Below are 71,501 nucleotides of genomic sequence, written 5' to 3'. Positions count from 1 at the left end.
CTGTTTGTACATTGTGTGTTAAGTGTGGCACGATGCGTGGTGTTGAGAGCCAGGTCATACACAGAGTAACCGACGGTTGCCTCTCGGTGTTGTATGTGCCTCGGTGTTGAGGTATACGAGGTCATGAGCATGAAGTAGTGTGTGGAGCGTGGTGCCGCGTGGTTGTGGTGCCGCGTGGTTGTGGTGATTGCCAACCCGACGCTCGGTGGTGGGCGTTAAAATCGCCCAGGGTTAGGCAAGGGGAGGGTATTTGAGAGAAGAGGTCGGAGAACTGGGCGGCGGTGAGGGGGTTAGTTGGGCATAGATAACGAGAGACGAGAGTGAGGTCAAGTTGAGCGATTTTTGCGTTAACTGCTGTAAGATTAAGATTAGTATTAAGGTGCACTCGATGGTGCAGTAAATGACTGGACACATACAGCGCCGTGCCGCCACGGTGAGGTGTGTCAGTTACGTTATCGGTACAGAGGCAATAATTTCGAATATTAAAGTTGCATTTCGTAGAATCAGAGTCATTAAAAATGGTCTATTGAACACCGTCAATCAATGGTTTATGTCTGATGATATACTCTTTGAATTCGCTCCAATGGGGCACTAGGGATCTGGTATTCCATTGGAGTACGAATTCATTAAATGGGGAGATCATTTATGGGGAGGGGAGCGAGGCCATCTTGCTGCCCGTGCAGCTGGGCGGGAGCGCGTTTGAACAGTCCCGGCGCGGGTCCGTTTGGAGGGGGCAGGGGAGAGGGAGAGCTGGCGGAGTGATGGTCCCCTCTCAGGGGACGGGGAAGTCGTCCGACTAGACCCTGGTGGGTCTGCTCCCAGGCTGGCGCGGAGGAGCCAGTCATGGATGACCCCGGCTCCGACGCGGATCTTGGTCGCGCGCGGCGAGAGCCGCTGATCAGCCATGAGCCCTGAGGGGGCGTCAGGAGAATCTCAGAAACGACGGGCCTGGCCTGAGGGTCAGGGGACAAGTCTCAGGGGCCGGGCGCCGGGTGTGGTGGGCCGGGGACCGGACCTCAGCGGCCGGGGACCAGGCCTGGCGGGCCAGGGTGCGGGCCATGGGGGCGCCCCCCGATGGGTACCCGTTGGGAGGGACCAGACCCCCTCTCTCCGCTCCGCCCCGAAAGGGGGCGGGTCGGGCGTGCGTCTCCGCCGGCATGGGCCAGACCCCGGTCTCGAGGGGGGGGGGGGGGGAGCGCGAAAAGGGAGGAGCGAGGAGGGAACGCTGCTTGTTCGTTTTTCCTTAAGTTGGGCCCGGAGCTCGAGCCACGCCGGGCAGGCGCGTCGGTCCCAGGCCGGGTGGGGGACAGCGCAGGTGGCGCAGCGCGGATCCTGGGCCTCACATTGGCGAGCCGAATGGCGGCCCGCACATACCCCGCACTTGGCGTGACATTTGCGGCAGGTGCGCGCGCTGTGGCTGAAGGCCTGGCAGTGCGCGCGCTGTTGCGGGGCGGGAATCTAGAGGCGCAGGGACAACCGCATGTACCCGCAGAGGAGATACGGCGGAAGGGCCGTGCCCCGGAAACGCAATCGGAGCAGGGGTCGGGCCCAAGCTCCGGGCGGCGCGACGGCAGGCGCACCACCTCCGTTACGCCCTGAGCTAGACACTCGCCGAGAATGTCCTTCTCGGACATCTCGGCGAGAGCCGGGGCGTACACGACCGCATGAATAGTGTTCAGACGGTCTGCCAGCACTATCGCGACATCTCGCACCAGGAAGCAGTCAGTTTCAGAAGCATGGACGCCTGATGGGCGCCGTGGACCTTTTTCAAGAGAGCCCCCGAGCGAAGCTGTTTGGCCCCCTCCACCTCTCCCACGTGGTGCCCTATTCCGCGGCGGATTGCGAACGGGCTAAGGATGGCAAAATAGTTTCCGTCTCTTTTGTTTATTAAGGGAAACGATGGTCCGTCCGGCAGCTCGGGCGACGGGGGAGCGCGGGACCCAAGGCGCGGGGTGGGTCCCGGATCGCGGCGCGATGGGGCTGGGGACTCGGTGCGGCATGTTTGGTGTTTGGTGTTTTTGGTGCTTGTGATTTGGCAGAAGTGAGTGCTTAAGGCGATAAAGTGTGGCTTAAGGCTGATGGAGTGTAGACTTAAGACCTGGCAGTGTTGCTGAAGGCTGTGTGTGTACCTTACGTATTCGAAGAGATGGCGACACGAAACGGGAAAAAACAATCGACGGTAACTATACCCTTCACAAGTGTGCAAACTCTCAACCTTTTACTACAACGCCTTGCACAAGAAACCAAACTCAGTCGACGTCAATCTCTTTGCGGAACCAGCGACGTAAGAGATATCACGATGCTGCGAAAATAATTACAGGCAAACATATTGTCCGAGTGTTTTTTGAACGTAGGATTGATTCGATAATTCAGCTCAATTTGTGCTGGCCTGCGCTTGTTGCACCGCTCTCTCAGCCTCAATGCACGACTGACATTCGCCCCCGCCCGGCTTGACCTTTTCACATTTTGTTCCGGGCTCCCTGCGAGTCTCGGGTCTACATAAAAAACCCAAGCACTTCCGACCATCTTCAAAATGTCGTGGAGTTCGCAGTGCAAGGGGTGCGGCTTACCACAAGTGCCGCTCTACAGCGGTGGCGCTAGCTTCGCTATATCCGTATCTACACGTACCGCTTGTAACGCTTCGTTCTTGTGGGTAGCGTTCTTCTTCTCACAAACGTCCATCAGAGGGCTGGCGTGAAAAGGCAACTATATTCGGTCGAGGTCCGCTCACGAAGTGCAGTGTCGCGACCCTGGTCGTCGGGCCGCGTCCACCTCTCTCTGACCGTCACTGCCCGTCTGACGCTACGCAGGATGCGTCGGGTTATAAACGGTGGGGCCGCTGGGCGGCGCCGGCGTGCAGCCTCCAAACACTGGGGATGGGGCGTCCTTGAACCTGAGCCCACATAAAGCAGCATCAGAGGCGCTCTATGTCGCAACCCTTGCATAAAGCAACTACGGCTACGGGTACCCACATCCGGCTTATCTAATAATTAGCATAAAAGTAAAAAAGGCAATGCATCACGTCAAACGAGCCAGTCTAAGTGCGTTGTTTGCGTTAGCGAGCCGAGCGTCCCGCTGACGCGTTGACAACGGCGCAGTACGGACGCGTATTCGGTTACGCGTTACGATAGGCCTCCCCCCCCCCTAACAACAAAATAATGAAAGCTGGGCAACAGTTATCATTAGCTGGCAGCAGTGCTGTTCACCAAGTACGTAGGAGCTCAGGAATAACGGCTGACGCTTCACGAACTTCGTGAACATGCACTGAGACGCAGCGTAACCTAATCAGCGCACACCGCTAGATCTACAAGCCCAAAAACATGTAACATAATCTAATCGAGCATAAAGCCAGTACCAAAGAACGCGGGGCACAGAGCGTGCGCTCCGACGCAAGACATACATACGATACCATTCACAGGTCGCGCACGCTCGGGCGGCATATACATGCGTCAAATACCTACATTACACAGGGCACCAGGCGGTGCGCAGCGCTACTTAGTTGCGACGGTTTGCATATGGAATTACGCGTCTACGCGTCTACGCGTCTTACGCGAATTACGCGTTACGCGTTACACGTTCTACAGCCGTTACGCCTGCTTCGCTGTATCTGTGTTGATATGTATCGCCTTACAGCGGTGGCACCTGCTTCGCTATATCTGTATCTACACGTACCGCTTTACAGCGGTGGCGCTAGCTCGCTGTATCTGTAGCTACACGCACCGCTTTACAGCGGTAGCGATTGCTTCGCTGTATCTGTATCTACACGTACCGCTCTACCACGGTGGCGCTAGCTTCGCTGTATCTGTGTTCATGGGTATCGCTTTTCGGCAGTAGCACCTGCTTCGCTTTATCTGCATTTCTATGTACCGCTCTACAACGGTGGCGCTACCTTCGCTGTATCTGTGTCTACACGTGCCGTTTTACAGCGGTGGCGCTTGCTTCGCTGCATCTTTGTCTACGTGTTTCGCTCTACAGCTGTGGCGCTAGCTTCGCTGTATCTTTGTCTACACGTACCGCTTCATAGCAGTGGCGCTAGCCTCGCTGTATCTGGAATGTTCAGATCTGGACTGGCCTATGTCACATACTGCCGTCAGTAACGATCTGACATGGATATGCCTGCGGCCACGCAAAACAGCATCAATTAAAACAGCGGCCCATGTCTCGTTTGGACTGCTTGCAATTATGGAAAAGACAACAAAGAAGGATGAAGAATACAACACGCCCGCTCGTCGTTACTAGCACGCACATTATCACTCCCAGATGTGCATGATTGCTACATATATGCATAGTGTACCGCATAAGCTCTCATTACTTAGCTTGTTTGGCATAATTTACCACTTCAGAGCTCAGGATTTAGAAAGACAGGTGAGGCAGTACTGCGGAGTCGTTGGCTGTCACGCTCCCGACAATGTAATATGTGCGCCCCTAGGGGGCCGACCCTGGGATGGGTGCAGACGCTAGGGAAGGATTTACATCAGGGCGGCCGTGAGGCTGGCTCGCGACTGGCGGCGCAACATACTCCCAACGGACGAGGCGTGCGAGGATGCAGGAGGAAACGGCGGGTGAGGAAAATAAGACGAATGAGTGAAATCGGAGGGCCACTACGTTTGAGATATTTGTTTTTGTGCTATGCTAAGAAAGGCGAGGCATACACCTGTGATTCACGTCATTTCCCTGGCACCGGTAGTAGCCAAAACCACCCATGCTGTCATGGGTCATTCTGGGGCGGGAGCAGTGTGCCTCACCAATCACCGGGATTCGCTACCTAAACGCAATTTTTTGGCACTGAGGCTGAAACTCCCAAGAGCGGGAGAATCATCCAGCCGATATGAGCATTTCTGACATGCACCATCGATGGCGCAGTCATTGAAAATCGCGGTGAAATGTGGAAAAAAATCCAGGAAATGTGGAGGTTTTGGCAGATTGACATGAGCTGGCAAGCGTAGGTAGGGCAGGTAGGCTCCCCTCATAAACCACAATTAATCATGCACTTGATATAAAATACATTGTTTACATAATGGCCGGAGGATGTGGTGTGCAGGATCTGTTGCCAGCACTGATGAGCTCCTTGGTCGAAGGACCATTCGCGCATGCTTACGGTGCGTTCATGATATAAGCGGCGCATTGATGGTGGCAGCCTTTTGGGGTTGCCTGATAAATTCGATCTTCTAGGAAAACATCAGAGCACTCGGAAACTCAGGTCAACGGAAGGCGATTTTACAAAAACGGGTGACACCGTTCGACAGAAACTCGCCTTTCCTTCAATCTCGCGGACATACTTAAAATTTAAGTTTAATTTAAACAAATATTTTGGGAATCCGTAGACAACAACCCATACATGGTGCCGATGATGCCGAAATCTTGATACACATTAAGGCTTGTTTTTATGTTGAGATTTAGTTATTATTACGCAGCTGATCATACGTGTTCTCATTGCGATGTCTAGACCACACTCCCTTGGACGAGCTCCCCACGTTCGCTTCGATTTCACCGAGAGCTCAAATCCTGGCGTCTAATATCATGAAACATCGCCCACAGAACTTTCCACGTGCGCGCTGACTAAAATACCGTGTCCAATATTACGAAAGAACACCTACAGAGCTTCTCACATACGCTCTGAATAAAATCCCCGCGTCCGTTATTGTGAAAGAATACCTACTACCACTACTACTAGCTTACTACTACTACTAGCTTTCCGCTTGCGTTCTGAGTGATCCCGGCGTCCAACGTCGCCATATGGTTGCTCACGAAGGCTGCGCTCCGATCCAGCCAGCGGCCGCGGAGGCAAGCCCAGCGGAAATTTCCGACAGCCAACATCTGCAACAATTGTGATGCTCACTGTTTGGACCACTCCGATCCAAATTTTCTTATGCAATTGCCAGTTTTGTTGACCTCGAAAATTGCGTTGTGCGCATTTATTTACCCTCGAATTAGAGCAACCGACCTTCGGTCTCCCCGCAACCACGCTATGATCAAATGCGCCCCTGCGCTAGTCGCATACCCGGTTGTGCATTCTTATAAAGGGAGCTTTCGGTCGCCGGGTGCAGTCACTGAGAGGAGATTACAGCAAGAACACGTCTCAGAGATCTTGTGCGAGGGGTGGCCTCGCCAACAGAAAAGTGATTGAACATTCTATATCATAGCTTAAAGAATTAACGCAACCCGACATTTCGACGATGGTAAGTCCCTGATATCGGCAAGTCCTGCTGAGCGTTGAAGACCTCCCTAACGGACAGATGCTCACAACAAAAGCACGGCTCAGGGAACTTGCATACCCTGCGAGTATTCGTACAGCCAGGAACTTGATTAAATGTTTGAAATAACCAATTGGGTATTGAACGTAAGCGCCATCACTAACGGTAAGCCCATGATATCTTCATTACCTGACCGCTGATCTTTTGGAGGCCTTGTGGGCGTTGGGACACAGATGGGTGCCGTGTATGGCCTTTGCCACAAAATCAGCCGGAACTTCGCAAATGTTCGTACAAATAGTAAACAAACTGTGTGTAGAGATGCATATGACTAGCGAGCCGATTGCGTAGAATTTCATGGCGAGGGTGATGATGTAGCGTGAAATCCTATGCCGCGAAATTGAAATGCAATGAAATTAAAAGTGAAAACGTACACCAATGATTCTACGAGACAGGATGAACTGAACATCGCGCTCTCTTGTCAACGATATTGAAGAAATGGTTGAGGGAGGTGCATAGATCCAGCGAGCCAATTGCCTAGGCGGATCTTGGGGGATTGGGGGGGGGGGCACGGGTCTGTGGCCCCCCCCCCCAAACCTCTGAGAGTGTGTTTTGGCCGCCCAAAACATTCCCAGAACTTTATAAAAGTTTCCTCCACTTACCGTCTGTTTTAACTTTAGCTGTTTTAACTGTTTTGTTTTAATTTCTGTTTAAGATTCAAAAGCATTTCGGTGCTTTTTTAAGTTTTCAGTGATGTCCCTACTAGGTACCCACGAGAGGCACCATTTACTGGACCTTGGATCCCACACCAGCCAGGTGGTGACGAACGGTTGTCCCCCCAAAAAAAACTCCAGCCTAGATCTGCCCCTGGCCAATTGTGCCAAATTTAACGTGGAATACGATGATGTGCTTCCTAAGCTCGTGCGGCAAACCCTCACAATAAGTGTGGCGTGGAATCTTCACGCGCTTCCGCGAGAACTGCCACATGGATAGCCGGTCGGGATAAAGGAAAGCCTTCGTAACAATAATACAGAAATCGTTGAGAGAGGTGCACATAACTAGGGAGCCGAAGGCGTTGCACTCAATGGTAAACATGATGATGTACAAATTGCGAGTTTATATGCCCAGCGGCTAAAATGTAATCAGCGTGGAAAGCGAAAGCGTGTATGCGCGAGCTGCTGGAAGTGTGCGACCTGGAAATTATTCCTGGTAAGTGCATATGTCCGCCAGCCCATCAGGTAGAACAACACGGCACGCATGATCATGTGCTTTGCGAGCTTGTCTTTAGCAAGGCCGTTACAATTGAATCGGTGTGGAAAATGAACGTGCCCACGGCAGGGTGGGGGCACTAGGAAGGGGATGAGCCTCAACTATCTAAAAATCTAGTATTGACACCCTGGGGGTTGAGTGAAAAGAAAGATCTAAAATGGCTATCGCCCTTCCCCACTCCCAACTTAGGGAAACTTTCGTTGCCCCTTGCGTCTTTGCGGGAACCGGCCAGCACCCTACGCTGAGCGTTGATCGTAAATAGCGCCGTTAAGCACAGCACAGTAATGCGAGACATGTGGAGGAAAGCTGTAATAGCAGTGAATGGTCTATTGTTACGAGGCACAAATGCCGCCACGGAAGACTGAATAATTGGCTGCTGACACCAGAGCGTGGCCAGCCATGAACCAGGTTCACACTGGCACACCTGCTGCCGGAGGCTTGCATAAGTGACGGTCTGTGGGTCCGCACCATCGAGGCTTGTCACTGGCCGTGGCAAAACAAGCTACACTCGGGGGTGGAGTAAACTTCATTATTGGAGCGTATTGCCACTGGTATGAAACACACCGAGATTCATCAATTGTTTACTTGACTGCCTCGGCTGCAAGAATGTTGTTACGGATACGTATCGTGCTTCTCATACCAGTTTGGCTACCCAAGATTTTAACCACACGCCACTTCGGCGTTGAACATAGCAACGAATATTTTTCAATCAACACCATTGTTGTGTCTCTGTGATACTTGTTCTCGTATATGTGAACATTTAAGTGAAAACTTGATTTTTGGGGGGGTAAAATTTGACCTTTTATCTAGACAAAATAGGGCAAGTTGTTGATCTGGCAATATGCAAATCATTGCCGATCACGATATCTTGTCGAGACCAATCCACTGTTTTTTTCTGGCAACGCCACGCTCTATCTTTATTGGTTTGGAAACGACAAAAAGGACGGTTTGCATCGACGCTCCCCCACTCCCCTAACAGTCCACGTTATGACAACTGGCATATCAAGACAAGGGTCAATTTACGTCAGCTATTTGGGTTATCGAAGAATGGTTCTCCCTCTTGTGTTGAGAGCGTGAAGACTTTGTGCGCTAGGTACTGAGTTGGTCTGCAGAGTTGCTGTAGTGTTTATTGTGTAGCATGGATGCGTAGCGTGTGCATGCGTGTGTAAGTGTAGTTGACAATATGTTGTGAGTGGAATTATACACTGCAGGAAGGAAAAGCATAAATGGTCCCTTGTTGCGCGTGGAAATTGTATGCAGTACATCCTTTGAAATACGTTGGCTAGCACACCCCTGCCTGTCTAGTATTGCAGTATTGCCGGACCGGTGGCTAAGATATTGGACAATGGTGGTGATTGCATCTGGTTGCTCCGTCGGCAGATGAGTTCCGCCTGTCAAGCCGGGCTTCTGCTCGGCTCCTCTCTCCTGCTGGTCTTGCTCTGTCCGGCCTCGGCCGGCCCGTGGATCGACCTCAGCCACACATACGACAAGACCACACAGTACTGGCCGGGTAACCTCAAGTTCAACCTGAGCGAAGTGTTCAAAGGACAGCTGGACGGCTTCTGGTGAGTGGATCGTGTTCTGGTTATCGCAGCCGTTATCTGGTGGCAGCTGCTTCCATTGCGATTGGCAGATACATTTGATTGACCTACACAGGAGCTGAATTGATTCTAGCTAAAAAAGGTTGGAATCTTGAATCGCGATTGAAAAGAGGATCACAAAATCGACCGATTTTGTGGGCTGTAGTTTCTGTCAAAGCTTTGGTTACCTCTCTTCCTTAAGTTCTCCGTAAATATTCATTTTTGGCTGTTCATATTGTTTCGTTTTATATCACTTTGTTACTGATCTATCATGCATTTATTTTTCTGGTACACTTTGCAAGGGTGCATCACCTGCATAACACTGTGTCTACGCACGAGTTAAATGAGCTGTTTTATGCAGTTCCAGCAATTCATGTCAGGTCTCATCAATTGTACCAAGTACCCTCAGTGTTCCTTTCCTTCGTTCTCATCAATATAAAGCATACGGTGCAATTATCCTGGTTGACAATTTATTTGGGCTGGGCTGATGTTACTGATCAGTGGCTTCACTGGCAGCCCAAGGCATCTCCGGTCGCCGATGCAGCTCCCATTGCTTGGGAGCCCTTCTGTTTACTGTCAGCCCAAGGCATCTCCGGTCGCCGATGCAGCTCCCATTGCTTGGGAGCCCTTCTGTTTACTGTCAGCCCAAGGCATCTCCGGTCGCCGATGCAGCTCCCACTGCTTGGGAGCCCTTCTAACCACCTGGGCTCCCGTCTCGCTGTCGAGGACTCGGAGGAAACAGTAACCTATTTCATCGCCCGAGATATTTGGTTTTCCTTAAAACCCTCTAGACAATTAGGGGTCTTCTTAAATGTTTAGGACCCCTTTGGCGCCTGGGAGGCCCATTTCATCACCCAGGAGACCTTCTGGATGATCGTTGGACCCCCTGACCGGCCAGGGGCACTCTGGACACTTTGGGTTTAGTAATTGCCTTGGGCTGCCTGATGCTTAGTACCACTCTTGCTGCTCAGGACCTTGCTCTTAACGGACCAGGACCTTGCTCTCATGGATGGACCACTTTGGCCCCAAGCAGTTCTCCGGCCAATCAAATTTCTGACAGGCTGCCGGGGTCCCCATTGAACCCGGCAGCCTGTCAGATCAACAGTAACAGTATGCCAGTATCAGACATGAACATTATCTAGACATGACAGGGGGCAGCGTTCACTTTTTCCCTCACCTCGCAAGAAGTAAGCCCCAGGGATTGTGAAGGTGTAAGAAAATATAATTTTTTTTGTTACATGCAGCGCGAGGAAAAGTGGCCATGCTTAATGGAAATATCCCACCCTGTGCCTATTCGTTAGGTCCCATTTGTCCACCCTAAGGCCATTTACGGCCAAGTAGGCCAACGCGGGCATCGGCCATTTTAGGCACTCTGTATAGCAACGTATCCCATAGTGTAGAGCCAGTGTGCCGGCATTCCTAGCAGCGGCAGCATTTTTCAAATGATCATGTATAAATGAGTGCTTCGGCTGTATGCATGACATTGAAATTGCGAAGATGACAAAGGCTTTCGGTGGTGCACCGATTCCTAATGGCGCTACGAGACAGGACTTCTTTGTCATGTCACGTCATCTGGTATCGCATTACGCTGTTGGCAGCGATTTTCCCTACAGAAATTCAGTCGGTGACAAAAATACTCTCTCACTCCGCGTTGGACGTCTCTTCTACGCGCGTTCAATGTGACAGGTGGCGTAGTTAGCGGTCGGAAATGCCTCAAATGTTCACGCGGGGAAACGGGGGTTCGATTCCCATCTGAGGCTATATCCGTGGCCCGCTAACACCGCCACGCAGCTGCGGTGTTTGGTGGAAGGCCGCATGTAAGCGTGCCGCCTGTCACTCCCTGAACCGAACCGGATCGTTCGCGTGCCGTCTCACCCCCCCCCCCCCCGCCCCCCTTCCGCCCCCGTTTGGCAGGCTGGAGATGCACAACTTCGCGACAGCGGAGCATGGCGGCACCCACATGGACGCGCCCGTGCACGTCTTCATGGGCGGCTGGACCTTGGAGAAGATCCCTGTCGATCGGTTTGTGGCGAACGGTAAGCATATGAGCGTAATATGTCCACTCCGAACATTGTGACCAAGTCATAACTGCCCGTAGTTTTTTTTGGCAGCTAGGAATACTGCGTGATGTCAACTTTGTTCGTCTACGCTAGGTATAAAGCATTTTGGAAAGGTTTTGTACCTTTTAAAAAAAAATGGCAGGCTCCTTGTTAAAATTTTGAGTTGGCAGAGACATCCTTTTGCGCCTTCGGCATACCCGCAGAGGAGGGGAACTATGCCCCCTGGGGAAGGGGCAGCTGTCCTCCTCGCTGTGCAGACTTTATAGCAATCTTAGTCTACGTGATCCGGCGGCAAAAAGAAAGCATTTACAGCAGAATTCAAAACAAATGTTGGTAGAGACCAGGTGCCCAGGTACAAGAAAAAGGAAAACGAATTGAATCCCTAAATTGAAGAACTAGTCGGAAACAATCAAGAGCACAAAATACCGCGCCCTTTAATGGTCTATACCTAAGCAAAAATGTCTTGCTTAAACGTACCAATATATATGCGCGCAACCCACACAAATAGGCAAGATGTATATATCACAATTAGGTCACCCCGTGGCTGATCCGGTTAGAGCGCCTGCCCCCCCCCCCCCCCCCAACCTACCCACGCCGTGGCGAGGTAGGCGAGCTCGAGTCGCTTTAACGCTGCTATTTGCACCTGGATCCGGGGGTGTAGTTCCCGTTCCCTCTTGGGGGACGGGGTTCCAGCGCCCCAACTTTGAAAAGTAAGTGGGCCAAAGCCGATAAGCGGGCTCGCTTGTTTGCGTATGCTAGAACTAAGTCATTCTGCCCTGATCATCCCTCTCCCTTAACTCACGTCGCGAAACTAACCACCTGTCTGGACGGGATAGCCCGCGACGGGTGGCAGCGGTCGCTTAAGGTCAGATGTGATCAGACGATGGGGTGGACAAGGCCGAACATTGCCAGCGTTATGGTGAGCATTCCGGTCACAAAATTCTGCCAGTAAACTGGAATTTTACGATTTTTGGTGGGCAGAGTGATCGCATAACAAGCACTGCTTTGCGTGGTGTCTGATTACAAACATCCATGCGATCAAAGTGATCGGAGCAAGGAAAACATATCTGAGTGTTGAGTGTCGATCCCTGGCGGCTCAAACCAGCCCAGCGCATTATCACGTCAGAGTTCGTAAGTGGGGTGAAAGGGAGTGGAGCTCCAGGTGGGGTTCGATGGGCACCGTACATCGTTGGCGGCCGGTGCGTTTCCGCGCCATACATTTTCCGCCTCATCGTTCCACCACATCGACAACCTGCTACACCAAAGCTTCCTGAGATGACATTGAACTCGGGGGGTGTCACCAGTCGGGAAGCTTTCTCGGAGGGTGAGGTACCCAGCTGTCCTCCGCGACGATGCCCGCACCCATACACTGCTAAAAATCCTGCACGCGAAAGTCATCTCCGAGTTCGTGGGAGTAGGGACGCAAGCAGGGTGCTAAAACGCAAACTCTTGCAAGTGCCCCGCATGTGCTAGAAGGTTTCGCCGGATATATTAAACGTAGGTTATGTCAGAACGGATGAACGGAATTTTGACACCAAAAGTGTCAAAGTGACCAAAATAGCCGAAAACACCCGATAAATTACAGACGTTCAGTTCGGTCAACTGGAGATGGTGTGCTTCAATTTACTTGTTACAACAAATTAAGTCGAAAGCGTTCCTTTTTTTGCTATCCCATACAGCGAAATTCTTTGCTACCTGCTTCTTAGGCCTTTACGGTCCTTTCACGCAGTTGCCTCTTCCAGGCACGAGCGAAAATCCATTAATGCCATGGGGGAAGGAACAGAGACCATGGATCTTTTGGAAAACTGGAGCTGGTTGGGCAATTGCGTCGGTGGCCATTGGTCTTCCTATCTCTCCCCTTTTTCATCCGCACGTCACGTTGACCACACAACGTGACAGACGGGGATATACTCTGCCGAGCTTTGACGTCATTAGCAAAAGGCGCCAGTACCTCTGTCGCGCCCTGTTTCACCCCGGCGCCTATTATTCCAGCGGCTGTGGTCAACATCTCCGCCCGGAGTCAGGCTGACCCTGACACGACCTTGACCCCGGCCGACCTGATCGCCTGGAAGGAGGCGCACGGCGACTGGATCTACCCCACCATCCTGCTGGTGAACACCGGCTACGCTGCCCACTGGGGCAACAACACGCGCTACTGGGGTGTGCCACCCGAGGAACTGAAAAAGGAGACGTCAGTTGGATATAACGTGCACTTTCCTGGTCAGTGTGAAGCTGAGTGGAAGTACTGGTTGATAATATTATTGATATTCATTGATAAGATTGCAGTCACAAGCTGCTGTGTAAAGCCGTCAGTCCGATAAACTAGGAAAAGCGAAACCGTGACCACCACTTGTTGTCTGATTGTATGTGGCGACCGCGTCAGTGAGTGTGTATTCGCAGACATGACATGGCGTTAGTATACTTGTATATCCAGGGTGACATCAGTGGTTATCCGCAGACTTGAGCTCAGGTTGTCTCTGACGGGACGTCACTGGGTATCCGCAGACATAACCTGAGAGGATAGACGTGTCCGTGTCTCGGTGTGACGTCAGCAGGTATCCACAAACCTGAGCTCAGGTGACAGACATGCCCGTGTCTCGGACGTGACGTCAGTGGGTATCCGCAGACGTGACCTCAGCAGATAGACGTGTCCGTGTCTCAGTGTGACGTCAGTGGGTATCCGCAGACGTGACCTCAGCAGATAGACGTGTCCGTGTCTCAGTGTGACGTCAGTGGGTATCCGCAGACGTGACCTCAGCAGATAGACGTGTCCGTGTCTCGGTGTGACGTCAGTGGGTATCCGCAGACGTGATCTCAGGAGGTAGACATGTCCGTGTCTCGAATGTGATGTCAGTACCCCGGTATTTGTAGGTGTGGCGACGGTGTGATTGTAAGTGCATACATGACATCCGCCCTTGTCTCTCGGCAAAGCATCGGCAAATGCGTGCCTAAATACTCGGCAGATTACACTCGTGTCCGAGCGTAACAGCAGTACACCCGCATGCGCAGATCTGTTGACGTAATATTCGGATCTCCACAACCAGCGCCACTTTATCCCCGTCCGGAGACGTGGGTCTCAACACCTTTGTCTGCGGGCGTGATACCAGTATTACCCGTGTCGGCCAACCTGGATGTGTTATTACACCCAGACGTCAGAGCACTCATAGCATCACGGTCAGTGAACACATTACATCAATGACAGTGCATATGTGACATCAGTGACGATCCACGCACACCGTAAGCGCCAGCGCGCACATGACGTCATTGGTAGTACGCGCGTGACATCACTGCTCGCACCGGGCAGGCATCGGCGAGGCAGCGGCTGAGATGATCGCCGCCGACGGCGCCATCGTCGGCGTCGGCATCGACACGCCCTCACTGGACCCGGGCACCAGCAAAGTGCTCCCCGCCCACCAGGCGCTGTTCCGGCGCAACATCTTCGGCCTGGAGCACGTGGGAGACATGAGCCGGGTGCCGGCCACCGGCGCCACGTGAGCACGGAGACGCTGCCCGCGGTCTGCAGCCGCTGCCATGCCGCTGGATCAGTGCGCTTGTGTTGTGCGGTTGGTACTAATGATGAGGCTCGGATTCAGGGTAGAGAAGCTTTTGTTTTGGCTGTCAGCTGCCTGTCCTATTATCTAGGCAACGTTAACAATACGTTAGGCTACAAATGCGTTACAACGTACTCTGCGTGTTCGAATGTACGATTAATCCTCTAGTTAATCTGTTCTTACCAGCTCTTACTCGCCCTTAGCTGGGCGAGAGAGTGTTTACGTTGTTCTTCCCTCATCAACGTCTGAGGTGGAACTAAAAACAGATGCAGCTCAGAGTTTTGGGTACATCTCTTCTACCCAGCTTCCACACTAAAGACCGGAACATTCAGATGGAAGAGGACACTCGGGGCTTTCCCACCTAAATACATGGCAAGCTCCTTCCTACCAGCGTCACTTTCTGCCGCAGGATTCTGGCGTTGCCGATGAAGATTGGCGGCGGCAGTGGCGGGCCCTGCCGCGTGCTCGTGCGCCTGCCGTAGCCGCTGGTGAACAGCGACCTAGCAGCCACCTAGCAGCCACCTACCAGTCCGAATACGCCGCAGATCGGTGGAGCTGATGCACGTGGGACCATGGTGGATGACCATCATGACGCTCTACAGCTGTGTGTTGCGTTGTATTAGACACGAAATACATCGATGATGAGAGTTGTACAGGACTCTTGACGGAGAACGTCCTTAATGTTCCAAGCAAGGGTAAAAAAGCCTCCGATTTGTTGGCTGTAGGCGCCGACAAAAATGGTCAATTTTGCGATATATTTTTGATGACAAAATCGTGAAAAGGGAAACAACTTATAAGAAAGCATACCAGTCACACGACACACAAAGCTTAGACTTGGTCTGTGCTCTCCAACACTTGTAGCGTGAGGTTGTGTAGTGCGTCGGAACATCGACTTTTGCCGTGTAAGCGAGTTATGTATATGTACCGCTGTGCCTGCTGACGCTGGTTGTGTTCGGATGGTGAGAATCTCACCGGCTTGAAAGACGTACCTAGCCGTTACTGTCTGTAAAGCGCAGTATGTCTCTTCTAGCGGTCTACCGCAGAGGGCGTCTCTGGTAGAAGCATCAAAACGCCTCGCCGATCTAGGGAGGTAGTAAGTTATGGATACGCAGAATGTAGCTCCAGAGGCGAACGGGGGACGTTGAAGCGACACATGTCAAGCGTTTATTCCAAGATTCCAACTGAGGGGTGCTAAATGTACGAATTCAAATGCACGATCTTGTTCTAATTTGTTAAGTTGTGCGAGATGTTGTTCTGAGTTGTTTGAAATGACATGTTTATCAGTAAGTGTAGGGCTGCTGGGATTTAGTTTTGCGAAAAACCTACGATGTCGGCGCGGGGGGGATAGCAAAGAAAAATGTCTGAACCTGCCTCAAAATTCGTTTAAAAAGCGGCTTCTCCCGGGATTCGACCTATTTTTCCATATTTCGGACCAGGCGCGTAATTGAACGGCTTTTTGATTAATTTAATGGCTCAGCTTACCCGGAAGATATGTCGACGGATGTGTTTCTTTTCCACGTACTGCTCAAAGTTGGCGGGCTGGATGGAGCCCAGGTTGGAGGGGGGGGGGGGGGGGGGGGGGGGCAGAGCGATGGAAGTGATGAACTCCCCTTCGCCCCACGTCTGAATAGGAAACTCAACCGCCGCTGGCGACACAATCCCAACTGAAAAGGAAACTACGTACCTGAAGGGCTAGATAAGCTGAGCGTGCTATTATCTCACAATTGTCTTAGGCGACAAAGCTATCCATTTCCATCGGCCCAGCCGTCGGCCGACTTCGCCGATTGCTATCCGAGTGTCATTGTTACATACCAGACAGTACAACATACTGAAAAGGATCTAGATATGGCAGCTGATCTGGCCGCAATGGCATGTTGCAATCGTTGCGATGCAACTGATATAAGGCACGGTGACTTTCAATGCACCGCGCGTCTGCTAGTGTAGCCAGTATTGCAGCGTCATGAATGAACGATCAACTTAGGTCCAAGTGTTAGCTTATTATATTAAACGAGAACGTTTGCAGACACTTCTTTAGCCCCTGTCGTTAGTTCACAAAAAATCTAGGAAAATACTTGGCCTGAAAATCAGGAATATGCATCGGTCGATGACACTGAGTGCTGGCAGTGCCATTCATGTCTTTATCGGTGGTGTGTGGAGCAAGGCGCGCTTTTGGGACCCCCTCACTCAAGGAATATCCATCGTGAATCAGGTAAAGGTATGTCAGCCCCGTGAGCTCTGTGTGTACTGCAAGCAGGCTCTGTAAGTGATGCAAGTAAGCTCTGTAAGTCCTGCATGCGTCTGAACAGGGACGATGCAAGGATATAGGATTTTTAGTGGCCTTAAGTTACGTTATTCTCCAAGATTGGAGAGCCGGGCTCCCTAACTAATCCCGCACAAAATCGGCTCATTAATCGGCAAATAAGTCCGGTGGCCACTTAAGAGAGGGGATGCACGGGAAAACCACACATACGCAATTTTACTTTGTTAGGGTAAGCAGTATAGAAGATATGGGCAACAAGGATCGTCATTCAGGATCACAATTAAATGCATATATGTGGGGAGAAACCGTGAGTAAAACCTTGGTTACGTTGGGTGCTGGGTCATTAAATCATCGCATCATTATGCATACGCACAACGCCAGGAGGAGCCGAGTGGCGAATCAGTTCTCATCAGATTTTCGTACCAAGTGGTGATTTAATCACGCAGTCGAGAACAAGGTCAGATAAGGCAGGATCACTGTCACCCAGCAGCGTTTGGAGGGCATGGGGGAGGCGATATGTCAACAAATAACTCGTGCCAAAACGACGTTCCCGAGTAAGAGCAGCGCATCCAACCAACACGTGTCCTACCGTTAGCCGGACGTTTCAAGCCTCGCAGACCGGTGGCGCTGGGCGACCGCATAGGTGGCTGTGTGTGAAACGAGTGCGGCCATATCTCAAACGCATCAAGACCGCTTCTCTCTGCCTGTTCTTCTGATGACACGTCGTCTTTGGTTGGAGCATGGGTTTAATTCGATACATATGACTAGTGTGCGAAACTTTCCACCGATTCTAAAATACCGAGCGAAACGGACTTAACTTAAATGAAGAACATCACCTAATGCAATAGACACTTCCATAGACTTTGGTCGACAGACACCTTCTTTCACAAGGGAATCCTCGGGGACATTTCCGCGACGCCACAATATCCTGGCGTCCACAAAAAGGTGACACGTTGGTCGGCAGGTAGCGAAAGTATTATGTTATGGATGTCATACACTTCCGGGTGGTTGAAATCATCGAGTCACTGAAGGACCTGCGGCAATGTCTTAGTTGTTTTGCCGCGTTTGCATCAGAGATGTCACCGAATATTTGCAATAAGCTTTGGAAAGTTTCGGTAAGAAATAATCTGACATCATACCTGTTCATAAAAACATTATCTTGCTTGTAGCCAAAAAACTGTAATTTTATCCAATTATGCCACTTTACAAATATGTTTTTACATCTCTCCGAAACACATCCGGCCAAAAATCGCCGATAAAAGACTGATGGCTCGCTGATTAAAAAACCCTGGCAAGTTTGTGCCGTTTTTTGAAAGAAAATTTCATTATAGTCCTACGTAAAAACGGCTCATGCAATACTCTGTTTTTTTTGGAATGATTGTCATTAAGAACAGCTCTAACGTCGTCACGTTTTCAGAAGAGACGCCGGGAGATCCTGTGACGGGAATGAGGATCGAGAGCAGGGGCGAATACTGTAACCAGGCGGCGACCTCCGACCGCCATTGGGAGACTGCCGTCCAGATGAGGGCTGTACTCGGCACTCGCTTGGCCGAAACAAAGGTGGGTAAACAACTTGACGCAGCGGCGATACATGATTTACTTCAACGACAGATAGCGTCGAACTCTGGCGTCCAGTGACTGATTCCAGTGCTGCCTTCAGCTCCCTCAACGTTGACCAAAGATTGTCAGCGGATAGCTGGTTTTCGGGCCGGCAGTTAGCCGAATCGACAGTGACGGCTAGCCACTTAGCCGTGTTAGCCACGCTAGCCGGTTAGCCGGCTAGCCGTGACCAGCTGGTGGCCGAGGAGTCAAGGGTTAATGCTGTGTCACGTAACTATGTTTTCTTTTAATGTGATATATATATATATATATATATATCACATCTCGTAAACTTTCATCAAGATATGCGTGTGCAACGGCCAACCTTTTCCAAAGTTTTGCTTGGCCATGTTCTAAGGCTGATCCCAGTAGATCAAAAACAGAAGCACAACCTGTGCAGGTGAAGGTGTATTTTAATATGATCCAGATTGATAAGACAGTAGTAATAGCCTCATTCCTCGGAGAGAAACCGGGAGAATGGAGGTATAGTGTTGGTATTCTGTTATTGCTTCAACAAAGACATGTTGCCGAAATATCAGTTCACCTATATCCACACTCTTCTGATTTTTCTCCGAGGAATGAGGCTTTTACCACGGTCCTATCTGCGCAGATAATGCTCCTCGCAAACGCACTTAACAGCTTACGTAATGCTCCCAGATTGTGTTGGGTCATAAGCTGCCTACAACAGCCCCGCCTGGCTGCCGTATACATTGATTTAAAGTCGATGGTGCTGGAAGCTGTCTACTCCCATCAACTTTACAGCATGCTCTCTTGTTGTGTATGATTGCGTCAAGTTGCGTTTGGCTGGATAGCTCCTTCCTACCTTACCTAAATGTGTCAGCAGCTTGTGTATAGTCAGTGACGGTTTTGAACATGCTCATGGCTCATTGATTTTTTGTCACGTGGCATGTAGACTCGGCTGTTTTGATTTATCTTCCCACACCGTGGCCATATCCCTGCATTGTCCTCACATCTGTCCCCAGCCCCAGCCTATGTCCGGCCCGCTCGCCGTTCAGTTCCGGCACGTGTCGATAATCCTCACCCTTGAGCGTCCCGTCTGGTTTTTCCAGCCGACGCGGATAGTGACGCCCTGACGTTAGGCGATAAACATTTTCCTGACGTTTGGCAGTGGCACGTTCCTGGCATGTGCAAGCAGGCGGCCGAGGCCAGCCTCCAAAGGCTGCACACGATGGAGGTGGCCCTGCTGCTGGCCCTGCGTCTTGGCCGGCTGCAGGGCCACCTCCATCGCTAATGGTCGCTAATGGTCGCTAAGGGTCGCTAAGGTACCGGAAGGAGGGCACCGGTGGCGAGCACTGGTTCTGGAACTGCATCAGATAGGTCCGTGCCTGTGAAGTGGCGCACGGCGAGAGATTACCTGGCGAAGTGTGAAGTGTGAAGTGTGAAGTGTGAAGTGGCGCACGGCGAGAGATTACCTGGGCGGTTGGCCGAAGGAGCGCTCGCAGCGCCGCGACTGTGCACAACAGTTTGTGCGCAGAGTTTTCTCCAAGAAAAACCTTCATGTAGTCTGTTATGCGCCCAAGCAGCCTCGCCAGACAACCAAGAAAAGCAAGTGCGGCCAGGGTTCGGCCGAGACACAGTTGTTGAAGGAAAGAGGGGACAGTCTGCTCCTCATGTATAGTCGCAGCTAGTGGAACAATGTTGGTGGGAGTCTAAAGAAGGTGGTCGACCAAAAAGGGACTCAACCCGATGATGGTTTTGAGCACTCGCGTTAAGTACTAAATTATTTGTGGACACAAAGTTTCGTGACGCATCGTGCACATTTTAACGTCTTCAGCATGCTTCAAATCTTATCAACAAATCGGTAGCAATCAGTCATTTTCTACCATAACAAAAGGAACATGCATCATAAATAAATATATAATATATGCATGCATATATATATATATACACATATATATATATGTATATATATATATATACATATATATATATGTATATATATATATATATATATATATATATATATATATATATATATATGTCACGGTGTGCTTTCATAGCAAGGAGATCCGCTGCTGCTCTTTGAAAATAATTCCGGGTCAGCTTATGAGTGGTCCCCCGCTCCGAGGATATGAAAGACAAGTCGCGGAGCAGATGGAAGCTACTGAATTAAAAGCCGTCGTGTGCTACGGTAATGCTACTTTGCTTTACATTCATGCACATACTGATATTGTTGCCTCAGTCCAGAATTGAAAGTGAAAATTCTTTATCACAATAAATATTTTGCAAAAAATATTCTTATCCAATTAAGCAGAGAGTCTAATGAAGCAACGGCGTGAGGCGAATAGCACTGACGAGACACCGAACAGTGAAAAGCTGTGGCAGAGACTACCCAACCTGGCCCACCGAGGATGCGCTTCCTGGAAGGCCCGGACATCAGCCACGCTCGAGAAAGGCGGTGAGGACGGAATATGTGTTCATGGTCAAGGGCGCCGTCGTCCATTTCGCATTCGTTTTGCCCGCCTGATTCATGTAGATCAGGCATTGGCTACGCCCAAATAAGCATAACCGAACCGATTAGATCTCGACTCTGGACCGCTCCCGACCACGCAACGTAAGTTTTTCAGCTGTCTGTCTTCTCCGCCGCAAGCGTGGCGCGGCAGTAAATTTGACCTCAGTAACGCCCCCACGTGGTATGACGTCATGCCTGACGTCACTGGCCGCTGGATGCTGCTATCCGTTTGGTCCGACGCAGGGACTTCAGGGGGATGGGAGCGGGTATGGGCGCGGCTGTCCCAGCAGACCCGACAAGGCAGTGTCGTGTATGTGTTTTCGTGGTTGGTGCGTAGATGTCCTTCCGTGCCTGGACCGACATGGCTATAGCCACCACACGGCATTCCAAGTGAACGTTTTACTTGCGTGTTTGTGATGCTTAACACGGTGCTCAGTAAACTTCCTAACAATGTGCATCTACAGACGCATATTACAAGGTCCAAATGATTACGTGTATGCTGAATCTTGCCCGCACTGACAGTGGAGTCGTTACGGGCACAACCTTGGTCTTTTTTGAACACATTGATTGCGGGTGAAAATGGCTCCACACTGGCAAGTTGTCCCCATTCAAAATATATCCCCATGCCTACCCGCCTAAGTAGGTTAGATCGGAATTCATATCAAAATCGGTCAGGTCGTTGAGATGTCCCCCCTAAAGATGCTCAAAATTTCCTACATTCAACCGAGCCTAAAATAATCACAAGATGGTTTGATGGCAATGTCTTTTTGCCGAGAAAACAACAGGAACTGTGGAGATCAGAAAAATTAACACAAGAGCTAGGGGCCTTTTGCGGAGCTGCCATGATTGTTGCGGGCAACAAACTGGATGCTGAAATGAAAAAAGGCTGGCAAGAGTGAACCAGCCAGAGGCATATCAAAAATGTGGAGAAGTATGTCAGAAAAATATCAGACAAACCAGTTGGCACTAGCGACGGATGACAAAAATGGCTAATGAGTGCAATGGGTCTTGGCACAGATAAGTGAGATTGTTAGCTGATCGGCAGCCCACACTTTAGAACATGGAGTTACCCGAAACTGCAGATTACAGCACTAAAGCTGAGTTTGTCGATCACTTCTTTACTAAAGTATGCACAACATCTGAACCACTTCGTACCAAAAAATCTCGTGTTTTTTTTGCCAGCAGGATAAATTTTGTTTGATCTACAGTCATGAAAAAGGGCCTATAAACTGTCGCACATCCGAAAGAACATGGCTGCACCCGCTGATGAACTACTAGCGCTGCTACTGAGGGAGTTTTGTGCCCAGTTGGCTCCACTTCTGACCCATATATTTTCTCGATCGCCTACGAGAATCTTTTCTCGCCTCGCCTAGTCCCATCGGTCTGGAAGAGGACAGCCATCATCCCAGTTCCAAAAAGCAACCCCGAAGTTGCCCTACGTTTGGCCAAATTTTGGAAGAGTTCGTTGTTTCCCTCATTCTGGCAGACACCGAGCCGAAAATAAACAAACGCCAGTGTGTTAATGCAAAAGATGCTTCAACGTTCCACTTCATAGTAACATAGCTTCACCATTTACTCTCCGAGTTGGATGTGTCAGAAAAGCTGTTTTCTGTAGTTCCGTATATTCCCATGAAGCTAAGCATGTGGCTTCGCTCTGGCAAAGGGATCAGGCTCCTTTCCCCGGATCCGAAAGCAGTGGACAAAGCTGCCAAATAGAAGGATTCGGGGTGGAAATAAATAGCTTTTAGCACCCCGTAGGGTACTCTGGCTGGACCTGATGCCTCTTCGCTGGGATCAACGGTGCCGATTCTGAAACAGAGCATTGTTTGAAATATGTGGATGATCTCACGATACGCCAAGCATGTCCAATTAGGCAAATAGAAGAGCGGAGCCAGCTGCAAAATCAGACTGACGAAATATGTTAGAGGCAGCTGCAAATGAAATGATTTCATACTAAAAAGTCTCAGACGACGCATGTCTTTACCGCCAAGAAACCTTTCTAATACACAATGAATTCCCTAATATTTTTAAAAAATCAAAGCATCCGGACGTTGTAATACACGACATCAGCTTACCAATTATTAGTGATGCTGATGTTTGTGGAGCAACGATATCCAGAGATATGTGCTACCAGCCACGTAAGTTTGATATTGTGGTGAACGGTTCCAAGGCTTCATATATGCTTAGCGAAATGAAGAAATTTCGTTCACCTCAAGATGAAACGATTAAAATTCACGTCGTATGTATTCGACCACTAACTGAATGTTCTACAACTGTTCAAGCAGGACTCACCGCTCACCACGTCCAAAATAAAAAATAAATGAGCGAGTACAAAAGCGGCGCTCAAAATCATTGCCGAGCGTGCCAAAACTCATAAACGTCTGCTACAGCAACTGAGGATGAAAACCCTTGCAGATATGCGCGAGAAGCTGTGTTAACGGTTCGAACACCAAGGCCTGTCACTTCCAGAGAGAGGCTCTCACTTTGGCATAGAGGCAGGCTCTCACCACCAATACAGGCAATCTCAGGGCGGAACACTCGAAATGGCGACATGGCGAACACTCATGTACTTCAAGCATTTTGCTGTGGAGCAAGACTGCAGTAATCCAGCACACCGCACATCACATCCATCATAAATGCTTGTATCATTTCATCTAGTTGAAGGATAAGCCTCCCGGGCTCCCGCCATGGAAGTCGAGCCGAGACGGGGCTCCGCCGTGGGAGTCAAGCCGGGACGGGGCTCCCGCCGTGGGAGTCGAGCCGGGACGGGGCTCCCGCCGTGCGAGTCGAGCCGGGACGGGGCACTCGCCATGGAAGTCGAGCCGGGACGGGGCTCCGCTGTGCGAGTCGAGCCGGGACGGGGCACTCGCCATGGAAGTCGAGCCGGGACGGGGCTCCGCCGTGCGAGTCGAGCCGGGACGGGGCACTCGCCATGGAAGTCGAGCCGGGACGGGACTCCGCCGTGCGAGTCGAGCCGGGACGGGGCACTCGCCATGGAAGTCGAGCCGGGACGGGGCTCCCGCCGTGCGAGTCGAGCCGGGACGGGGCTCCCGCCATGGAAGTCGCGCCGGGACGGGGTTTCGCCGCGGGAGTCGAGTCGGGACGGGGCTCCCGCTATGGGAGTCGAGCTGGGACGGGGCTCCCGCTATGGGAGTTGTGCCGGGACGGGGCTCCCGCCGTGGGAGTCGAGCCGGTACGGGGCTCCCGCCGTGCGAGTCGAGCCGGGACGGGGCACTCGCCATGGAAGTCGAGCCGGGACGGGGCTCCGCCGTGCGAGTCGAGCCGGGACGGGGCACTCGCCATGGAAGTCGAGCCGGGACGGGGCTCGCGCCGTGCGAGTCGCGAGGCAGGCTTATGCCCCACGGCCGCAGCTGGCTCCCGGGGAGGCGTGGCGTCAAGGGAACGCAGCATGAAGCGGTGGATGGAGACAGCGGGAAGGATGGCACCTAAGACAGACCAATTGACGGGGCAGTCAAACCCGCAACAAGCAACGTAATCGTGCTCGTAGCATCAGGGCACCGCTTCCAGCCCGCGAGTTAAGATTCAGACCTCCCGTCGGAAAAATCGCAAGGCAGACCTGCGGAGGGCGGATTAAGCCCTTATCTTGTCCACTCGTCGCTCACCTGCTCAAAGATCATTCAAATCTCAAGTGTGACCGGGCTTCGCGTCATACGGTGGCGCGAAGTTGAAGTTCGAGTTCGAGATGGGTTGTGTGCTACAGATGGCGCTGCGGTGCCGACCCGTGAACGTCCAGCCAGAGCCGGCCGAGAACGACTTGCCCTGCCCGCCCGCAGGGCATACGAGTAAATCAATATGTAACGGGCAGCACTCACTGGGGTCAATATAGAGAGTCACGACCGGTGGATATGTTGTTCCGAAGTGAGCAGGCTATGGATAATGAATCAAGTCTCATAGATGCTTCACAAAACTGCGCGGTGACCACATTTGACATGTACACGGTAGAGGAACCAGAGGGGGATGATGGGGGTGGGGGTGAGGGCTCAACATGCCCCCCCCCCTTTAGGCCCCGAAGATGCCCATAGGCTCCGAAGTGGCCATGCCGGGCCAATCGAACGCAGATATTTTAAGACAGAGGCAACACAATAAGGACGTTGAATATCGAGCGTCTTTGTACCTCCAGACTCCCAAGAACAGCCGTAAGCGTAAATGAACGGTGCGTGAGCAGACAAATATAATTTTAGTTAACATACTGAGGCGTTCGATGTTCAGGGGCTCTCTTCATTGGTCTAGTGCTCTTTCCATTTGATCTCCTTTTCGCAGGACCCTACACTTTTGTCGGGGCTCCGACTGTTAACCTGCTCGGGCACTCTTGACCACATGGGAGCTCAGCATATTAATCTTGGACTCTTCTGAAGAAGTCAGGGCTTAACTCTTTTGCCGAAAGTCCCAGATGTGCTTGCCAGCGCCAGCTCTTCCGGGATTCACTGTGTGTTGCCTGCCCGTGTGTACGAGCCTGGCTAAATTAACTCATGTACACAAGCTGGACATCTACATCATGAAGACGGCGTCAAAAGCTCCAGCTCGATATGCTCCCATCAACTATTACGCGCAGTGGCCTAAAAAATTATACGCACCATCGATGTAGTACTAGACGGTACGTATCATTTTGAGCGCGTGTGGTGGTAGGATGCGGTAGTTGGATTTATATTACGGCAACATGCCCTTATTGGAACAGTAGCATAAGTGAATTCAAAATTGCCTGCTGATGGTCCTACTCGATTTTCCAAGTTTTTTTTAAAGCAGCAAGCCATGGTTTTCACAGGACACCAACATTAAGAGATTGCACAAAGAGCAATTGCCAGTCATTACCATGATACAGTGCCTATCTGAGAATTATAATGCGCGGCCATGCGTGTACATGTAAATGGATTCAAGCAAATAAGTATCACCCATCACGCTTCAATCAAACATGCAAGCAAGCGAGTTAAAGTAAATAGGTACCACACATCGCGCATCAATTATACATGCAAGCGATTTCAATTAAACAGGCATCGCACATCACGCGTCAAGCATCACCTACACATGTAAACGATTTTAAGCTAGCACACATTACACATAAAGGTAGGTATAACGTTTGCATAATCAGCCATGATGGACCTTGTATGTTAAGATTTTTCGCCGAGTTCTAAGAGAATAGATTCGTTTATTTCTCTGTCTGGGTGGTTCTGTGCTCTGTAGATGACTGAGCTCTAAAAGGGCATGGGGTCCATACCTTACACGATTTCATCCTGAGCGTGTTTTGCCACAAAAAAATCGTCACCGAAAGGGTATCCCCTGTTTTGTTTTTAGCGTCTCGCAGGTGTTCATTATATCTCAAACGAATAGGGCGCATGGATTCCCGTCATAGGCTATGTCTCTCCCATGTTTTTCACGCAGGCTACACTTGATTTCGTAAATCTCGTTTTTTTGCGTGCAAACCCCTTGGCACCCAGAACTGCATAAATGGCATCTGTTGCCGCTCGGGCACTTAGGTCTCGAGATGGAGGATTTCACCAGATACTTTTTAAGCCTGTTGTCGTTTTTCCAAGCTATGCATATGCGTAGTTCGGATTTTTAACAATGTGTTTGTTTTTTTCAAAGCAAACGCTCATCTCTACAAGGCAGTGTTAAGAATCCGTCCTCCGACGTCGGGGAGGCGGGAAAAAAACGGGATGTGAAAAACATGGGAGGGACATAGCCTATGACGGGTATCCATGCGCCCCATTCGTTTGAGATATAATGAACACCTGCGAGACGCTGAAAACAAAACAGGGGATACTCCTTCGGTGACGACTTTTTTTTTGGCAAAACAAAACTTTTAAAAAACCTGGAAAATCGAGTAGGATCATCAGCAGGCAATTTTGATGCCCTTATGATGCATGCCCTTATTGTTCCAATAAGGGCATGCTGCCGTAATAGCAATCCAACTATATCTCCATTCTCCTGTTTTTTTCTTCTCTCCAACGAATAGGACTAACACTACTATCTTATCTCTGTTAACAATGTTCCTCGCTAATGCACTGAATAACTTACGTAATGTCGGGGCATCTACTGCGAGCTCTTATGTCTGTTCCAGCATTGGAGGGCTTGCGATGGAGGTCATTGCAAAACACTCCTCCGTTCGTGACATATATGTATACATACATACACACACACACACACACATATATATATATATATATATATATATATATATATATATATATATGCGTCGAACGCCGTCGAATATGAGGAGTGTCAGGGCTCCTGACCTCTGGTAGGGGTCGATCATGATCTGCGCCACCTGCCGGCCTTGCTCCCAGATGGAGTAATGCAGTACGTCTGAGTGACACGTCTCCACGTCCACGGTAGAACACGACGCGTCAATGGGACACACGTTCTCACATCGTCTCCACGTCCGGGGCAGAACACGACACGCCATACGGAAACGAGTCCAGACGGAATTCTAGAGATGAGTAAGTTCCCTTTTTAATCGCGTTCCACGCACGACGCACGACAGATGGGGAGTATGAATTTGTATGAATGCATAGGGAAACCGACATCTTTTGGCAGCATTGACGCCGGGAACGAAACAAAAATACGAAACCAGCGAAACCAAACTGTAACGCATTTCAATCTTGGCGCAGTTAGGCTTAGTGTTCAAGTCGAGACACGGCCACCCAGCCAACGCGGGACTGAGTCACCGTCTAGCCCGCGTCACTGGTCACGTCATGCGCCGCCGGCGGTCTGCGGTGGGGGCCTGACGACGGGGAACTTTCGACACCACTAAAGACGTAGCCGCCGCAGGACTGGATTTTCTGGATTTCTGAAACGGGATTTCTGACTAGATGTCAACAATAAACAACTTGGTGACCGTCTCGACCGCGTAATAGCCGTTTTTTGCTTCAGGTTCAGTGGTGTAACGCAAATTCTGCGTTTTGAAGTGTATGATCGCCTCATCACAACTGCGCACCGCCCAGGCAAAGCTCACGCCGCTGACTGAGCCACAGCTGAGACAGCCGATGCCATTGGCTGTCGGGGCAGGCTGATAACTGCGACGCTAATATCTTTGAAATTTTTGTTCTAGCTGTCTGGAGCCGTTTTTCGGGACCAACACAGCAGAGGCCCACAACTGCCTGTAGCATCGGACGGGCCGTGCCGGACAGCAGGCGGCTGGGTCCCGCACGGGGCCTGCCGACCGGAGGCTCCGTGCCGCGCCAGTCCGTCCTGCTCTGATAGCACTAACACTGTGCGGGTGCATTGAGGCCTCCCACTTTCCTAGTCCCGTTTTCCAATGTCGAACTGAGCAGCTATTCTGCAAATAAATATTTCTAACGAATGAAAGGTGTCATCCAACTGGGAATTTGAGTTTTGTGGTGAAAAATCGTAGTAATGCAATGACAGTACTAACAATTTGATGTTGTTTTATGTCGTTCATTAAGGGATTATCTTGACCACATAGTGCCATCTTTTTCAGAAATGCGATGCGTTTGCGGAGTCTTAATCGGTTTGCTTACCGGAGTTCCGTCATACGTCATGTGTGACGTCACCACCGACGAAAAATGGATGAGCACAGATGTCTGAAAGTTTCGGAGTCGTGATCGGTGCAGAAGATAACCTTCTGAACGGAAGTGTTCCACTTTTGGGGCATATTTTAGAAGACCTTCTCTGGTAAAACCTGAGGACCAGATATGGCTGATAATAATTTTGGATAGTCCTATAGTCCTTTGGATAATTTTGGATAGTCCCACTGCAGCACCATCAGGAGATAATGAGGGATCCATCTGAATTATTTTCGAGTCCAAATTACGCCGTCACCGATTTGTCACACCACTGCACTTCTTTTACTTTTATAGCCACAAGGTGTAGCCCTAGTCCGCGATAACTACCGACGGCATAATCGACTGAGAGTCGTCATCAGCTGTTACATACTACTACTACTAGCTACAGCTGTATCACTTTTGGGCTCTTTTAACCCGGACATTGCGGACCTGCGGGCCCAAAAGTGGCACCTCTACTGGTAGGAATGGCGCCAGTAGAAGTGAACGCTGATGAATGGCACAGCGGACCGTGAGGACAATGCGCCGAGAACGGCATTGGTTGAAGTTTGAATCAACACGTCACTATATATCATGTGATAGGTATGTTTCCTTGAGATAAAGCGCGCTCCCAAAATAGTCACTGGAGTGAATGCCATAATGAAGAGATCAGTTTCTTCGTCATTTTCCGCAAAATGGAGAAGTCAAAGCCTTCTTAAAATTTATTGCACCAGAACTTTGGCGAATAAGTGCATTGTAGGCATGAAAGAGAATGTGTCACATTCGTATGGATCTTTGAACTGAAATAGCCATCTTGAAGATCATTCGGTGCGATTCACAGGTTCGCTGGGATGCTCTTCTTAAGACGGAAAGCCTTCGAGTTTCTGAGCCAAACGTTCCCGAAGGTGCCCGGGGTATTTCGGGGACACTATTTTTAAGTCGCCCAAGAATTTTGTCACCATAATAACGTCATTCAAACACTACCACTCCATTAGCCACTCGGCGATGAAGGTCAATGAAATTAGAGTCGTCGAGTCGTTCATATCTAATATTCGTGAGGACGATTTCTACGTATAACGGCCGTCAACTAGATCTCAATCCGTATTGTGCAAGGTACGGCGACGCAATCAAACATTGTCGTATTGAGAAGACTATCAATTAAACAAAATTATTTTGTGTAAAGCAGTCTTCTCCACCTAACAGTACACCAATAGTTGAAAGTAAGTTCATTTCAATAAGCTTATTAAATGATCTTAAAGCAAGTATCATATGTGATGGTTGCTTTAATACCGTCAAACGTGGAACATTTTCTTTAACGAACATACGCGTTCGAAAAAGCCAAGCAAATAAAAATATTACTTTTGCTGTGATAAGCCTGGAGTCCAATGACATTTTTCCTGGCACCCACCGCAGACAGCTTGTCCCGCCACCTGTTTCTAGCACCCAATACTGGCAGTGCAACCCCAGTACCCGCTTCCTCACCCACCACCACTTGTTGTCAGCATCACACCCTCTCACCTGCTGCTGCACCCACCGCCGCCAGTTTGCCCTCTCACCTGCTGCTGCACCCACTGCCGCCAGTTTGCCCTCTCACCTGCTGCTGCACCCACCGCCGCCAGTTTGCCCTCTCACCTGCAGCTGCACCCATTGCCGCCAGTTTGCCCTCTCACCTGCAGCTGCACCCACTGCCGCCAGTTTGCCCTCTCACCTGCTGCTGCAGCCACTGCCATCAGCCATCCCTTTCACGTGCTGCTGCTGAAACCACTGCCATCAGCTCGCGTGCTCACCTGGTGCTGCATCCACTGCCGGCGTGTGCAGGCAGCGTCGACGCACTGGTCTTTGAAGATTTTCCTCGGAGCGGAAGCCCCGCAGTGTGCTTACCGGGCTGGGAATATCCAGGATGAAATAGATAGGACAACCCCGAGCGTTCGCATATGCTCAACGCGCATGTGTTGGCCAAGTGTTTGAGAAGCAGAGCAGTACGGTAGCCACCTGACCATCGCAAGCTTGAGAAGCAGAGCAGCACGGTGGCCACCTGACCATCGCAAGCTTGAGAAGCAGAGCAGCACGGCGGCCACCTGACCATCGCAAGCTTGAGAAGCAGAGCGGTACGGTAGCCACCTGACCATCGCAAGCGGCCTCTCCAGCTTTCCGCCTCGACAGGAGCAGCCAGCCTTTGACCGAGGGAACATACTGTCTCTCGCGTAACGGCCGCATCGACTCCCCCGCAGCGATCCGTGGCGGTCCGGCCGGCGTGGTCGGCAGTGGTCCCCAGACCAGGCCGGAGACCGGACCAGGGGATGGTCCCCGGAGCAGACCGGAAACCGGACCAGAGGGTGGTCCCCGGAGCAAACCGGGAAACGGACCAGTGAGGTGGTCCCCGGACCAGACCAGGAGGTGGTCCCGGAGCAGGCCGGGGACCGGACCAGGAGGTGGTCCGCGGACCAAGCCGGGAACCGGACCAGGGAGGTGGTCCCCGGACCAGACCGGGAGGTGGTCCCGGAGCAGGCCGGGGACCGGACCAGGAGGTGATCCGCGGACCAGGCCGACGACCGGACCAGGAGGTGCACGAATCCATCCGCTCTGGAGGACGGGGCGTGTCGTTTGGGCGTGACCTCTGCAGGAAATGTTAGGTTTATGGGGGACATTTGTGACCGCACCGTAGTCAGAAAATTGTAAATGAAGCGTCTGAGAGAGGTGAAGGAACAGGAGCACCAATATCGCTGAGTTCTTGCGGGACGGGGCAGCCCGGCTTGGGTTTTTACCATCGCCATCAGCAATCCTGGAGCGTGACCTCACAGGCCCAGTCCGTACTGGAAACGCATGAGTAATGTTTCGCGCAGTCTGCCTCATGCGTATGCTTCAAGTAAGCTGCGTTGAATGCGCTTTGTAGTCATCATATACCTCTCACAGTGGGTTTTTACTAGCTTGCGAAGGCACGGTCTCTAAATAGGTGACCATGGATGGGTTATAAAGCGCAAGTTCGGTTGCTCGCTAGACTATTGTGTCGCGTGTAGTTCTGGGTAAAACGTGTTGGCGTCGGATCGATGTGGTCGAGAGAAGAACTGCTATGTTGACCCAACCCCGCCAGCTCATGTGAGAATTCCCAAACTCCACATCTTTGGTGAAACACCACTGAGATTTGTTGCAAACTATTTGCTGGACTTCTGTTTCTAGAAGCAGGCTCCCCATGTCACGGTGCCACACTCCACACCTCCGAAGCGAGGAATGAACCGGCACCGGTGCCATCAGCCGCGTGTTGGCCGCCGTTTGGCCGATATGCCGCCGCGGCCATCCTGCCGCCGCGCGGCGAGGCCTGCCGCCGCTCGATTCGGCGCCCGCGGAGCGCCGCCTGCTATCTGTCGCCGACCTCACCACAGCACCGGACGATCGGAGACGTCCCGGCCGCCTGCGGCCAGCTTCGCCGAACGCTGCACTCTCACCATCGGAAGTGGCCGGCCCGAGTCCCCCCTCCCCTTCCGCTCGGTTGCGGCGGAGCAGCGCGTTCCCCGGCTCGGTGCCGTCCGTCTGGCGCCAGATCCCGCCGCTCCGTCGCTGAGGTCGCTTCCGCCACCAGTGGTCACCAGTTGCCGCTCACCATGCTCACCTGGCTGCTGCTGCTTGTCTGCGCGCTGGCCCGACCTCGGGTCGTCAGCGCACAGGACAGCCTGTACCCCGGCGGCTGTCGCATCGTCGGCGACGACGATCAGGGCGTCAACGTCACGTGCACGTGCGGCCAGTCGGTGCAGCAGAAGGTGAGAGGGTGCGATACCAGCATTGGGTGCTGATGGGTGCGGAAGCGGGTAGAGGGGTGCACTGCCAGCAGGGGGTGCTGACAGCAGGTGACAGGACAAGATGCCAGCAGTGGGTGCAAAGCAGACATTTTTAAAGCTCATCTCGCAGGGTTCAAAGACCGTGACGATAGTTTTCGTTACCTAAAATGCGCCTTTGTTACCACGGCACCTTCATGGCTACCACGTGGTTGTTCTCATTGCTGCACCCTCTTGTCTGATGACGGTTGCAAATTTGTGATAGTCTCTTTGTGACACCATCATAGTCACGGGCATTGATAGTGTAACAAATTTGATGAAGTGCGACATCTACAGCATTTGTACACGAGCCTTCCAAAGATCACTCTGTAGGTGCGTACTTTTGGCGAGGCTCCTTCAGCATGCGGCGCAAACGGCGAACTGTCCCGCTCGTTGAACTGGATCGACCTCAAAGCAGAGTGCACCGAGCTGTGCTGGCCGCAGTCGGCGCGGTCTCCAGGCATGCCTGTTTGCTGGACGCTTATGGACGGCTTAGTCGGGCTCGACCACTTGGCATGGGTGGCAACCAGTTTTAACAAATATCATAATTCAAAGCTAGCTACTGGCCGCCCGTCTACACGCTATCTCGCGCGTAAAGCAGAGCACGACGCGTCCCACGGCCACCCGTCTGGGTGCTGTGTCGTGCGTGGACCAGAGCACGACGCGCCCCACGGCCACCCGTCTGGGTACTGTGTCGTGCGTGGACCAGAGCACGACGCGTCCCATGGCCACTCGTCTACGCGCTGTCTCGTACGTGGACCAGAGCACGACGCGTCCCACGGCCACCCGTCTGGGTGCTGTGTCGTGCGTGGACCAGAGCACGACGCGTCCCACGGCCACTCGTCTACGCGCTGTCTCGTGCGTGGACCAGAGCACGACGCATCTCACATACAGTTTGGTGGTCCGGGTCGATAAGATCCGTCAGCGGTCAGGGCCGCCGGGCATGCCCTGCGGCACAGTCTATGCGGCTGGCGCGGCCGCCGGCCGGCCAGCCTCCAGCTTACGTCACTGGCGGCAAGGCGGGTGCCAAGCCAACTTAACAGCGATTGCCATGTCATTGGAGCTTTACGACGCACTCAGCTGCTGAGGCTATATGACGTCGCTTGCCTCTCACCCTGGCAGGAAGGGCGGGCACCGCGGGGAATCGTACTTTTAACAGCGATTCGTATCGCTCGCGTAGCAAAGTGTGAACTCATCTCCATTCGGTAGGAAATTTACGGAGCATTATGCTTTCGGAATATTACTATCGAAGTGCAGGCGTAATATTATATTTCAACAGAGCGCTGCAATATGGCGTTAGTTCTGCACTGAGGTTGATACTGCGTCCATTTGATCCAGGAAGCCGTTCACTCTATACGAAAATAAATTCAACCAACTTTTATTGGCACGTTTTAAGGAATTTAGAGGTAGCGAATTTGTAAAAGATATTTTGCTAAACCAGCCTATGCGCTGTCTCATGTGTGGACCAGAGCGCGACGCGTCTCACATACAGTCCGGTGGTTCGGGCTGACTGAGATCCGACGGCGGTCAGGGCCGCCTAGCCAGGCGACGCAGTCTCGTTTATGTCACGGACGCGACGCGATCCATGTCCACCCAGTCACCAACTTCTGTCCGATCCCAAACGGGATATCCCGGCCATCTCAACTTTACGGTTGTGGAGTGCTTTGGATCAACTACGAAAATAAGACACTGTGGCTTGGATTCCCAACTTATTTTGGACTGTTTCCCAATGTGTTTACAAGCGAGATGCTCGAAGCCTTTCCAGCGCTGCCTTTGACGATTGCTGACTGAAAAGGGACTTCCCCAAGCAAATCCCAACGCTGAGGATCGGAGGAAATCGGGGATATGTTAAGTTTTCTCAAGCGATGACCGGTGACAGGAGCTCGATCGGGTAATACTTAGAAAACCGCAAGTATTTCTCAAATCGGTTGGGAAATATTGGACATGTCAGGCTTTCCTTAACCTACACTGGCTTTTCCTCGAGTGAATTGCTGGTTCGGCAAGTCACCATGCGTTAGTTTGGCACAGGACATTTGAACCGTGTGGTCGATAGGGGCTTTCACGAATGACATGCGGTATATGAGTCTCTTACTGTGAGATAAATTCATGCAAAGCCTGCGGGTGGCCTTCTTCGACACAGCAGACAGGCAAACAAACGGGCAGTGCCTTGCTTCGCCGTTGCACTTCTAGCAGAGAAAAGAGTTAAATCATCCAAAAGCCCAAATCCAGTATCCAATATCCAGCCAATATCTAATATCCGCTCCGAATTCCACACCACCCCAAACTTTGGACGCCGCGGCCTTGTGACTAGACGCCGGGCTGCAAGAGCAGCGGCGGCGAGTCCGCTTGGTGTGGTGGGTACCGGCGGGATTTTCCCGATCACCCACAAAAGCAGTGAAACAGTAACACCACTGGCAGCCCTCCCAGCCATTTGTATGCCCGCAGGGGATGTTACCATAAGTCACGCAGGTGCCGTAGAGGGCGTGCTTGACTTGCATCTAGGAAGATGCAAGCTCGAGACTTTCTCCAAATGTGTGACTAGATCTTAGCCGTAACAGCGAAGATAACAGCAGGATAAAGCGTGCTTGGATGCCGTGCCAGCAATGTGACGGCTGCGGTCATAAGTGTCGCAATGTCTTACGTTAATGAAAGTGAGTGACGCCAAAACCTAGCTTGTGATAAATCTACAGCCCATAACCTGGTGACTCCACATGTGACAGATCGGGACATCCAGAGTGCTGCCAGTTCAATGCTACGCAAAGCAAAGTATGACACCCAAGCTTCAATATTCACTGTACGTCGTCTTCCGCAGGTGGATTCGAGCCTCATTAACCACCTGACGATCCTCGGTTGCACCGACAACGATCAGCTCACCTCTGACGTGATCACCGTCTCCTTCGCATTGCTGGAAAGGATGCCGGCCGACAGCGACTTCGTGCTGGTGCGCGTGCGCTCCGTCAACATATCGGGAGTGCAGCTGGAGCTGTCGCCGGCGCCGGTCAGTAGGCTGCCGACCGGCCACCCGCTGGAGCGGCTGCACGTGGAGTACTCGAGGATGCCCAGGGGCCTGCGAAGCAGCGCGCTGAGGACCCTGCCGCGCCTCAGCCACGTGTCCCTGCTCGGCGTGTCGGCGACGACGTTCTACTCGGCCGCGCTGTATGACCTGCCGAGCCTGCGCTGGCTGACCATCGCCGACTGCGAGATCGGCTTCATCCGGGTTAATGCCGTGTCGCGCACGCCTCAGCTGCGCCACCTACGGATCGTCAGATCGCAGATGCACACCGTGCAGGGCGGCGCCATCGTGGTGGACGCCGACGAGGAGGGCATGGACAGCAGCTGCGATGCGCTGCCGCTCGACAGTCACGCCGTCGCCTCGTTTGTCTTTGCCAACAACTCCGTCACGACAATCGCGCTGAACGCCATTCGCGTCGGTCCGGTACAGCGCTTCGTGGCATCCGGCAACAACCTCCGAGAGCTCTACCCGGGCGCCTTCAACATCACCCTGCGCGCCGCCTGCGCCAACCAGCTGCAGTTCACCGATAACCAGCTGGAGGATGTACGCAGCGAGGCGCTCTTCGTCAACAACGAGGCCGACGAGCCCGCCTTGATCACGTTGGGCGGCAACGTGGGGACCATCGCGCCCCTGTCGCCAAGCTTCCTGGGGCTGCGCGGTCCGTTCGAGCCCAGTGCAGACGGTGGCGAGGTGCCCGACGTGTACGAATGCAGCTGTTGCGACTGCCAGGCCACCCAGGAACTGGTGGCATTGGCGCTCGACGACGCGTCGGACCCGCTGTTGCGCAGCCTGTTCAGCGACGCTCTGCGCTCTGCCGAGTGCCTGGGCGATAAGGGGTCGTTCCTGGCGTTCGCCGACGGCTGCGCCCCGGAGAGAGGGCTCGGAAGGAAGCTCGGACTGTCAGGGGCGGCGAGCAGCCCGCGCCGCCCTCCGTCTCGGACGCCGGGCTTGTGCGGGCCTCGGCGTCGCTCTTGGCGCTCGTGGTGGCCGTCCTGCGTGGCTGAGGTGTCACAGCTTGCCGCTAGGTGGCCGGAGGCAGGACGACCTCCGTGTGCGGGCTGAGTACAGTGTCAAGCGCCTGGGCACGGCCGTAGAGCATGCTGTCTAGAGGACATCACGGGTTGGGTAAACCCATGAGTTGCCACATGGAATGGGCAACAGACTGGTTGGGTAGACATTTCTGAAAAATTACGGACATTGGCACGGGGGTGAGCAAACAATTTATGAACTCTCGTTTAAATGCTTCAAGAAATACTGCACAGTGTTGCTGATTGCATTCATGTTTGTCATAATGCAGTTTATTCACTTTTCTCCTACAACAATCGAAGCAAAAGGAATGATAGCTTGGGTGCAAACATTCCTTAAACCCTTCCAAAGTTATAACTAAAATGACAAGCTGAAAACGGACGGGTAACGGGCAAGTACAACTGATAGGGAATGGGTTGTGGGCAGGTATGACCAGAGCCCCGTGGGTGGTGGACGGGTTAGGTAAAGGAAACAGCACCCGTGAAGGCCTCTAGCGTTGTCATGACGACCGCATGGCGTCAAGACACCACGTGGCACCGTACTGAAAGTGAATGACTTCTTGAAGCTGAGCAGTTTTGCAAATGCAAGTGCACTGTGGTCGGCGATAGAGCCGTGGTCTTCTGCGTACGCATCCATTTATGGTACCTATCACTCAAAGTCCGCTGGGGCTACGCTGTTTGCCTTCTGCCAAACTGCGCAATCTGGCGGCTGCTTCGAAAGCTTTCATGCGCCATACAGGAAGACGGTGTGCGAATCTTCAGGCACCAGACCGCGGAATTGCTTCGTAGCTCACGCCTGGTGTTCTGGCACATATCTCGGCGATCCGGGGTGTAGTGTATATCCCTGAGTTCAAGTGTGTGTATTGATTAAAAGACCATGGGTCTGTAAATAAAGTTATCTGTGTCTTTCAGTGTGATGTGGCTTTCCTGCTAGGTGTTTCGCCTCCAGAGGCACGACGGCACTGACTTGCTGTCAGGCAATCAGTAACTGATCGAGCTTCTACAGAATAGCAGACCCAGAGATGTAAAACTTTTATTTCTTTTCATTATTTTGCAGTACAATGAATCGCACTTGCCTGTCAACGCTGCGGTAAAAAACGTCATATATCTCAGATTTGATTTACCCTGTCTCTGTATCGAAAAAAAAGAAATAAATCTGTAAATCAAATATAAATCTATGTAGGAAAACGAGGGGCCATTGAACCCCAAGCGTACCTCGGCAACCAATTGGCCGATTTCACCCCGGAAAACGACATTGAATTGTTCGCGGCATGAGCTACATTTCTTTTAGCACAAATTTCGAAAACTGTCGTAGACGAATATACAAAGCAAATAAGTGCAGAAAACACATGCTGCATTCTACTGGATGCAGCAAATTATTTGAACGATATTTTGCATTTTGGTAGCATCGGAAGATGCTGATATGAGATTTTATAGCATATGCCACATATTTCGTCCAAGCGAGTGCAATAGCGATCCCACACATTGAAGAAAGGGGTACCAAATACTACGGAACGTTTACACTTTTAAAATCTAATTTTGCTCTGTATTCGCATTTTATGAGCCTGGACACGTAATGATTGTAGCTTTTGGACGTACGCAGTGGCGTGGGGCTGTGGACATGAAGGCGTGGGACATGTTCTCCTTGAACGCTGTACCCGTCCTTTCTGAAGGGAATTACGCGGCAATAGGGTGTTACAGGCGCGCTTACGCGCTATAGACCAGTGCAGTCCCACCCTTCCCTTTGAATGATGTCCAAAGATGCCCCTGCCTTTGCAGAATTTGCCATGGGCGGTTCCAGATAAGATGAGGACAGGGTTGCCCGGTGAGTTTCGCAACTACCGATATTGGATAAACATTTACCGTGCGATTCGCCGATTGCGCTCATGTATATGCGCTTAGCATGCCATCATATAAAATGCTCAAAAGCGTATGTAGAAAATCAGTTTGGGTGGGGACAAACTTCCACCGCCGTTTCCACTCCGTCGCTCCAACGATCGTGGGCAGATCGCCGACCAAGCGACCGCGCTGGCACGTTTTGCGTTTGCTAGCACTCCCGCTACTATGCCGCTGCAGGATGAAACAGTGAGGCCCAGCTTTGTTTGAATCTACCACGCAAGACACCTGAATCCGCTGGTATAGGGAGAGCCAGCTATCCTGGATCCGCCCTTGGTCGATGCGAGACACGTTGTTTTTCAAAACGCATGCATGAAATGATTACGTGAACTTGAATTATCAGGTATTTCCATCTAGAAGTACCCTTCCCCAGTTTTGTGTCACCCTAAAGCCAGTCTTGTAATTCCCAGATATATCTCGCTTTCCTACACATTGAGTCAGTGTATGAGCCTTAGCAGCTATTGCGACCAAAATAGGGTTCCACAGCCGTGCAAATATGCTTAGGCTCAATTGTTTCCAGACCGTTTTGAACTAACCCAAAGCACCGCCAAAGTCCTGCCATGCATCCGCCTCTGCTCAAAGCACGGAATCCACCTTCGCTAAAAATGGCTCAGCAATCAAACGTCCACAAAATGGGCAAATGTACTGAATATTATTTCGTGTTTTCTTACGTAAAGCATCGTAACCTACCCATCCCCCACCCTCCTCACTATGGAAGAGCCGCCACGGTGTTCATTTTTATATTGTGTCACAAAAAGCATGCATTTAAACCTTACCACTCAATACGTGTAAAACTTCCCATGGCGGGAGTTCAGGTAACTAATTTGTTGCTTTTTCACGTTTGTGTGAAATTGTAAAAACATTACGGAACGTGTCTTCCAAAACTCGTTCCAAGATCTGCCTCTGGTCAAAATTGAGTCTTGAAAGTTTGTTTTAGGTTTAAAAAAGTTAGTAAAGGCACAACATTTCAGGGTGATCCTTCTAATTGTGAGCATTGTTAGCAATAGAACCGGATGGCTGCCAATCAAGCCCCTCCCACACCGCCTATATGAAAATAACATTAACCCGCTGCCGGCCGGGAAAGGAGGCGGGGGGGGGGGCGATTTTTGTTTCTTCCCTACCACTTAATTACCGTGTTTCTATCACTTCAACATCATTTGTGCGATTTGAAGCTTTGACCTATCAAGGTCAGTGACGTAGGCCAGGTCAAGGAGGTCAATTCTACAAAATTTTGACCATGCATAGCTTTGTTTTGCTTTATTTGCCATCGCTTGCACTTCCTACAGTAACAAACCATGAAGGTATCCACAGTTCATCTTAAAATTTTTTTTAAACCGCCGAGGTCAGTGACTTAGGGTGAGACCAATTTTTGTTACTTGTAGTGAATAATGCAAATTTGTACGCATCTTTGAGCACTTTTGGTGTTTGCGTATGAGAAAAAGGATATTAACTCATATGTATGCATATCATATGACCACAGAGCACATGCCATTGGCTTAGGTCATGACCTTCCTCTATGGATGTCTTCTGCAAAGCACATGCTAAGCTCAAAATGCGCGGGTATTGTCAGCCAACTGTGGCGCAGAATTAGGACCTCCCACTGGAGGCATGCTGTGATGTTATCTTAATGCATAATAAAAAATAATAGGTCACGTAGAGACATACAAGGTCATATGAGGTCATTACAAATCAATGGCCTCTGCTGTCAGTAGCGGAGTGGCTAGATGAACGATTGCGACGGGTGCAACCATCTCTGTGCCTTGTTTGTGAAGCTGATGACGTATAATTTCATTTATCAGCTTACCTGTTCTCAGTTTGTTAGAAATACATTGTCAAGCGTCGAACTATGCTAATATATCCAAAAAAATAGAACTAATGCCTTTATATATATATATATATATATATATATATATATATATATATATATATACATATATACATATATATCCCATTATCTTACACATCACACAACATTATATATTCATAGATTATGATATCAAACATATAAGAAATGTATACAATAGTTGTGCCACATTGAGTACCTTAAGATAAGCAATACACTATTTCTGACCATAGACAAACATTTTACTAGTGACTTTGACCCAATTAGCGCTGCAATTTTTCATTTGGATGGCTTAAGATTTTGACCTACGTTGACCACAGCTGACCTCTAGGCTGGTACTATTCTTCGTGATTTGAAAGACCTTCACAGCGGTATTTTTTATTTTTCTCTCACGACGTCTGTAGGTTTGAGACCCTGGGGGAGTCAGCTTCCCTCGGCTGGGTGCTGTTGTCTCAGACCCCCGCCGGGCGCAGGTCAAACAATGCCTTTGCCACATTGTCCGATTTATAGCACTTGCTCTTAATCCAGAACTTGGAATGACCCGAGGTTTGCGAAAGAGTTTTGTCAACATACATGAACTATCTAAAACGGCCACTCGCTTCTTGAAGAGCCCGCAGCCTCTGTCTGGTAGCCAGGGCTCACGCAACAAGCACCGCTGAGCATAAGCCCAGATCTCAGAATCCATCCACCCAAAAGGTTCAGATGTATTCTTGAAAATAAAATGCCCTAATTACCAGTACTGCTGCAGTCATCACTGGTGCACTGTTACGCCAACGTAGCGGCCGGCTGCTTCTCCGGCCGTCGTCTGGAGCTAGTCGGCTCCTATGAAAGCCGACTAGACCTCAGGATTATGATTTAATATCAGGATCTTATTAGGGCCTGAGGATGTCTGGCGTGGAGAAATGTATGGATCTCTAGAAGGTGTCGTTACATTAGAGTCTCGTTAGTATTCGGGAGATACGAGCTTTAAACCCTTGATTCAATGATTCATCGACCGGCACTCACCATTGCGCTCCTCTTTCCCGATGGTATGAAAGCTCATCTCTCATCCTGTTCTGATGCTCCGAGAGGATAATCCTTCTTTTATTCGTCGGTACTCAAGGGATCTTTTTAATGGCTCGCTATCCTGCTTGGATACGAGCCTAGTCCTCATTCCAAAGCCTCCAAGGCCCGTGCAGGCTGTCCAACCGGCTCGACGTGTTTGAGCTCTGGATGCCATACTGGACTGAACGGCCCCCGCCGCTGGTGGCGTACTCCGGCGCGGCGGGGCGTCCCCGACGTCAGGCCAGTCTGGATCGGGTGCCGGCCGCCGTCGGTCGCACCATGGCGACGCTGCGCGGCCTGCATGAGCTGGTGCAGGGCCTGGTGCACCGGCGGGACCCACGCGTGCGTCAGTACGCCATGCAGTCGTCGCCAGGCCCGGTGTTGGGCGCCATCCTCGGCTATATGCTGCTGGTGGCGTACGGGCCCCGCTTCATGAAGAATCGGTCGACGCCGCCGCTGCGGCTTGTTATGTTTCTGTACAACGTTGGCCAGGTGAGATGAGGAAGGAGGTGCGTCTCGTGTGCTGCTGTAAGTATGCGTCACTTAACATCTGAGTGGCGTCACGTGACCAAAACTGACCAAACCCACAATAGCGAACGCCACCGTCGCAGGGTATGCAGGATTCTGCAGTTGAGGGGGGGGGGGCAACACTCAAAGTTTCGCTGAAAACGTGGTTAAGTGGATCACAAACGCGCGAAATTCATCACAGTCGTAGCACAACAGGGCATATTCGCTCACTGATCAGTTTACATGTCTACATAGAAATTGTAAGCATTCACCTAGGCACATTACACTGCATCTAAAAAATTATGAAGGGGTACGTTCCCGATGTGTTGAGTTTGATGGTGGAGGATGGTAGCACTGGTAGTCACTAAAAAATGATAACATTGATTCACATCAGGCATTACAGGAACATAGCCCAGTGAACCTGTGATATTGGAATGTGGTGTAGCAATCTCTGAAGCGTCCCATGGTTGACCACGCCCAATCCCAGGTAAAGCCAGGGATCAATATATAGTTCATACCATTACATAGCACATAGCACAAATACATAGCACACATGCACATAGCACAGCGCAAATACACAGCAGATAGCACAAATGCCCTAACGTTTCTTAATATGTCGCGATGCAGACTGCAATGCAAGACCTCTTAGGGCAGGGGATTTTTGGCCGTTCTTTCGTCCACAGCGGTGCCAGCGAAATTGGCCTCGTCCAAAGCTGGACCCGCAATCTCGCTGTTTTACAATGGTTTTGAATGATGGTGTCCAGAAGGATTTGCGAACGGCATACGCTATTTCTGGGATTCTACATTAATGAATGTGGACACCAATCAAATAAATGTTCTGCAATGCACTTCGGTGAATGGATGAATTATTAAAAAAGTAAAGCAGAAGACCCTAGCCATTTGTTTCCTTGTTTCAAAAACTTGTCCCATACTGTCCAAACGCTTGCCCCATACTTTTAATATGCTTGCCCAAGGCGTTTTCATGCATAATACTATAGAGCGGGGATATCAGAAATTGTCAATGCTTTATATCCGCGATGGGGTGGTGACGCACAACCCAAAAATTGTTACTGAAAAGTAAGTTACTGTTCCACATTTTAAGATGTTTAAGAAAGCAGCAGATACCATAAAAAGGTAACTTGTAACTACCGGTGCGCGTTTAAGACCCCCCCCCCCCCACCCAAACGGCACCAAACAACACAACTTCACCATCTGAATAAATATGCATCCTTTTAGGCCATCACTTCATGTCTTGGAACGTGCCAGAATTGTTACTGTAGTGAACGGGCTGACTCATTTGAGGTAAAGTTTTTCGAAACTGGTATCTTGATTTTTTGCACCAGGCTGTTTTTTCCTACTCCAGCTTTAGCAAAAAAAAGTTGTCTGATCGCTTTGCAGCTCAGCGATATTCTTCGTCACAAAGTGCGGAAAATTTGAGCCAGCCACCGAGGCTGCAACCCGGTCTGTGGAATCCCAATCCAATACGCTATCACACCGCTGTCCCAATAAATTCACCGCAGGTGAAACGGCTTTTGATGCTGTAATGCAGGTGATTGGTCAGCATGTTAGGGTTTGCGCGACCTGGGCATATTTATGCTTGTGTAAAGCTCTTTTCTCACGGCACGCCAGAGATCGGGGTGTTATTGCTGATGGATGGACCCAAATGCATCGCACTAGCTGATGAAGGAATCGCTGGCCCGTAAAATGGTTAGAGAACTGTTCCCCTCTTAAGCTGGAACAGGTAAAAACAGCCTTACACACACATGGCTTGTGGCATTTCTACGCTCTGCAAGGTGGCGTTGGTGGTCTATGCGTGTAAATTTTTGCAGCTAACGTCACGTGCGTGTGTTTTGACCTTTTCTCGTCGTGTAAATGTCTGTGTCATACTCACAAAACGGGGCCTGTAATCCAAACATGCAATCGGTAGCTCAGGCTGGCTGTTATCCACTTTCCTCCCATCGTTGTGAGACTTGGCGCTGAATCACTTCAAACACGAACATTGCGGTGGCCATGTTTTTTCTTGACCATGAGCACAATGCAACCACTGAAGTGGGAGTATTCGCGTGATGTTGACGCGTGACGTGTATTCGTGCCACGAGTCTTTGATAACAGAGCACGCTACAAATACCCGTCGCGTGATGTTGACCCACCACATTGATTCATGTTGCGAGTCTTTGATAACAGCAGCATGCTACAAAAACTCGCTCACAAAGACGTTGCATTATTGATTAACACCGCCTTAGGCTCATGCATTATCAGTTTGTACTTGCGCAGGCTTGCCTTTTAGGCCCATCGGTCCTTCAGCAGTTGATAGAATGCATGCTCACCAATGTTTAAAACTGGTGTGCCTGTTTCAACAGCCGCGCTGAGGGCTACGTATTGTAGCTAACTCAAGTTCGTTTGGACACACTAGCCTCTACACGTGCCCATAAACGAACTCGGTCGTTCTCCGTAAACAAGGTGCCAGGTTATAAAATCATCTCGATTTCCTGCACCATGGTGTCCTATGCATTCGAATTTCACACCATCTACAGACGTGTTTTACTTCCGTGATTTATGAGATGGGCTCCTGATTGAAAGACAAATCAGGTGTGATTGGGCGTCCACATATTCCTGTGTCAAGCGTTCCAGCTCCGCTCATCACCTAATGCACCAAGTCCGTGCTGGGGCAGACTGGTAGACAATCATCTTCACCTTCGGGTATGTCTCAGGGCTGTGTCGTAACCCTCCATGCTGCTCGAGACAATTGAGTGTTTGTTTTATGTGGCGGCGCACAGCTGAGTTTTAATGTGAGCTGTTAAAGTGTATAGGTTTTCTGTGCCACCAGGTGTAGCTGAGTGCCTGCACGCTACGGGAGTTCTGGATCTGTGAGTGACTGCTCTATGTTTCCAGGTGTGGCTGAGTGCCTACATGCGGCGGCGTTCTGAGTATCTGAGTGACTGCTCTATGTTTTCAGGTGTGGCTGAGTGCCTGCATCCTGCGGAAGTTCTGACTATCTGAGTGACTGCTTTGTGTTTCCAAGTGTGGCTGAGAGTCTACACGCTACGGGAGTTCTGGGTCTGTGAGTGACTGCTCTGTGTTTCCAGGTGTGGCTGAGCGCCTACACGCTACGGGAGTTCTGAGTATCTAAGTGTCTGCTCTGTGTTTCCAGGTGTGACTGATTGCCTACATCCTGCGGAAGTTCTGAGTATCTGAGTGTCTACTCTGTGTTTGCAGGTGTGGCTGAGTGTCTACATGCTGCGGAAGTTCTGAGTATCTGAGTGTCTGCTCTGCGTTTCCAGGTGTGACTGAGTGCCTACATGCTGCGGGAGTTCTGAGTATCTGAGTGACTGCTTTGTGTTTCCAGGTGTGACTGAGTGCCTACATGCTGCGGAAGTTCTGAGCATCTGAGTGTCTGTTCTGTGTTTACAGGTGTGGCTGAGTGCCTACATGCTACGGGAGTTCTGGGCGAGCCGGCCGGCTTACTGGACCTGCTCACCGGTTGACGTCTCTGAAGACCCCGTGTCACTTCGCCTGGTAAATGCCTGCTGGCTGTTCCACGTCAGCAAGATCATCGACTTCCTGGACACGGTGTTCCTGGTGCTGAAGAAGGACCACAAGAGAATGACGTACCTGCATGTTTATCACCATGGCTCTATGGCCTCAGGGTGGTGGATCAGCACTTTGTACATTCCAGGTAAAAGTCGAACACAAACTTTGTCAAGATAAATTTTTGTTATTTTGTTAAGGAGTACAAAACAACAAAAGGTGAAGCTATCGGTGAGCCCAGTGTATGGGGGTACGGTGTCCACGCAGATCTTCCTGGTTGATGGTTTGCCTGTCGTGTTGTGGTTGTGAGTGGGAACAGTCTACGTGTCGCATGCACACATTGGAACCACACGCCCTATCGCGACGGTGGCTGCTGGCAGCGAGCAGTTTTCCCCATTACCGGCGGCTGTTACGAACAGCACTGAAGAGGTCTTCGTGATGGGGAAATCTGTATGCAGTAACCCCCCCCCCCCCCGCAGCTATCAGAACCACCACCACTACGCAGTCGACGGGCTATTGACCCCGATCATTTTAGAAGCTCAGACTCATCATGTATGGGACGCTCTTTTGAATCACAGCGAGGGATCTCACTCCTGACTCGACACAGAATGTTCTTTTGGCGCAGATGTGGTCATCATTAGCCTGGAAAGTCACGCGCATGAAACAGAACGGATGATTTCGGGATCCGGTATTCTGTCATCAATGATATATGTGCCATCAGGGATCCTTCGTTGGGATCCAGGCACACGCCTGCGGCGAGCTGGGTCGCAATCGATATCTTGCCCGTCATTCCTCCGGTGAATGCAGTTCCAATCTGCCTAGGGGGCACCGCCAACACGCTCAGCTGTTGAACGTGCGGATCCCTTCGGCGGAAATACTGAGGTCAAGTTAAGATCGCATTGCGTGTTGCGCGCGCCGATAATCGGGTGTATGTGTACGCCGTCCCTTGTGTGCACTTAGTTCACATGGAAAGCTAAATATTTTCAGGCCCTGAGGTGTTGAATGCACCTCGCTTCAGGGTACTGATAGTGTAATGGTTAATGCAGTCTGGGAAACTAGAGGTACGGGGTTCGATTCTCCGCGGCGCCCCCACTTCGTGCCGGGATGAGAGGCAGGCGACGCCATATAGCCTCAGCAGCTGAGTGCGTCGTATAGCCCCGATGCCCCCCCCCCCGCACCCCGCTTCATGTCATAGCCCCATTACGCCTCACGCAGCCCACCTCGCTCACATATCCCTTTCTCTCCAACCAGGTGGCTCCTGCTGGATTCCAGGCGCCCTGAACAGCTTCGTGCACTGCGTTGTGTACAGCTACTACCTGCTGGCCGGTCTGGGCCCCCGAGTGCGGCCCTACCTCTGGTGGAAGCGCTATCTCACCCAGTTGCAGCTGGCCCAGTTTGGATTCATCCTGTTCATGGCTGCTCTCATCAAAGTAAGCGAATTTCATGATCTGTTGTGCTTCTTACTGCTCTCGCCTTCCGTACGACTAGATTTTTTTCCCTAGGCTAGCTCCTTGAACGTTTATACTAACATAACCACATTTATGAATCGCTATTACCGTTCTCAGAATGCATTGGGAACTCAGAATGCACAGCATATTTCCAGAATCCATGACACATTACTTGCACCGCTCAGGAGCAACGGCCTTCCATAGTACCACCTAACCTGGGTATAAATGGTGACATAGAGCTACAGATAGCGCAAACAAGCCATTGCTGTTTTTTTTTTTTTGGTCAAATAACGTTGGATGCAAAAGCTCCTCACAAGTTCTACACAGATTCCAAAAGTAATTTGTCGATCAACGTCCTTCAAGCGTGATCTGTACGTGTTCGTGCATGCCGACTGGGGCGACAGGGTGCCCAGTGCGGCACAGGACAGCATCAGACACAGCATTCCCTCCGTCCACAGAGCCCAGGACTGCGATGCGGCATGCCCGAGTACAGCTCCTCGATGACTATGAGCCACGTCTTCGTGCTCTCGGTGCTTTCCGTCGGCTTCAGCATGCAGTCGGACGCTCGACTTCCGCAGCCGAGTCGGGACGCTGCTGCCACCAGTCTGCACAACGGCAAGATCCACGGCTCCGGGAATGGCAAGCCCAATGACAAAACGAACGGCTCTGCCAATGGTTACGTCAGCAGGCACGGTGGTGGTAATGGCAACAGTATGGACATCTACAGGCTTTTTGGTAGACGCCTGCTCAAAAATGGCTTCGGCTGTTGTCCTGACCAGGACTGAGGTCTGAGGGCCAGTGGTTCGACATTATATCGGACAGCCACGGCCACCGCAAGAACTGAGAACCATGAGTTCGACATTACATGGGACAGCCACGGCCACTGCAAGGACTGAGAACCATGGGTTCGACATTACAACGGACAGCCATGGCGACCGCAAGGACTGAGAACCAGGAGTTCGACATTACATGCCACAGCCACGGCCACTGCAAGAACTGAGAACCATGAGTTCGACATAACAACGGACAGCCACGGCCACTGCAAGGACTGAGAACCAGGAGTTCGACATTACATGGGACAGCCACGGCCACCGCAAGGACTGCCAATGACGGCTCTGCCAATGGTTACGCCAGCAGGCACGGTGGTGGTAATGGCAACAGTATGGACATCTACAGGCTTTTTGGTAGACGCCTGCTCAAAAATGGCTTCGGCTGTTGTCCTGACCAGGACTGAGGTCTGAGGGCCAGTGGTTCGACATTATATCGGACAGCCACGGCCACCGCAAGAACTGAGAACCATGAGTTCGACATTACAATGGACAGCCACGGCCACTGCAAGGACTGAGAACCAGGAGTTCGACATTACATGCCACAGCCACGGCCACTGCAAGAACTGAGAACCATGAGTTCGACATAACAACGGACAGCCACGGCCACTGCAAGGACTGATAACCAGGAGTTCGACATTACATGGGACAGCCACGGCCACCGCAAGGACTGAGAACCAGGAGCTCGACATTATATCGGACAGCCATGGCGACCGCAAGAACTGAGACCCAGGGGTTCGACATTATGTCGGACAGCCATGGCCACGGTGCCTGTACGAATACATAGCTGCAGTGGATTATGCGAAAGTGGCCGGGGTGCACTGGTATCTAACTGTGATGTAAAATTAGCGTGCTATCCTGTGAGACTGTCCGATTACCTGCTCAAAATCTCGTTGTTGTCATAGTGGAATTGTTGACGAGCTACTGGACTGCATGATATTTTAGACAGTGAGCCTGTGTGAAGGATCACGTTCGCTGTTCTGACTTAAGTTGTACATGTAATTGCAATATGTGGTCGTCACTCGTGCAGCTTTATGCAAATGTAGCTTAATGTAGAAGATGACAAGAGAAACCTTAGGCACATAATGGGATGAACTAGTCCAAAAAAAGGTTGAATATTTCAGCGATGGGCGTTAATCATGACAGGCACGGAAGCCAAACATTCGATTCAAGCCACACACGTAGTGCAGTGGAACATTTGAAGAAAGCATCACACACTTCTCTCAGCCGGCGTTATATCGAACAGTCTATTGGAAAAAAATTGTGTTACCAGACCCACCCATATGACGCCGGCGGAGATGTCCCATAGGACGCCGGCGGGGTCATATGAGACAGGATTCAAAATGTTCGGGTAAGAAGTCATGGTTTATGTGCGTGTGCGAGGTTTTAGTGTGCGGTTTGATTTAACATGCGTGTAATGTAGAAGAACCCACGATTGAAATTAAATGTGCTTTCTGGACTAATTCATTTTATCATGAACGTAAGGCTGTTCTTATTTTCCTGGACATGTAATGTACCGTTGCTCATCCAATCAGTGTTTTTAAATATTCCTCAACGTTGCCTCAGAGAGTGCTGCGGCTTATGTAATAACAGTGGTCGCAGTATTCTCATGGCAGAGTGCTGCTCCTAATGTTTAGAGCAAATATACTTGCATCGTGTTGTATCGCACTTTGTTAGGCCGTTCCATTTTAATTACGCTTTTCATATATATATATATATATATATATATATATATATATATATATATATATATATATATATATATATATATATATCTCTCTCTCTCTCTCTCTCTCTCTCTCTCTCTCTATATATATATATATATATATATATATATATATATATATATATATATTCGTCTCAGTGTTCTTTTCGTCGTAAACAACCACGAGATGTACACAAAAATGCGCGCAATTCGTCCTTTTTAACGAACAAATAGTTAACATCGACCTTACCCCAGATCACTGACCTCGTCTATTTCGGAAAATATGAAATAAATAAACTGTAGGTTCTACCGTGATCTATTACCATAATGAGCTTGCGCAAATGCAGATAACACACAAACATTTATGCGAGGTCAAATGTTTTCAGAAGCTGACCTTGAACTGACTTATGTCCCTGACCTTGGGAGATCAAACCTTCCATTCGCACGAAGGATGCCAAATTGATGAGTTGAGAGGTCCTGAAAATTTCGTGTTACTCCCAGCGTTCGCTACTGAGCCGTGCTCGAAAAACTGTAGAGAGAGTCAACTTCCCTCGAGCAGGTGCTGGTCAATGTCACCCAGGGCCGGCCCTTCGGGCCCTTCAATCGGGCATGTCATCATTGGTCCCGAGGAGCCCTTCGGGCCTCTCTGCCGCCCCCCTCGAATGATGCCCGGTCTAGCCCTGGTTTCCTTGCCAATGCATGCCACTTAATAGGCACCGTGGGCCTCTGACCGAAACAGAGGCCCCTCGTTCATTGAGGGGCCCAACCAACATAGCTCGCGACCCCCAGCGTTGTTCCTGATTGGGGAATGAGCCCCCAGTCCCAGACCTGACGCTGAAGTAATCGGATGGCGAATCTTTTGCTTGTCGCCGTCGCTAAGCCTCCACCACGTCGCAAAATCGGCTCGATGGCAACGCGGGGATGGCCTAGCCCTTATGCACAACAAACAGGTTTCTCCGCGGAATGACCCGTTTTCCTGCCAGCGTTATGAAGTTGGAATTCCTCCAACTGAACAGGGAACCACAGCCCTGATGTGATACGCTTCCTTGCTCTGTCTTGACCGGAAGCGCTCTCGTTGGGCCTCATAATCAGTTTATTTGACCTCAGACATCGAAACCTGGTTTCGGTGATCGACGCAGAGTCGATGTAATGTGACTTCTGACGTTGTTTTGTACTCGGGAATAAAGGATGTAATTTGATGTGCGCCACTAGTAAAGGCTGACACGGAAGCCCCTGACCGCTAGGCGCGAGGCGGGGTGCAGTGTGCAGCTCGGCACTCAGTTCTGCACAACGCGCTTTGGCATGCTCGACAGTGCTTGTGAGATATTTGCCATCGTCGGACGATTACGTTATCAGTTTAGTCGGTTGATGTGGATCATCAGGTTTTCATAACTGTTCCATCGAGTGTTGTCGTGGAAAAAGAGGCCAGCACATATCAGGGGTTCGACCAAACGCAGACGGTTAATACATTGGTCACGTTTTTAGTTAGTGGCATTCACCTGGTTTGTCTTCATTTTCCGATAAGACCCGATAAGACATGATAAAAGAACGCAGCTTCCTGCAGTCAGTTAACTTGTTGTAAACTATACCCGAGTCAAGAAGACATATAAGTTGTGTAATTAAAACACGTAGCATGCAAGAAAAACAGAAAAAATCACCAAAATGCGGGAGGAAGACGGAGCTTTAACAACGTGTCGTCGGATGAACATGACTTCGCAGTTCTCTCTGCTTTCGTTGCTCTTACCTGAGAAACAATTATTTAAAATATATTTTTTAACTGATATAGTTTTAAGCTCGAAACCTTTATGTTTCGTGTGCATTTAAGGCCCAGAAGGTTGTGGCGGGGGAGGGACAAACTCGCTGTTCCAGGGGAGGGGCAAATTGGACATGGTGTCCAATTTGCCAAGTGTCACACCAAAAAGAATGCAAATCAACATCCGTGGACAAAGGTCTTGAAAGTAGAAACAGGCGCGTTTGTACTATGTTGTTGCTGATGGCATGCCCGTTATAGCCAGGCGCAATATGGTACTCATATGCTCGCTTTCCGTGGTTGTTCGTTGGGCGAGAAGGATAAGTAGACTGACATGTACTTCACTCATCATTTTGGCGAGCTTTAAGGAGAGCTGACAAAGCAAAGTCCCCGGCTGTCCGTCCGCCAGTTTGTTATGTTAAGTGAAGATGTCAAAGAAGTCGACGAGCTTTTGCGCATTAACCCGGTCAAACCTTCGAAGAACATTCAACACATGGTCCAAATTACGTCGTCCGAAGATCACCCAGCTGCAAAGTTAAACACTTTCTGGAATTTCTCAACTGTCGTTCTGTAGGCACTCCCAGAAACCGGAGCGCAGTGGCGGACATGGGAGGACATATGCGCGTTAAAAATGCATGGCAGGTAACGCTGGTAAGTAACATGGGGGCTTCAGCTCACACACGCCCCCCCCCCCTCCCCAACTTGGGACCCAGAGCCCAATTTTTTTGGAAGAAAATGGGTCAAATCTGAAGACAACACCGTCTGGTGACGAATTTAGGGGAAAGGCTCCATCGCTTTTCGGTGATTAGCATTCCACTCCGTCCCCTACCCTCTCCACCCTCGCAACATGTTTTGTGAAACTATGCTCACGTATTTAGCAGAACAAGAATACCAAAGACGGTACAAATCATCACCGATGTGCAACACCCAGGACAACACAGGATCCATGGTCACACCATCTTCTATCTTCTTCACTTCTTCACTTCCATTTCACCCATAAATCTCAGCCATCTGAGCATCGGAGTCTTAGCCCAAAACAGTCCGGCGGGGACTCACTGACCTCGCTGATCTGGCGCCTGTTCCGTCTCGTCAGCGTTAATCATCGTGCGATGTTGGATAAGTCACATGCGCGCGTCTCGCAAGATTGCCGTAGATCGCACAGCCTGTTACGTGGTCCTGTGACGTCAGCGTGCCGTGACGTCAGCGATCTGCGTGCCGTCAGGGCAACGGAGCGCACTGTTACACGGGAGCTGTTGATGTCAGGGTGACGGAACACACTGTTACACCGGAGCTGTTGATGTCAGGGCAACGGAGCACACTGTTACACGGGAGCTGTTGATGTCAGGGTAACGGAGCACACTGTTACACGGGAGCTGTTGATGTCAGACGGTGTAGGGCAAGTGAGAACCTTACTGGTTACGTCACACAGCAAAGAACCGAGGCAGGCACCCTGCAAAGTGTGCATAGTGGCGTTTGATGGACTCGACAGCGTATCTTCCCCTCTCACTCGCCGCGTGTGATCACCCAGATAAGTATCGAAGTAGTCTGCACAGTACGTGGCCACGCGCACGCAACGTCCGATCCGTCCTGGGATCTGAGCCTACTGATCCCGTCCATAGCGGGCCAGGCGCAACTGCAGGCTTGCCTTGACCTCTTCACAAGGATCAAGGTGCTTACGGACATAAAAACCTGATGTGTTCCATGTGCCAGACACTCCGAAAATACTCCGAGAAATTCCTGATGCAGTGGTTTCCACGCACCTTTGTAGTGCATCTGAAGTGGTTCTCGCTGCGGCAAGATCAAAGCAGAGTAAGCTGAACACCACTGTTGACTTCTCTGCTAGTGGTGTGGACCTGTCCCCATACTATGCCGTACAGGGGACTTCATGGACAGCCTGTACGGTGTGGCCAACTATTGTGACGCGTCGCTCTTTGGCCATCACATGGCTCACTGTATATATCTCTTTTTGCGGCAGTGCCACGAGTGCAATGACTCCAGGAAGTCCGGCCCATCCGTCTGCGCCTCGCCAACAGCTGTGCACGATATATGATGCTCTTCGACCTGGCTAATAGCTGACTTAGTGCTGACCTAAGTGCCTTAACTGGAGGGGGCTCGAGAGGGCTGTCCAGCCCGTAGTCCCGCCAGATAAGTGCCGTAACTCGAGGGGGCTCGAGAGGGCTGTCCAGCCCGTAGTCCCGCCAAATAAGTGCCTTAACTCGAGGGGGCTCGAGATAGCTGTCCAGCCCGTAGTCCCGCCAGATAAGTGCCCTGACTGGAGGGGGTTCGAGGGGGCTGTCCAGCCCATAGTCCCACCGTTGATGATCGCTTTGTAAAACTATCCTGTAGGTATTCGGAACCGTTGGGGCTGCGTAAGGAGGTTGAGTCGTGCACCACAACGAGCAATGGCTTAGGTCTATAGTGTAGGAAGTGCCACTTCCGATCAGTCCATACCGTGCAAGATTAGGTCTGCAACAGCTAAAAAGAACAGCACAGATCCAGTGATGCTCTCCAAGTCCGAGATGGTAAGCGATAAAGGCTCTGCACATCAGATTAGACGTAAACTGCTAGCACACGAGCCTCCCCACAATTTTGCACATGAATGGAACCAGTGTGATTGGCATGAAGCTCGATGCTGCAAACTAGTCGGTCTCCTTAAGAAATAGTTGCACACCAACATTTTTCAACTAGCGGGAGCGGCTGTCAATGCGGTCCTGGAGTTGGTTATGCTAAGTGAGGCTCAACCTATGAACTCAGCCGAAGCTGAGATCGATATGTTAAGAAGTAGCTCAATTTCCACAGTAAACTCGCTGCTTGGTAGTGAATGTAAGACACGCTGAAGCTGGTCAAGTATAACAGGCAGGATATTTCATACAGGCACGATATTTCGTGTATATCGAGGGAGATAGACATTATTGTTTTGCACGCTTTCATTGCTGGATGTCGTTGATAACTTTGTTCCAGCATTCGGTGCCGATGAAGGTACAAAGGGTAGAAGACTTGTAGACATGTGAAACAGAGAGTGCTACACTATACGATTATTATCCCATCATTAAGATTGCCCATAACTGTACTGATCGGTGCTGCATTAATGCGGCTTGCGACTTCACAGGCTTAAGATTACGTTAATCAAATGGTTATCACTCGAAGATCTGCCGAAAGCGGTTTTTACATGGCTGCACAATAAATTAGGGTATGCTTCGAAGCTTGTGCTGCGGGGACGTGTTTATTTTCTATCAAACATTCCAGGTTTGCCGGAGAGCTGATGGATCTATGGCTTTTCTTTGATGTGGGTTTTCATCCTGGGAAATATATCTGCGTTTGGCCTGCCCAGTCTCATTGCAAGGTATTTTTTCGGACGTGTTTGTTTCATCTCGCTTTCGGATGCGGGGTCAAGTTGGCCCCGAATATTTTTCAATGTAAATTCCGAAAAGAGCAGCGCAGTCGCACCAAACTTCATGTAGCTGTATACAACTGACTAGTTCAAATTTTGGTGTAGCAATGCAGATATAGTCTATAAGGTCACTGACCTATGGCAGGGCAAAGTGAGACCATAGCTGACGGCGAAGGCAATTTCATAGGGAAACGCTGAACGTGATGCGATTGTGTAGCAAACGAGGTCAAAAAGTTCTTACTTTGATTTCATGAAGTTCAGGAAAGTTCAAGAAACTAAACGGACCTCAACCAACCTTTCCTTTGAGATGTATGCCGTCTGGGGTAGCACCTAGCGCCCTTCAATAATTCGAACATCAAAATAGCTGCAAAGGTTTTTGATAATTTGTAGCTCATGGGGATAAGATAAGGCCAGTGACCTGATGCGAACACCAGTGTAATTTTCCTTATAAGTGGTCTCTGGATTAAGGCTGGATGCGCGAAGAGGTCTGAGGATTGTTCGGACACCGATCTGGAATATGACCTTGTTTGAGCTTATTTGACCCGCATGTCACAACCTAGGGACCTCAAAATTTGACACAAGTCGGCTCTCATAGAGTCCTATCTGCCACGCAAACTTGGTGTTTCCACACCTCTTTTAGTTTTTTTAGATCCCCTGGGGGGGGGGGGGGTAAATTGACCTCTCACCCATACCAGAGCGCGGCGCATTTGACCGGTCACCTGTGCGCACACAACGGATCGTCCAAGGTTGACATGTTGCATATCATATGAACTTTGGTGCATTACAACATACATGTGGACTAATTTTACTATGGAGAGGGAAAACACTACCACTGAAATATTGGGGCCAAAACTTCTTGGAATGGGCCTTCATGAAATGTATAATTTCCTTCACTGCAAATCTACTCCGTTGTTCATCCTGGTCCACCAGGGTCGTTATCACATTTGATCAAACACTTTGGACGGGATCCACGGACGTCGCAATGCCCTCTGGCGCGCTGTTTGCGGGTAAATCACACTCTTTTCTGTGCAAGTGCATCGGCATCCCATCATCGGCATCCCATCATCGGCATCCCATCATCGGCATCCAATTATCTGTTCCGCTCGCCAGTTCAAAACACAACTTAAAATTGATGCCACCAGGTAAGCAGCCTTTCCTGACCCTGGATTTCCTGACCTTTCCTGACCCTGGATTCCTCTCGACACCGCATTACCGCCACGGATCTTCAACTGATAGTAAGCTGGCGACCGGCTGGAGTAAGCGCGCGATGAGGACTGGGCACCGTGGGCGCCCTGCATGGTTACAGACCGGAGTGGTCGGGTGAAGTAGGCGTGCGATGAGGACTGGGCACCGTGGGCGCCCTGCATGGTTACAAACCGGAGCGGTCGGGTGAAGTAGGCGTGCGATGAGGACTGGGCACCGTGGGCGCCCTGCATAATCACAAACCAGAGTGGTAGGGTGAAGTAGGTGTGCGATGAGGACTGGGCACCGTGGGCGCCCTGCATGGTTACAGACCGGAGTGGTCGGGTGAAGTGTGCGCGCGATGGGGATTCGGCACCGCTTGCATGGCTGTGAACTGGTTTCACCGGGGCTGACTCAAGTCCTCATCCCTCCCCGTAAGGAAGCAGAGATACCTTCGACGCGTGGCGCTGTTGCTGTTATCAGATTGAGCGGCAACCTTTGCATGCATGCTTGAATCGCACCATTGTTCGGAAAAGCGATTAAACTTCGGCTTGTCTCGTAATCATGACATATTTGATGTTTCTAACCACCAAACCGCCAACCCAAAGCGTACCTACAATGGTCAGCGTCTTCATCGATCAACGGCGCGAAAAAAGCACCCGTCGTGAATCATGCAAAGAGCAGCAGAACCAAAGCAAAGCCCGTCGTCGGCAGTAGAGTGTGCTAAATAGTAAGCCACGGGCAACGGTTGTACGCAACGCAACGCACTGGTTGTAACCACGTGGTACCCATGTGGGCGAGGTCAGCTTGAGGGTTCTTTTATTTATGCATTGGTTGTTCTCATTCTGCAAAGCTTCGTGCATTTTATGGCTGACAGTTTTTGCCGTGCTCAGCAGTTTATCTTCCACCATTTCAAAGATGTAGAATGCTGAGATATTCCTGAGGAAAAGCTGTTGCAATAGCAAGTAGAAAAATCCCACATGGATATGTTCCTTTTTGTTCTCAGCAGTTGTCACCCTTCCCTTTTGCACGCAAAGGAAATGATTTTGCATTTTTCGGACAGTTCGTTTTATCTACAAACACGCTCTCGGATGCGGGGTCAAGTTGGCCCCGAATGTTTTTCAAGGCAAATTCCGTAGGGCACGGCGCAGCCGCACCGAATTTCGCATGGCTGCAGACAATGAAATGGACAGTGTTGAAGTTTCAACAAGAAAAACAACGAGAAACATATCGATCTGTAATTTTTCTATTTGCTGTTTCAACAGCTTTTCCTCAGGATTTTTTCTCAGCATTCTACACCTTTTCCAATGCTGGAGGATAAAGTGCTGACCACGGTAAGAACTCTCAGCCGTAAAATGCAAGAAGCTTAGCAAAATGAGAACAGTCAATGCATAAATAGGAAAATCCTCAGTGGATCAACTCTTCGGCAAACCTCAGTTCAATATCTGACTTCAGTCAGTTTGCAACGTGGCATCCCGCTAAAGCGGCCTGCCACTAGTATGACGTCAGTGACCCCACGCAGCCGGCCAGGATTTTCGGCCTATAACGACAGAACAGTTTGCCACTGGTGTACCGAAACTTGTATACTGCTCTTAATTAACCCTCCCACAGATGCTTGCTTAAGTGCAAGACCCCAGTGTGATAACGGGCTGCTCGCGAGGATGATCAAGGGGCAGCAGCTGCTGTGGCCGTCGCCGCACTAGGTCATGCCGCCCGGGGGCATGAATTGGTGTCCCTGACATACTTAGAGACTGCTTTTAAGCCGGCGGACAGACCACCGATGTGGATGCCGCGGGGCGAGCGCGGTGCGGCATGGAGTGTGTGACGAAGATTTGGTGGCTGTGAGGGTGGCAGTGAGGGTGGCTGCGGGGGTGGGCATCGGGTTTGGGACGTAAGAGCTCACATTATGGATTGCTGTGATATTCTTAGTTCTAGATTTGTTATCTTGACCTTATTTACTCATAAGCGTGACTATGAGCACAGCTTGGCACACTGGTTTTTGTCAGTACAGCCAATGGCTGTCCGATAACGCCGTTCAGCTAACACACCCCGGTGTGTTGAAAGTCAGAATTGCAGGCTCATTATCAGAACACAACTCCCAACAAATCTGTCGTTTCTTCAGCCTGCTGCTTCATCACCCTGTCGCCTCCTCCGTGACGACGACACACCATCTGAGGTCCCCGAAGAAAAAAAAAGCAACGAACAAACCGGAGAGCTGAGTCAGCTGACGGCTTATCAGTACAGAGGATTGCTAGGTCTCTTGCTCGCCTTGACACGTCCTAATTCTGGGCTTTGTGACGAATGAATGGTTGTTTTCCAACGAAGTCGTCGTGGTTGGTGTCGGCGGTATAGGGGCTCATTCGCGCTGAATAATGGTGTGCACAGGGTGGTTTCCTAAGCTCAGCAGAGACAGAACGCCGTGCAGCGGTGGAGACGCCGCGAAACAGACATTCGGGTTGCTGTCTATCTGTCATCTTGACCTCCTGAAGGTCAAATATGGTCCCTGACCTGACATGAACACCAGTGAAATTTTGTTTGCAAAAGTTATCTGGGTTAAGACTGGTTGCATATGGACGTCCAAGGGCACTTTGGAGACATATCTCGGCTTTGATCTTGTTTAACCTTTTTTGACCCGGTGGTCTTGAGGCCTAGGGGTCTTAGAATTTGACACAACCTATTTCACATCAAGCTCTATCTTTCCTGACAACCTGGTGCCTCTAACTTTCTAAGATCTTTTTAGATCTGAGGATGTCAAAAATGTATTCAAAATATAGTTTCCTCCTGTGCATTGCTCTCACAGCACAATAGGAAAAACCGACGCTCGTGGTTTGGAGAGCTTGGACCGCACAGTGCGAAGCGCGCGCACGGACGCCACGTTAGCACTTGACGCCACGTTAGCACGGACGCCACGTTAGCACTTGTGACGGCCACGGGAGCGTTCAGGCGGAAAATCCTTTTGATGACGCAGAAGCCGTGAGTCATGTCATCCACGGTCCGTGGCGACCGCAGCGGACACAGACGCAGCGATCTGGGTCAAGCCGGCGCCTGGCCTTAAAGGACGACATCACACTTGACTCACTCCTAACGACAGTAAAAATGACTACCGCAGATGGCACCCGTCCTGATTCTGGTCTTTACAAACACTTCCAGACAAACGAGGAAGTTTGTGCTCAGAAGAATAGTCAGCTGTGAATTCCGGCGCTCCCCCCCCCCCCCCCCCGAATACCTGTGCCTCTAGACGACATGTCCCGGGATCAGGCGCGTACTTTGGCAAAATGAGGTGGGAGACTGAGCGGCAAAAAGTGACGCATTATACAAAAAAACACCGATAAACGTTTTCCCCGAATTTGGCCCACTTTTTCGTCTTCTAAAACTGGGGGCTGTAGCCCAAGTTGAGGCTCGAGCCCCCTAACCCCAACTGAACGGGAAGCTGCATACCTGGTGAAGGTCACACTTAACCTGTTGCACGGGCCGCAGATAATTACCCTTCTGACGGTGGGAGGCAGTCTCCAGCTCGGCAGCGAGACAGTTCTCTGCTGCGACCGTGAGAATGCGATTTGCCGGGGCCGCACCTGCGTGTTCTGCTTAATCCCGGAATCAAGTCCGACGCTTCCAGCCGGGGCGTCTTTTTTTGGCTGGTAGCACTTTAAAGAGATTACTCTCGACGGAGGTAAGCGTCTGCTCAAGGTTGACTGGTCGAAGTCAGCCTCCAGGTAACCAAGGCACTTCGGTTCTGACAGCTGAGACATCTGCGCTTCCTGCTCGGCTAATGCATTACCCGAGCGTCGAGCCTGCAGCCGTCGGGTGGCATGTACTGTCTATAAACAATGGCGGCTTCTCGCTGACCAGACTTTTCCCCAAAAGCTGGTAGCAATTCATAGAGGTGATTAATGCAGCACCAGTGTTTTGCTGAGAAACGTTTTTGACAAGCTTAGCTCCTTTAGCCCAATTTGTTTTCCCATTTAGCACATGGATCTTGCGTTTTACCAATGCAGAGTCATACATGCACCTCTATTTCTCACTCATTGAAGTACGCAATTTTTTAGATTGGGTTTTTAGAAAAACCAGCATAAGTTGTTCACAAATATCCTTAGTAATTTACGCCATCTGACCGCTCGCGTTGTCATTTCTCAGGCAACACGAACATGACAACGCGGCATGGTATCCTCACGGAAACATGACGGCAACCAGCTTCGGCGACAGTTCCTCGTCTCTTTATATGTACGAGTGAGAACGTCGCGTCGACATGTGCCTCACCATCACCGGGCGCTCGGCCGCCTGGGGGGGCCGGCCCACATGTACAAAGGAACGAGAAAAGGGGGGGGGCGTGAGCACCATGACACCCCACTTTTGTGTGATGTGATAGTGAGGGTGCCAGTCGAAGTTATTAGCACTTTGCTCTAATTTTAGTTCGTCTTCACAAGTAATTTGGTCGGATTTTATTTGTTCTATGACCGCAATTTTTCCCACTAGGTGACCTGAATCCATCAGTACTATAGGAGGTGGACCCAGCTCCATTGAACAGTTGACCAGTATACAAGGAGATTTTTCAAGGAAAGGTGGGCGACGCTGTTGTAAATAAAAAGGTATGTTGTCCAACTATAGCAGCACGACCTGACAAAACCGAGCCACCACTTTATCTTTCTACCTGGAGGCTTCAACTTGCGCATCAAATCTTCATCCAGTTTGTATGGATACGGATTCTTCCAAACATCCTCCTGTCATGTCGCGCAATCGTGCTCAAAACCTCAGAATCATCTGGGGCATCCATTGTGCGTGTTTGCACACTTAAATGTGTCTCTAGCTTTTCTAATTTCAGAGAAAAGACGTCCTGTAGGAACGTTTTACGGCAAATCTTCCACCGGCGTGGGAAGCAGGATGGCGCTTTCCGACTGATTTTGCAGTTGGAATTTCTTAAGATTACATCCGAACCTTTTGAAGCGGCGGATCCCTGAAGTCAGCGGCCACACCAAGCAGTGCCTGTTGCATGAACTTTGGCTCGCCATCTGATTCTAAAAGTCTGGTTTAACGGCATCGTTTTGTGGCGAAAGCTTAACCTGCTGTAATGCTCGGCGCGGTTTTCCCACTGACGCCACCTGACCTTTAGCGTGTCCAGTGCCAACGGCTGAAGGCCTCCCCAGTGAAGGACGAAGGGCGGCACACGTCAGGCGTAACAGTGCGTTATCTGTCACTGACGAAATTCAAGTCAGCAGGAACCAACTCGATCCGTAGCCGTTGCAACATAGCTTTAAATCCGATACACCATAAAACACACAGATAAGTGAAACGCAACGCGCCACAAGCATTAAAACTGGAACTGCGCCGGTTTCGAGAGTTAAAGTTGCATAAAAGCTTCCTTTTTTGACCGTACAATTTGTTGGCTCTCTGGGCTGAACCCAGTCGTGTGCGGACGGTGTGCCGCTGCTCAAACGCACTCAACACCGGACGGTGTCAAGCCTGAATGGGCTGAGGTCACTGACCTATGAGGTCGCTGACCTCGGTCGTGCGGATGTCCAACGCGTTATTCGGCATCTGTTTTGAATGAGGTCGTTGAATTGTGCATTTAGGCTAGAACCAACTTACGATTTCGTTTTACCGCTGGAGATTGAACAGCAGGTGTCGAATAATGGAATGCCCGTAACGCAGGAGCAGCACGTTCCCCATCACTGTTCTTGACCGCACCGGTCGGGCCGAACAGAACCACAACGAATGTTAGAGCTGGACAAAGACTATAAGTACTGATGCGTTTGTGATTGTTTGACAGTTTGACGTGTTCCCCCACTCATTGATGTTTTTCCAGATTTAGTGAGATGTCGTGTTTTTCCCATGCTAAGGTGCGAAAGTACATGTAATTCTATCATCTCGCCAACAAGTTTGAGAATAATATTTCAATGCCGAAATGGAGGTCTAATTAGTTGGCACGTACCTCTGATCTTCGGGTTACTGACATGCACAGATATTTTTCACTCAAACGTTTGTGAAAATTCGTCAGCTGTAAAAAATCGAAGTAGCAGGCATGCAATATAATATTTGACTTTCATTACCAACGTGATCAATGCTTTCCCAAACAATTTATGTCCCACATTTTTGGGTACATAAGTGCGCGTAGCTTTGAATAGCACCCAAGCCGTACATGATTAAGCATGCTCTTGTAAAAATACATGTAGTTTTGCATGTGTTGCATGCATGTTTTGCACATTTCTATTTCCCCCTCTCGTTTCCCTCCCGCGACGTGCCTAGTGCCTGATGAAAGTTTCGGATGGAGCACACGGGGGGGGGGGGGGGGGACGGCAAATGCATCCTTGCTGACCCAGAAAGCCACGGCCACTCAGTCGGGCCCCCACGGTTGGCGGCGCGGTGCGCGGTACCGCCGTCTCTCATTCCACGGTGGCAGCTGAGCTTCGGGTCGTAGGGCCGTAGGGCTAATTCGACGTGGAGAAGGCCGCATGCGAGGGTCGCGCCGTGTGTTACGTCAGTATATGGTGAGTATGAGCGCCCCACGTGTGAGTGTGTCCTGATCTGAGAACAATAGTTTTGAGCTTTAGGCCCGAAATCTATATCAGGGCGAAGCGCGAGTAAGCGTTTCAGTAAGGGGTCTTCGAGGTCCTAAACGCTCCCGGCCGCTCGGATTCGGTAGAGCAAATAATCAGGTCCAGTGCAGTACTCTTCTCAAATTATTGACTATAGCACGATCCCAGTTGTTCCTTGGTCCTTACAGTGGTGCATAATGCATAATTAAGATGCTTCTCTAAGATATAAATGGCGTAAATTTTATCGGTTTTTGTGCGACATTTGTGGTGCGTCTTTCGGGGAGGTACATCAACTGACACTGGCAGCGCAAACACATTAGAACTCAATGATGCCGGAGGTAAGCCTGTATTGCACACTTAAATCACATGTAGCAGTCGACGCCCGATGTCGCAAGGTCTGTAGACGTAACAAGCGTTTCATTTGCACCATTGTAATGTATGCCGAGATGATCGTGACAGAGTCATTCAAGCAGCCGGTTTGTTGGATTGGGATGGCTCCGGAGCCGGCTGCGTCCGTACTGCCAACTAATCCCTGCGTGTTCACGCTGAAAGCATGTGCGGCATTGTCGCTACTTGCACACGGTCCTCTGGCGAATCCCTGCAGGTAAAGGGGATTAAAACAAAAGCATTGCACTTTGCGTCATGTACTGGTTACGGCGCGTTGCCGCTAGTCACGCTACACCAAGTGAAGGAGAATGACACGCCTGGCAGTGGTCCAAGCTGGTAGTGAATAGTTCGAAATGTAAAACCATGAGGTAAATGTCACCGCCGAATGTACGCAGCATTCTTTAGCTTTATTTAATTGCCAATGAATTTTTATGCTGCGCTATTCTGACTAGAATTTCCGAAGGAATCCAGCCCAACGTGATCCAGCAAGGAGATCCAGCCTTGTATGCCCCCACTATTGCCCGCACTTACATGTCGAAACGCATCTCTCCACTCCCGACAACATGAAAATGGTCCAACATTGACACACGACTGTGCCATCGTGACACAGGCATGACACCCCGATGGCTGACCCGGACCCACGTGTCCAACCGCGTCACCCGGGCCCCCTCTGCGGGACTCTTGCAGCTGCGCACGTGCAAACAGGGACGGGCACATGCTTTTAGCATACGTGTCACGGCGAAGGTGCGGAACAGAGCTCCCGCTGGTGTCGGAGGGGGAAGGGGGGGGGGGCAAAAGCGCGATTGGCTGTGGGAGGAAAACTCGGGCGTGACTGAGTGAAGGGGACCTTACGTGGCTCTGAGTGAATGTCTGACGTCTTGAGAGGGGTGTGTTTGTGTTGTTTATTGTATTGATGTATGGTCATAAAAGCCGTCAAATGGAGATCACAGACAATAAATTAATGATGATATCGTATGAGAATATGGTAAAAGCCTTTGCCGTGAAATGCCTGATAATCTGTTTTGCGTGAGTAGGACGTAGTGCGCAACAAAAACATCAAGGTAGGTCTAGAGCATGTTCTAGCAATTGTGATATACAGACTTGTTTTTGTTTGAAGCTTCTCATCACAGTTTTCTGAGTGGGACTAGGTTTTATGAACTATTTCATTTCCATTCTAACTGCGTGTAGTCATCTTCGGTCACTACTGTAGTCTGGTTCGCAGACACCATGGCCACGGCGGTGCTTCTTGGTCGTCCTGGGCACTGTGGAGTTGCTGGTGAAACTAGATGGAGAAAAATAAATCGTCAAGGTGTCTTTAAAACCAGGCAAGTCATGGATAAATAATCTAAAAACAAGGAATGATGAACATACTAGCTTCGACACGTAATACTTTTACAGCTAATTGAGTTGCCTTGGCGCATGTGTTATTTCACACCTAAAGCATGTATTGTAATTGTCACACGTGCAATGCTTGTTGCATGCGTCACCTTTTGTTTCACGTCGCGCGTGGGCAAGATGGAATTGATATACAGCGAGTACCAAAAGTGGACACATAAGCATGTAGCTCGGCTGAAATTGGTATAAATGCGCTAGCCACAGACAGATAGTGACTCTGACCATTCAGCAGCCATGAAACGTGAAGTTTTCTTATTTGTTTAAAAAAATCAGCCCTATCTCATCATCTCTCATTCAGGTAGTTGATGAGATGATATATTAAATGCTTTTCCGCATCACGTGACCTTTCTTTAACTATGCCATTTTCATCATCTGTTCTAAATTATCCTAAATTTGGCTATAAGCCATCACATTGATGACAAAGCGGCACGGTGGCGTACGGGTGGCAGCACCCCACTCCAGCTGCGTGCCTCAAAAAGAAAACCGACTTTGCGCACCTCGAAACGCGGGATCCTGAGATCAACTTCAAGGCACTGATGTCCTGGGATTAAGCCATGCTGGCGCAAAGCAGCGTCCCTTTCACAATCAGCGGCGAGGGCTGGCTGTCAGGTGACAGGTGACACATACCATTTAAGGTAACCGGTTCCCTGGTCACTCGCCGGACCACGGAGCGAAGCTCCCCCCCTCCTCCGCCCCCCCCCCCCATGTGGCGATGAGGTTTCCTGCCTTATCCTCTGGCCGATCTAGGAAAAGCCTGCGGTAGCGTGCGTGCGGTGTCGCCACCCAATTTTTTTTTGTATTTTGTCACACGTCATGTGAATACGTTTGGATGCACATGCTGTGTAAATCAACGTGCCCGTTGACTGTTGGCTGTTGGCTGTCTGTTGTGTTTTATTTCATTTACGGTCATCCCCTGATACCAAATGACGGTGACGTCGTTAAGCACTCCCTTGTCTTACGCCGGCCGGCACAAGCCAGAATGGCCTAGATGTTAGGCCGGTTTCAGCCAAAAGTAATTTCAGCATCTCGGGTGTGGTTGAACGGCCCTTCTATAAATTATATGACGCGTGAAGGGGGACGGGGAAGTTCATGGAACGTAGCGGCAGCACAGCAAAGAGCGGATGGGGGTCGGATGGACAGGGTAACGGCACGCTCAGTTGTGATTGAAAGCGAAGCTAAAATCTTTTCAAAATTTAATACCTAGAAACCGGATGCCGATGACTTCTCTGTTGTCAAGGAATACACCCATTGGTTGTTTGGTGCCTCTCAATAAATTAGAGGTCAACTCAGTTAGAGGTCAAACAAACATGCATTTTTGGAACATTTTGGGATTAAGTTTTGGACGTCACCCGACGTGACCAGTGCGTGAGCAGTGGAGAGAGGGAGGTTGGAAGTGGCGAAACGGCATAACGTAATTTGTGGACGTCTCCTCATGGCCGTGGAAGCATGTGACACCATCATTTGTCAGTTACAGACCTTCCAATTACACGGATGTTTGCAAGATAATGACAAAATGTGGCCTTTTTCGGGATGGCAAGCGGCCTAGGAAGCAGAGGAATGCATCCAGAGTTTGGATGAACGGCGACAAGTAGCAGATGAGTTATTTTAATACCCTCCACGCCGTTCACGTAACTGAGCATTTCATCAATATAGATGGCAACACGTCTGGCCATACTTGAAGAGGGCAGCACCATCCGTCCGCCCGTGGGCGGACGGACAGAAATCCACGTTATTCACCTCTCCGGCAGCACATTTCGATGTGCTATGATAAACTGTGCATCTGTTCTTCAACACCAACACTTCTAGCGCAGCAGGCCCGAACATTTTGTTTTCAGATCCTTATTGTTACAAAACATTTTCTCGGGCAAATGGTTATGGTTATGTTCGTTGAGAAGTTAGTGGTTTCAGCTATGGAACCACGCATTGATTGTGGAGCCCCCCGTTAATGCATTCAATAAAGAAAGCAAATGTCCAGCTACGCAAGGCAAACGTTAGGGAAGTTTCAGCCTTGGAGTCAGTGACTTAAAACGGTGGCAAGCAGCGCGGTGCGGGGAAGCAGAGCACGTTGCGCGAGGCAGACCAATCCAGGCGGAGGCGGTTCCGCTGGGCTTGTGGATGGCAGTCACCCTGGCGTGAAGAAGGTGCAGGGCATACACACCGCTCGTAGCGGGGTCCCGGCGCATATCTGATCGCATCTCTGCACGTGTTGTGAAAGTGCACGCGGGGCGCGGGGTGATGTGACAACGCGCAAGCATTTCAGCGGGCGTGCTGGTGCACCATGCCAGCGTCCGTGAACTTGCCCGCTCATTTCGGCCGGAGCCGGGAACCTCGGTGTGAGTGCTTTCTGTCCGGCCAGCAGCTGTAGACGCTGGCCATACATACATACATACATACATACATACACACATACATACAAACATAAATACATACACATACGCGCGCACACGCATGCGCGCGCGCGCACACACACACACACACACACACACACACACACACACACACACACACACACACACACACACACACACACACACACACACATATGTATATATATATATATATATATATATACATACATACATACATACCTACATACATACATACATACATACATACACATACGCGCACACACGCATGCGCGCACGCACAAACGCACGCGCGCACGCAGGTGGGCTCAGCCTGTCACAGAAGCTGTGGCTAGTAGAGATGCATCTGGCAGATGGATGTGAATGGCTCGCTCTCGTTACGTCGTTAATGCCACGGTCAGGGTGAATCTCTCAGCCACAGTCCCATCTCGTCACAGGCACTGACACCACAGCTGAGGTAGCTCTGCATGACACGTGCAGCGTGCTGTATTGTCACGATCATTGACCCAGTTGTCACACGAACATGTGATGTGATGTCAGGCGCGCCATCATGTCAGTCATTAGTCTCATGATGGTGAAAATTCTGTTTGACACGTACGGAGTCCCCTGTTGTCACTTGTTCATCATCACAATCATGGTAACTCCCATCCTAGACACACATAACCTTAACTCGTCACAGTCACTGCCCCCCCCCCCCCCCCCTCCATCCACCCAACAGACATAATCTTTCCCTCGGACATTCGATGAGTCCCATCCTGCCACACTCAATGGCTTCTTGTTATACCAATTTCATCCTGTTGCTGGCATTTTCCACATCCTCCACGCGGCACATGGAGCTTACCAAGTCGTGACAAGTGGTACACCCGTCCTCAGAGCAGCTCCATGTGGCATATGTGTCGTCCTTAGAGCAGCCCCACATGGCACATGTCCCGTACTCAGAGCAACTCCATCTGGCACATGTCCCGTCCTCAGAACAGCTCCATCTGGCACATGTCCCGCCCTCACATCAGCGCCATCTGGCACATGTACGGCTCCATCTCGTCACAGTCGTTATCAACTAGGCGGTAGGAGCCGTCCGGCTGGCGGTAGAGCTCGGTGCACTGACCCACGTGCTGGGTGTAGGGCGCCTCCGGCTCCCACATGCCAGCGCCGTCGGCCAGCGGCTGACCGTCCGTGTCCCGCCACTGCCCGGCCGCCTCGGCCACCCGGAAGCCCGCCTTGAGGAACTCCTCCTCGCCGGCGACGCGGCGCACGCAGGCCAGCTGGGCGGCGTCAGCGGGCGCCACCAACCGACTGTTCGGCGCCAGCGCCTCACAGGCGGCCGCCGCCTGCGACCAGGCGCGTGGCGACGCCTGCACACGGTAGCAGCGCGAGCCGCACTCCTGCCAGGCGTCGGAGGGGCAGGCGGCGGCGGCAGGCGCCGGTCTGACAGGCGGCGGCCGGCTAGGCGGCGCCTGCTGCTGGGGCGAGGGCAGCTGGGGCGACGGGCCGCTGGAAATGACGGCAGGGTTGGCTGGCGGGGCGCTCTCTGGCGTCGGCCGGACCGCTGGCGGGGCGGGGCTGACGTTCGGCGCCTGAGCCGGCACCGACGCGGCCGGAGAGCTGCCCGGCGTCACTTGAGTGGCGGCGAGGGCGGCGCTGATGGCGGCGATCTGCTGGGGAGACAGACCGCCGCTCGCGGAGAAGTCACCGCTGGTCGGCGGGCTGTCCACTGAAGCTGGTTGACCGGCGGCGATGGCCGCGCCGATGGAGGCCATCTGCTGCGGCGGCAAGCCGGCACCCGCAACGACGACAGCACTGGTTGGCGGCCTGCCCGCTGGAGTCAGCTGGGCGGCGGTGAGCGGCGCCACCGCCGCCTGGGCCGCCGCGACCCCGGCTGCCGACAGGTCACTGTATGGCGGCCTGGGCGGGAACGGCGGGCCGATCGTGGGCGCCAGCCCGACACTAACGCCTGTGACCGTCGACGAGGCGCACACGCCGGCATCGCACAGGCCCGAGAAACAGTGCTCTTGCCGGAGGCACGCGTCACCCGCCGGCAGGCGCTCGCTGCAGCTGCCGGCGCCGCTGCAGAAGGAGCTGGCGGCGCAGTGGGAGTCGTCGCCGCACTCCAGGCAGCGGAACCCGCGGGAACAGACCCCGCTGCGGCACGAGGCGTCCAACAAGCAGAAAGCGCCCGTCGGAAAGCAGCCGAACAGGGTCCCGATCTGTCGGACGGCGAGGGCAACAACTCAGTGCTGGGACTGAGCGCCACAGCACGAGAACAGCAAGACACGCCGATCAACTCCATAACAGACCGCCACACACGCAGACGAGTGCACCAACGCGATGACCAAGTTGCAGCGTGCTACATCTGCGCTAGGAAGGGTCTGCCAACAGGTCGAGCAAACAACGTCGTGTTTTCCGTGGCTGGAAATCAAGATGAAGTTCCGTCGTCTGTCCAACAGAGCGTTTCCGAAGAATGTCGTCACGTGAACGACTGAACACGCTCTGTTCAGCTCATTTCGCATAAGGAATGTCCTAGGATCGGAGCACCGGCGGCTCCCTATCCACCACCTGCCAGCGTCTCATGACCTCTGGGTGTACGTCTGTAACGAGGGACAACAGCGGCACCCGCAGCCAGAGGTCACCACCACCTGAAGCCCGCTGGCTGGGGTGGAGAAGTGTCTTTGCGCCAGTGAGGTATGGGCTTGGTCAGTGTTCATGAATGTGACGCGCTTTACGAATGTTGCCCTCGGTTTGTTACTTGTCAGGATGGGCAGGACTTGTCATTTACCTTGCAGAACCAGTCCAGAAGCAGTCTCCCCTGTCTTGTCGGTTCAGAAGTGTGAGCCTCATTTGCTGGATGACCGACGACGTTGCCGAAGACGACATGCAGACACTGAAATACAGAACACGCAACTGAGCTAAACTATGCGCGGAAACATAGGAAAGAGGCCCCCAGTGTGGCCGGTCCCATTCTCAGGTCGGGAGTTGTGGGGTGGGGCGGTAGAACAGATGCCACGGTGACCCCACTTAAAACCATAGCATTGTGGGGTGGGGCGGGAGGGCAGATGCCATGGTGACCCTACTTAGCTTCCGCTGTGATGGAATCAATATCGCATTGTTTGCGGTTGGGGGAGCGCCTGGAAACTTCTAACAGTGGGATGGGAGCTGCTGCAAATGTGTTTTTTTCGCTTCAGATAGTAAGCTTGAACCTAACGGAAATTAGCGTCCCATAGCTCACTCGTAACTAGGGGGTGGCCAAGACATTAAATTATTCACGTTTTACTCAGCTGTGACCAATGTATCTGCCGGAGAGTCAAGGTTGTGGTGGCACTCGAGCGCTAACTAAACGGCAAACCACAATTGCCAATAGTGTGAGTCAACACTCATCTCGCATCCATCAAGTCGTGACTCTACTCACGAAGTTTTAGACACGCCCCTGGCAGTGCAAGGGGCGAGGCAGCCGGGCCTGCTGCGATGCTCGAGCATCTGATCCATCCCATCGTAACATCTGATCCATCTCATCTCGGCGGAATGACAGAGCAGAGTGACATAGTCTCAAGCACGACGTCCTTCGCAGAATGGCACGGTCTCAAGCATGACGTCCTCCGTGGAATGACACAGTCTCGAGCATGACGTCCTCCGCGGAATGGCACAGTCTCAAGCATGACGTCCTCCGCGGAATGGCACAGTCTCGAGCACGACGTCCTCCGTGGAATGGCACAGTCTCAAGCATGACGTCCTCAGCGGAATGACGCGGTCAATACACGTATTGGAAAGCGGAAAGTAGGACGCCTTGAATGAGCTAAGGCAGCTGTTGAACTGACGCAAGTTTTTCAGCGGTATTTGAGATTACCAGCAAGATCAACATTGGCCTAAGATCGTTGACACTGGAATGATCACCGGATTTGCAAACTTCGTTACACGAAACACCTTCCAGATTTTGAAAAATTGATGAATTGTTGCAAATTGAATTGATACAAGCTTCTCAGAGGTATTGGAGCACACCGATCGAGATCGGCCTACAATTGTTGACACCGAACGATCACCGAATTTGCGATCTTGCGTTAAACGAAACACTTCAGAATTGGAAAATGGAGGTGATGATGGATTCATCAGAGAGTTGAAGAAGATGGCGACCGGTGGCAAAAATGCACTTAACTATAACGTTTGGGGCATACCGTCCACGCCGACTGCTGGCCGCAACGCGTCCCATCTCAAGTCTGATGGCTACACTGGGCTTATGAAAATTCGCTGGTGGACGCGGTACTTGAGGTAACCTCGCAGCATGGAGTCTAGCAGCGACAGGTCAAGCGGGTGAGAAGCCCACGGCGCTGTACTTCTCAGGCGGGCGTGGCTTTAGGGAAACGCTCCTTCCGTCAATCCAGCGAAGCCCGTGCCACGTGTGGTGCCGTTCCGTCAAGCTGAAGCCACTTCTCTTTTCGATGTGAATCTGGAAGCTTGCTTTATGGTGTCGTTTTTTTGTGCTCATTTGTTATTCATTGACTACAAGGACGCCAACATATTTTTTATCTTGATTGCACGAATGCATTCATGAATGACACTGAAAGACATGTTCATTAAAATTTAAGGATAAACGCATGAGTCATATGTGATATCATGTGTTATATATACGACACCTTAATATATATATATATATATATATATATATATATATATATATATATATATATATATATATATATATATATATATCTCTCTCTCTCTCTCTCTCTCTCTCTCTCTCTCTCTCTTTCTCTCTCTCTCTCTCTATCTATCTATATATATATATATATATATATGTATATATATATATATATATATATATATATATATATATATATATATATATATACAAGCCATTCTAACAAACACTTCATGGCGCGTGTTACATTATGACAAATGCACGGCATAGCTACCACTTCTCCCTCTTTAATCCGCCGCTCCAGCGAGGCCCGCCGCGCCGTGGTCCTGAATGAGGGTCGTGAGAGCCCTTGTCAGTTTGGTTAATTTCCAGTTCGTGGCGCTGGTCGGCCTACAGACACGTATGCAGATATCGCATGCAAGTTGTGCTGAACAGTTGGCCTCCCTGGTCCCTGACTGACCGGAACCACTCCTGTTTGGACCACCCGAGTTTCACATTCATGCAGAGGTCCGGCTCTGCAACAAGTTTGCGACGCAGTAGCTGAGGAAGACGTTCCCCGCCCTGTCTCTTTCAACCATTTGTTGATTTGGAAAGCTACGTTCAAGAGTTCATGTCTTAATTCATTTATTCATTTAATTCAACTGATTCATGTACTTATTCTCCGCCCACGAAATCACCCGGTCGAAAACTTCTACGCCTTATTTTTGAGATCCATCATTGCGCCGCTG

At 50.8% G+C, this 71,501-nt stretch overlaps 3 protein-coding genes across 3 annotated transcripts; all 3 read left to right on the top strand.

Moving 5' to 3' along the window:
• The first annotated feature begins 8,840 nt into the window (after positions 1-8,840).
• Positions 8,841-15,133, top strand: LOC119094989 (isatin hydrolase-like). The gene is made up of 5 exons (XM_037217898.1): positions 8,841-9,025; positions 10,955-11,076; positions 13,093-13,320; positions 14,405-14,591; positions 15,061-15,133. The coding sequence occupies exons 1-5, from the start codon at positions 8,841-8,843 to the stop codon at positions 15,131-15,133; spliced, it is 795 nt and encodes a 264-aa protein (XP_037073793.1).
• A 16,928-nt stretch (positions 15,134-32,061) lies between these two features.
• Positions 32,062-36,430, top strand: LOC119094988 (uncharacterized). The gene is made up of 3 exons (XM_037217897.1): positions 32,062-32,255; positions 35,122-36,221; positions 36,328-36,430. Exons 1-3 carry the CDS (start codon positions 32,100-32,102, stop codon positions 36,428-36,430), a joined length of 1,359 nt encoding a protein of 452 aa, XP_037073792.1. The 5' UTR covers positions 32,062-32,099.
• Positions 36,431-45,066: 8,636 nt separating this feature from the next.
• Positions 45,067-47,906, top strand: LOC119094987 (elongation of very long chain fatty acids protein AAEL008004-like). The gene is made up of 4 exons (XM_037217896.1): positions 45,067-45,313; positions 46,417-46,595; positions 47,072-47,312; positions 47,842-47,906. Exons 1-4 carry the CDS (start codon positions 45,067-45,069, stop codon positions 47,904-47,906), a joined length of 732 nt encoding a protein of 243 aa, XP_037073791.1.
• The last annotated feature ends 23,595 nt before the right edge of the window (positions 47,907-71,501 follow it).

Source organism: Pollicipes pollicipes, unplaced genomic scaffold (assembly GCF_011947565.3).
Source record: "Pollicipes pollicipes isolate AB1234 unplaced genomic scaffold, Ppol_2.1 Scaffold_4219;HRSCAF=4965_pilon_pilon_pilon, whole genome shotgun sequence".
Taxonomy (NCBI): domain Eukaryota; kingdom Metazoa; phylum Arthropoda; class Thecostraca; order Pollicipedomorpha; family Pollicipedidae; genus Pollicipes; species Pollicipes pollicipes.
Note: the sequence above shows the minus strand (reverse complement) of the source record. Positions and strands in the feature narration are given on the sequence as shown.

Excerpts from the sequence above, each read along its gene's own strand:
- LOC119094989 (XM_037217898.1), top strand. The coding sequence starts at position 8,841 with ATGAGTTCCGCCTGTCAAGCCGGGCTTCTGCTCGGCTCCTCTCTCCTG. Across the intron at positions 9,026-10,954 it reads GGACAGCTGGACGGCTTCTG|GCTGGAGATGCACAACTTCG; the intron begins GTGAGTGGATCG and ends CCCGTTTGGCAG. Across the intron at positions 13,321-14,404 it reads ATATAACGTGCACTTTCCTG|GCATCGGCGAGGCAGCGGCT; the intron begins GTCAGTGTGAAG and ends CGCACCGGGCAG.
- LOC119094988 (XM_037217897.1), top strand. The coding sequence starts at position 32,100 with ATGCTCACCTGGCTGCTGCTGCTTGTCTGCGCGCTGGCCCGACCTCGG. Across the intron at positions 32,256-35,121 it reads GCCAGTCGGTGCAGCAGAAG|GTGGATTCGAGCCTCATTAA; the intron begins GTGAGAGGGTGC and ends CGTCTTCCGCAG. Across the intron at positions 36,222-36,327 it reads CTCGGAAGGAAGCTCGGACT|GTGTCACAGCTTGCCGCTAG; the intron begins GTCAGGGGCGGC and ends TGCGTGGCTGAG.
- LOC119094987 (XM_037217896.1), top strand. The coding sequence starts at position 45,067 with ATGCTACGGGAGTTCTGGGCGAGCCGGCCGGCTTACTGGACCTGCTCA. Across the intron at positions 46,596-47,071 it reads TCATGGCTGCTCTCATCAAA|AGCCCAGGACTGCGATGCGG; the intron begins GTAAGCGAATTT and ends CTCCGTCCACAG. Across the intron at positions 47,313-47,841 it reads CGTCAGCAGGCACGGTGGTG|GACTGAGGTCTGAGGGCCAG; the intron begins GTAATGGCAACA and ends TGTCCTGACCAG.